The sequence below is a fragment of the Vigna unguiculata genome, chromosome 3, assembly GCF_004118075.2.
Source record: "Vigna unguiculata cultivar IT97K-499-35 chromosome 3, ASM411807v1, whole genome shotgun sequence".
In the NCBI taxonomy this organism is placed as follows: domain Eukaryota; kingdom Viridiplantae; phylum Streptophyta; class Magnoliopsida; order Fabales; family Fabaceae; genus Vigna; species Vigna unguiculata.
In genome coordinates this window covers 1,300,486-1,358,106 of record NC_040281.1, presented here as the reverse complement: position 1 = coordinate 1,358,106, position 57,621 = coordinate 1,300,486, and the positions used below count along the sequence as shown (strand labels likewise).

Genomic DNA, 57,621 nt, shown 5'->3' with positions numbered 1-57,621 from the left:
TGCATTTCATATGACAATATACAAACAAAGAATTCAAACCGGCTGGTTAATCAATTTATTATGACCCAACCTGGTTCGCTTTCGTTATTAAATAAAAATAAAAAATATAATACAAATACATATGGATTTTATAGTGTAACTTTAAAATTTATTAGAAGTAAAATACAGAAATAATTAGCTTTGTTTATTTTAATAACCTTTTTCTTTTCGTGTCTACTACTGTTACTATGCATGGTCTCTGATTGAGTGAGTTGGTGTATGAAGTATACATCTGCACTTGAGGTGCTTGCTCAAGTCTCTCTATTTCTGTGTCCAGCGTGACACGTTCCTGTTGCATCTTTCCTTCAACTTTAAGTGCATATCTCATATTAACAGGCCATAGTAGACTTGTTACATGCATTTAAACTTTGAAGTTTGCACCGTTCTGCGAAACCAGTCACACATATGCTATTGAACATTGGTTTTTAATTTTGCATTCCTTTTTTGTGGTTTAGCTTCATAATCCATTCATATTAGTCATTCTAGATTTGCATACACATTGATCTATATATTTTTACGTACCATTTTAAATTTTGCACTTGGCCCTATTCTATAAGTAGCCAAATCTGTTAGTTTTAGATTCATGTGCCTAAACCCTACATTCAGATTTTACCTTTAAGTATACATTTAGCTATTCAACATTAGGTGGATTTTTGGAAATTTTTTTCATCGTAATTGGGAACAAATGTATTTTATAATATTGATAGTTATCAATGAAATTGTAAGTTTTGGTTAATTTTATTTTGTAGTGTTATAAATTTTTGCTTTTCTTATTTATCATTATAAAAAAGAATATTATAAATGCAGGTCGAGTATTTTATTAAATGTAGGTTGAATATTATGAAAAGGAATATTATTAAATTGGGAAATTAATTAAAAAATTATAAATGCAGGTGAATTATAAATAATAATATAAAAGTTAATTACGACGGTTAAAAACACCGTACGTAATATAATTTGAATAATGACGGTTCAGACCACCGCTTTTTACGTTTAATTTGTTTTCAGTAATTAAAATATCATACTTTTTTATTATAATCTTTACTTTTTTATACAGACATTAATACACGTTTTTTTCACGTTGTAACTTTGTTACATTTACATTTACCTCCAAAAAAGTATGGTACAACTTTTTGGCTTTGTTAAGGTGCATGACAAGTAATGCCACGAATACCACTGTGTTGACATCAACAAGTACAACTATAAGTAAACAAGAAAGAAAAAAGCAGTTTTCCTTATGACTGTTGATTGTTAGGCTCTTCAATATCTTATAGCTGGTGCTGCTTCTCCTACCGCCATTATGTCTGTAGGTTCATTGTTTGTAACTGAGAAAGTAAATTCAGAAACCAAGGCCAAATGATCACTTCCCACCTTCTATTAATCAAGGAAAAGACTGGTTAGATGGTGAAAAAAAAAGTGCACTGTAGAGTGTAGACGATGTAGTTTGACAAGATGATCCTACAGAAGTGCTATTTCAATTCAAAAGCTCTGCAAAACCACGATCGAAATGCTATGAATGAAACCTTTTTGGAAAAATGGTTAGACTCTTCCAATTTAGAGAATTACCAACTTTAAAGCATCAACACATGTTGAAAAAGGCCAAGTCATATCAAATTCTACTGTCATGACAACCACACTACAAAGAAAAGTTTCAACCTTCCCTTCTAATCTTCTGTTTTATGGGATGCAGGTGTGTGGTTTAAAACACAGATAAATTTCTTCGAGCCTCTAAATTATAGGTCAACCTCTGAGCACCCTTAACATCTTAAACCTTAAATTTACTAACAATGTTTTGCATTACAATATGGAAAAATCCATAACCCCATTCCTAGCATTCTTGATCACTTAGTAGCTTAAAAGCCAAGCACGAATACCTTGCATGGTAGGCCACCTGCCCTCAGGAGATCACTAATTGAAACGGTATCAAGAACTCTAGTAGGTACAATACCGTCAGAGTACCTGCATCAAGGGCAGTGAATCTTATACTTTGGTAATTGCAATCAATAAGGCCATAACAATCATATTTTTAACAACCAAAATATTTGACAGGGTTTGATTACCATAAGTAATCTACAGTGCCAAGAAACTTTGAGTGGTAGGAAGTTGCCAAGGGTTCATCATTGAATCCCCGTGTACTTGTTGAACCCTGAAAAGCTTTACAACTTTACTATTTTGTTGGTACGGGCCAGAGGAATTAACTGTGGAAATCATATATGGTAGCAATAGGTTGCAAGGGAATAATTAGGTACATTAACTGTAGCATACGAACTATTCAGCTTCAATGGGTGCACAGCCAAATGACACTGAGAATCTCCAGTTGCTATTTTTATCTCTTCATCTGTCCAACATAACAAGCTGGAAACAGTAGGTTGAGAACATAATACTGAGATAAAATCTAATAGCACAAAAAATTTCAAAAAACACGCATTCTTTGCAGTTAGCAGATGAGAAAGTGATAGCACAATTGTATTGTTGTAGGTCAATAATATAAAACTCTACCAAGAGAAAAAAGGTAATAATGTCCAATTTACAGCACACTAAATCTGCTAAAATGCATGTCTCGTGCAATAGTGTTAAATTCATATCTATGAAAGGTTTTTTTTATCAGCAAAGTATATATATATATATATATATATATATATATATATATATATATATATATATATATATATATATATATATATATATATATATATATATGCACTTGGGGTGCTCCAACCCTTATACAAAAGATATTTACATTGTTTTTTGTTTTAGGTCTCGGTAAATATGATTAAAACTTCTACATTCGATATCAAAATATACCTATCCTATACCCATCTAGTCATATTTATGAAAGGTATTAGCAAAACATCAGTAGAAATTATCTGAAGAAAATAATAAGTGGTGAAAATGCAAAACTATCTCATCTGAAAATTGTATTCAAAAGTTATTATTACACGAATACCCTGTCAGCTTGAGTCTGAATAATTCTTCGATTTATAAGTATATAATATACATGCACACCTGCATTGTAGTTTTTCAATCATAAAACTCTATTACTAGTAAGCAAAAATACTTATGGAGAAGTTAGATGAGGAGGCTGTTCGAAAAGAGAAATAGAAAGTAACAGCTATGCAATTAAAAGGTGTAAATCCTTAAACCACCATAAGCTTAGCCGTCACCAGCTTTTGAAAAAGTTGACATGCACAAGTTATTTTAAACTTATGCAAGAAATTTGATTAATTTTACATTGTTAATTCATTCTATTTTTCTTCTGTATGTGCTTCATTTAAAAATCATCCAGAAGAAAAAGTACCCGTCTAGGGTGACAACTGGACCAACGGTTTCTTTATTCTCCCCTAAAACTTGAGCAGGACGGCACCGTTTTTGTCCAGATAATTCCTTTTTGTCATACAGCTTGACATTAAGCTGCAATTGCAAACCACACCTAGTTTCAAGTGAGTGTCTTCAGTAATACTATTTGCTTGTACTCACGGCATGAACAATCTCTTTATCATGGCACAAACAAAAACCAATATAAGGTGAATGTGATATACCTCAGATGATGACAAAAACTTATATATTCCACTCTGTTGATGAACAATAAAAAAAGAGAATTCAGTATGTAAAGAATGAAGAACTCAAACTAAATGAAAAATACTGTCTGCTTTCTGGAATATGGCACCTGAGGAGTACTATTAAAATCACCAGCTAGCACAACAGGGGTATTACCCCATTTCTCTGAGAGACACCGTGCTCTTGACGAGAGAAAACGAATCTTCAATATTAAATATTTCAATTTCAATCAGCCAGTTCAAGGAAGGCAAATCTGACTTGACTACTGAAAAATAAGGTGAAATACCTAGTCGACTGTATTTCTTACAGATAACATAAGTACTTTACCAGATGAAAAATTGATAAGCTGAGAATAGAATTCTCAATTGATAAAAAAAAGTGGAAGGAACTGTGAAAAGAAGACCAAAACTAACACATGCAAACAGAGTTTGAGCAATTAATGCTTAAAACCCTATTCAATTGTATCAAGAAATATCTCACATATTAAACAGACTTCTTAAATATGTTTTTGAATTTAGTAAAGAAAATTGGGCATCAATGTTAATTTCCAAAAGATTGCTAGCTATAATAGAAGAAAGACACTCAACAAACATTTTCTTTGGAATAGATGAATGAAACACTTACTTGACCTAATTTAACTTCTCCCCTGTTTGGGTTGTAAAGTACATGGATGTTACCAACTAACAGTCTTCTTGAGTAAGATTCACACATCTGCCTGTACAGGATGAAGTTAGAAATACAGATAACGACATGCAATAAGACAATATTTACAATAATAACACTAAGACGATAAAGGATATGTGCTGCTGCTTCAAACTTACGTAAGATAATGTGCATTATAAAAAGCAAGGGGTTCCCAAAGTATTTGTCCTTCATGAAGAGTCAATGTTCAATTGACAATGACAACAAATCTCCCTCTCTTCTATTCTTCTTCCCATATTTATATCTAACTGACGAACAAAAGAACTCATTAATAGCCTAACTATCTTAACTAACTCCTCCTTCTCCGTATATCTAACAATAGTACCCCTCCCTCCCAAAAATAAACCTTGTCATCCAGGTTAAAATTGTGGAAGCTAGGTCCTCCCAAAAATAAACACCTAGAATAAGCTCATCGATCACTGTGGTGCTTTTCCACGTACCGTATAACTCAACGTTGTCACTTGTCTTTCTTGCAGGAAAACAGATCTTGTCACCACACAACACATTGTCATTGTAGTTCTTGACGCTTTATGGCATTTCACCAAGATCTAGGACGCTCATCTTGCCCTTTGTCGTGGTTATTCTTTATTTCTTGATTAGTGTCTCTACTTCTTGGATGTGGTTTTCCATCTCAATTTACTCTTCTTGCTTGAAGATCTTCAATTTTTTAAAGGTGTGGCTACCATACCTATCTCTGAATATTTTGATTAAGTTGGAGAAAATGACTCCCAATCTGAATAGGAATTCTCTGGGACCAAGAATAGAACCAAGACATTGTCACTCTCTCCATGGTCATGAATTTCAATTTCAAGGAATCAGAAGAGAAGACTTCTTGAACCTCCTCAAAGAGTTTCTCGACTCTTACGATCCATGCAATGAGAAGACTTCTATCTCCACTAACGGTGCCCTCCCTTAATATATCCGGCAGGTCTAATTGTTAGGAACGAAGAATTGAAATAAAAAAGAAATACTAATTCTTTTGAATATGGTGAAGGAAAAGAACAACGAATAAGAGAGAAAACTTCAAGGGTTCCCTTCGGAAAGAAACAGTAATCAATTTATAATGATAACAATTCTCCCTCTCCCCCTATCATTCTTCCTCTATTTATATCTAACTAACTCACTAACAGTCAAAACCAACTCTTCCTTCTCCTTATATCTCTCAGTATTCCAGCTGGTACTCACTTTTGTACAGACTAGTACGTTTAAGATAGGACAGTCTGTCTTCCTTATTTTTAGTCTCATAAACCAATCCATTTTTTAAAATTAATAACTATAATTTAAAGCTATTGTTTTTATTAAAATATACACCTTTATTAAGATTTATATATTAAATTATTATATTTAAATATTAAAGTTACTTTTATTTATGTTACTTAAATTTAAAATTCCCTTTACTTTCCATTTTTTAATTTAGAATTATTTTCATTGTTTTTTCAAATTGAGGTAAATTAACTCGATATAGAGTTAAATTAGCACAATTTTTCGACTCGGTTTGTCAGACCAGACTAAACTGTCCATTTTGTCAGCCCTAAGTTCACATTGTCCTTGGATAGAAATTTGACACCCATTCAATCGTTTAAAAATCCAAGATATTCTTTCCAATGAAAAATAATATTTATAAGGCACATTTTAGAAGAGATCGACGGTTCTTTTTAAGACATTTTACAACATTAAAGTTCTTTTCTTTATTTGTCACTTATGAGTATGTGTGTTTTTTTAATAGTGAAAAATTATACAAGAACTTTAAAAGTCATTAACATAGAGGAAAAAATGTTATAGGTAACAGTTTTTAAAAAATTCAATAAACTCAACTAAATTAATTAATGGTATATGTCATTATGTTAAAGTGTCTTACTTTAGTATAGTACAGGAACTTAGAATAAAGTTTCAAAATACTAAAAAGCAAGGACCAACCGTGGTCATATGATTAAAGAAAGGAGTCGACATCAAAGAAGGGATACCTCAAAAACTGACAGTTGGGCAACATTATCACGAAGGCCAATGTCCTTAAATTGAATGTTCTCTCCTTCTAGTAGCCGGAACCTAACAAACATAATGAAAAAGTAATCAAGTCAATGGATTAGATTCATCAATTTTTTTTATCTCAGAACGCAATTGGCAATCAATAGATTAATTACTTATCAGTTTTCCAAAACATGGCACATCCGTCAACTGAATCTCCTGTGCGTCTCTACAGAGCCATGCACGCAATTCATTAGGTTCTCAATAATCACACACCAATATATGGTGGTGCAACACTACTATGCATAAGATAATGACAAATTTCACAGTAGTATAGAGACTTCAGCCTGTTTAATGATGAACGATGCCACTCAAATGAACTAACCTTTTTATTTTATTTTGAATGAACCAAATTTGATCAAGAAGATACCAGTCAGTCAAAACCAGAGAAGAAATCAGAATTTTGAAAGAAAATGAAAATCTACCTGATAAGATCCAGCATATCCTGCTTTAACCATAATGTCTGAAAGTTCCAAATACTTATCCACCTCCTGACAATACAATTTCGAATGTGGTAAAGTTGCAGGAAATAAATAGTACGTGTGTGTTTTCAGCGAGGATTTTCTTAACGGTGTCCATGTACCTTCACTTTCAGAAATCAGGTATAAATGCAAAAAGTGGTGGTTTCTACGACTACTGGCTGTGGCGGGTGGCAGCAACTTTGTTTCATCTTTTTATCTCCCCTGTTCTTAAGTGGGTAGGACCACTCACCATCCTAGTAAGTTTTAAACTTTCATACACATTTTTTTCTGTTTTATTTTACTTTGGTTAAATGAACAATCTGATTTCACTTCTACCCATGCATAATACTTTTGCTTAGGTAATTTTAGGTAAAATCTAAGCCACTCGTGAAGGAATAATATCTGTATTGCATATCGACCATCCGATTAGTCCTACGAAATTTACTCCATGCGTGTCTGTAAGAATCACATTCACATCAATTATACATTTATATACCTATAGCAGACTCAGAAGCAGAATGAATATCTTTGTACACCTAATACAAAATAATTATATCTAAACAGTGAGAATTATATAATACTTCTATCTTTTCTATAATTGATGATGGTCATCAATTCTGTACATTGTTTATTATTTAACATCTTACCTTCCGGTATAAGTTAACTCAGCACCTTTCCCTGGGTTATTCTAACCATTTTATCTCAACAGTTTATACACTTCAGACGTCAGTCTGCAGTAGCGTATAATAGTTCTCTCTCACTTTTGATAGAATCAGATCAAGCTATATCAGTGGATCATGTATTTACTAAATAAGTTAGATTAAATCTTTTTAAATAGATATTTATATATCAAATAGAAATCATTTGAAGAGAATCAAATTTATTTGCATTATTATTATGTTTTGGAATTATATACTTATCTATTTAAAAGGTTAAATTTGTTAGTCTGACGTACATGTAAATTCAGACTACTATCTCCTTTACAGACTTACTAAAAAATTAGTATTTAACAGAAAAATGTCATGTTCAGGCTTACAAAATTTAACTTGATTCATTTTCATCATTGTCTCTTGGTAAAAAAAAGGACGTATGATGAAGCTAGTAATGTTTATATGCACGTTTTCCTAAATCATATAGGTAAAATCATGGCATGAAGCATAATTTGAAGGGTTTGGACGGCTCACTGAAAACACACACATGTCTGCAAGTTCCAAACACATGACCAAAACGAAACTTCTTGAAGTTAAATGCATTAAACTGAAAGTATAAGTGCATTTTTTTAGCCTGACAAATATATCGAACAAAATGGAACAAATGCAAAGAAGGTGAAAAGTTGGGTACTTGTAAGCAGACAATATCAGGGTCCCATCCAAGAAGCTCATCAGAAATCACCCTCTTGCGACGATCCCATTTGATGTAACGAGAAGGAATGTTTACGTATAAATCCGAGTGTTGAGAAGCATTTCTATCTCCCAGTATGTTGTAAGAGGCCACTGTGAATCTTTCCGGAGAATCCAAAGATTTATCAGATGCTTCCACCCAATGGCGTTTAATTTCGGGAGGGGGACGAAGGTTTCTTTGGGTATACGAATCTGAATGCCATTGGATTTGTGAAGCGATGGGAACATTGAATTTGAAGCAGCTGGGGACAGAGAAGAAGGGTTTGTGTTTGGTGCTGGTGGATGAGAGCACGAGCCAAGACGAATATGCAGAGGAGGCCATTACTCTCTCTCTTCTCTCCCTTGAAATTGAACGAACAACGGAACGCCAAGTTTATTAGAATAGCGCCACAATTCGTTATCTCATCCCAATGCATTTCCTTCCCTCTAAAATGCTACAAGTTGGAAAAGAAAAGGTTAAAATACGATGGTCTTCGTTTTTGTTTATTAATCTTAATTCGGTCCTATTTTTGTAAATTGGTATCAATTGGGTCCTTTTAGTAGATAACTAATACGTGTCACGTGTAAGCTCCTCGTTTTTTTAAATTTTTTGAATTTTTTTATAAAATATTTATACCACGTGTCAAGTTTGTAGTGTGCCACGTATTAATCTAATATGGTGACACGTGTCAAATTATTGTATAAATATCAATTTGGTCCTCATATTTGTTAATTTGATTTGATTTCAGTCCCAAATTTTTTTAAAATAATTTTAATTTCATGTACTCCAAATTTAGAACAAATTTAATTTTTTTATAAATGTAATGATGATACTTTTATTACAAGTGATATTTCTATTACATATTTTTAACAACATTTAATTTATTTAAATTTATATTTTACATTAAACCTTATTTAAATTTTATTTTAAAATTATAAATATATATATTAATAAATTTATATTTGAAATATTTGTATAATATTCAATATCAACAATATTTTAGAGTTGACTTAAAAATAACAATTTTATAAATTCAAATGTAAAATTTTAAAATAATTTTATAAAAAATTAAAATAAATATATTTAAAATTTTAATATTAAATATAATTAATATTATTAAAATATTTAATAAAAATATCAATTTTAATAAAAATAATCATAAGTAAAATTTGGTCTAAATTTGGAGTGTCTGAAATCGAATTTTTTTTTAAAAAATTGGGACTTAAATCAAATCAATTTAACAAATATGAGGATCAAATTGAGATTCATACATTAATTTGACACGTGTCACCATATTAGATTGACACGTGGCACACTACAAACTTGACACGTGGCATAAAAATTTTTAAAAAGAAAAATTTAAAAAAATTTAAAAAAATCAAAAAAACGAGAAGCTGACACGTGGCACCTACTAACGGAAAAGACCTAATTGATACTAATTTACAAAAATGAGGATCTAATTGAGACTAATAAAAATACGAGGACCAAATTGAGATTTTGCTATAATAGTGGTTACTGTAAAAAAGTAAAGTTAGTTAACAAGATTGAAATTATGTAATCACAAATCTCTTTATATGCATATATAGATGTAAAGATTATTATTATAATCATTACTTAACGTTTGATTGCCTTCTTTTTTCTATAAGCGTGGATCATAGTTTATTGTTTATTAAGTATGCAACGAATATTATTTAATAGAAAAAAAAAATTTGTTATCAATTTCAATTATGGATGCATTCATATTTTCTTACTTAACCTGTCACCGTTAAAATTCTAAATAACTTCATATGTTTCAACTTATATATTTATGAATGTATAATAAATTAACCTTCAATAAAAATAAAAAAGTAACTTCAACTTTATAATATATATATATATATATATATATATATATATATATATATATGTGTGTGTGTGTGTGTGTGTGTGTGTAATTTTAACTTTTAAATCAAATAAAATCAAATGTAATTGATTTAATCTCTTTGTATAAAAATGTCCATGCTCAAGCATAACTCATAGCCATTAATATTTTTATTTATTACTTTTCTTTTCCACACAAAAATATCTAAATTTCAAATGTTTAATCACATAAACCACCCTTACAATGTGAACTGGTTTAACATTGAATTATAAATATCATATTTTTTTATTATAACCGTTACTTTTTTATACAGACATTAATACACGTTTTTTCACGTTGTAACTTTGTTACATTTACATTTACCTCCAAAAAAGTATGGTACAACATTTTGGCTTTGTTAAGGTGCATGACAAGTAATGCTACGAATACCACTGTGTTGACATCAACAAGTAAAACATCAATAGCGTAGTCATTACACGTGTACTGATATCAGCCTAGTTTAGTACTGTAGAGTGAATTTGAAACAATTCCTTGAGGACAAGCCACTAGTTTAGAATCAACATTGGACTTCCTGAAATTGCCGGGATCTCGAAGGAAAGTAATTAACACGTATTCACACCCGTTAGAAACTCAAGGGCATTTTTTATGGATATAAGAAGCACCTTGCTCTTCATACCTATCCATAGCACACTGAATTAGCTTTGTATTTAAAAAATAATAATCATGAGTACAGAATTTTTAAGTCAGTTTTCATGGTGATCGAACTTGAATAACTGAACTCTTTCGCAATCAGTTAACACTTACTCAGACTTGGAGAACCACATCTGCTGGAAGGAGCCAACAGAAGCCAATATGCTCCCCCCTATCCAAACACTGCAAAGGAGAAAATGGCCTTTTAATGTGTAAACAAGCTACATAATCTTAAGTTGCATTGCATCATTAAGAAAGGAGGGAGAACTGGAGCAGATGTTGCAACATGAACCAACTCATCGTAATATCATCACAGACGCGTGAAATTGAGAAAAATACAGACAAACACCATGAACATCCCACCTGAACCTTCTTTCAGTAGCATTGCCACAGGCAAATACTTTAACTCTAGCAGCTGGAGGGGACTCCTACAAACAGAAATCACATCTCAAACATCTTGTCTATGTATTAATATAAATACAATTGCCAACAGCCCAAGAACATCATTCAAGCATATGACTGACATGTAAATAACATATCGTCTTACATACTGAAATTATTTTCCAACCAATTTCCACAAAACAGACAGAAGGTTGTGTTCCTCCTAGTTTTTCAAAGCCTTATTTTGCAATTACTAGGCTTTTTACAATCACCGATTCTCTACAAAGCTTTTCAAGGTTTCCACGATCTTCAGTCTGTGGATTGTGTCTTTATGTATATGATAATGATGGCATGTGGCAAAAGGGAAATTTATTACAATAATAGAATAAAAAGAACAAAAACATTGGACATTTTAAAAGAAACCGGCCGATAAAATTTATGATAATCAGAAATTTGGCATTCCGAGCGGATCGTGTGTTCCTGTATATGATAGTGATAGCATGTGGCAGAAAAGAAATTTATCAGAATAAAAATGAGTACAAAACATTGGATATTCTAAAGAAAACAAACCAATAATATTTATCATTAAGAAAAATAGGCCTTCATTTAATAAAATATGTGCTTCTGTGTAAATTTGACCTCTAGCAAGTCTTTCTCAATGCGTTCCTTCAGTTGATGCATTGAAGCTGTACCACCAGTAAGCTGTGAGATATACAAAATTAGTTTCACATATGTCCAAGTACCCTTAAACTCAGAAAGAGGTGGAACGGGCAAGCACCAAATCAATATGAAGGTTACCAGTATGGTACTAAATAGTTCTCTACGAATGTTCACATCACACTTATTAATGCTCTCTATGATCTGCAAGAAACGGTAAAACAATGAGCAATGGAAGAAAACTTTAAGTCTTAAGTCTATATAGAAAGAATGTACTAAAATTTACAAAAAAAAAAAAAAAACCATTTTAGGAAGACTGCGAAGTTTAGGAACAATGTTTGCAAGACCCTCCATGCCAGGGATTGTCTGCGATATATATTAAAGAAGTAAAATTAATAAGAGGACGCGCAGAATGGAAATTTGACTGAACTGAACCGTAAAAGCAAAGAACACCGCTAAAAATCCCATTGAATAAAATCAAAACATCCAAGCATAAAAACCACACACCAGAACAAGAGATGGATTGAAAAGAATATCAGGAATCTTGAATCTGTCAGATCCGACTTCAATAATCCTGTGACATGCATGGTATCAAAGTTATATGGTTATCGCAGAAAAAGTAATTAAAATCAACAAATATACTTGTAGATACACAGAAGATAACAGAGACAAGAACCGAAAGACCATTCAAATAATTAAAAGAAAAAAACCCTGAATATTTCAATACAAGTAATGTTGGACTCACTGGCCATCAGGAAGCTCGTATGTGGTCATAGGAAGATTAGAATACGCACTCTCTGCATGGAAAAAAAAAAATTATAATAGATATCAAGTCGTGTGGAATCTGATAATAATGAAATCCAATGTAAACAGAAAGGTAAGACCATCATAGTTAAAATGAGTCCGACTATAATGTTCTCTAAGAGAACTGGTTAATGAGAAGTTAATAATACACACAAGTAGATGTTTCCAATTAATTAAATAAATTAAACTATTTATTGTGTTTTACATATAATAAATGCTTTATTTTTCAATAAAAATTCTCATTACATCAGCACATCAAAAAACCATGAGCAAGTTCCACAAATAATGTCAAAGGAAAAATCAAGCCAACATATGCATAGCTTGCGAGAGAACTGTGAAAGCTGTTTAAACCCCTGTAGTTGCAAGCAATCACATCAGTTTACTATTTATATAATAATTAAAATAAAACTAAATCATAAGAATCTAATAAACTCATACATTGCTACCATAGATTAACAAAAAAACTTTCACGAATTATGAAATAATACAATAGTAGAGCTACGGTTAATATCAACCATTGAAGAATGGACTAAAAATTTTATTTTCAATCAACATATCACAAACAGAGCTAATTAATGCACAACCTAACACAAATGCCACAAAAAGGAAAGCATTTTTCTGTATGTGTCCCACAAAGAATTCAATGAACTAGACCAAGAAGGCTCAAAAGTCAAAACATTATGTGAAACTACGATTGGGATACAAACCATCATATGGAGAATCTGGTGTTCGGCAAACACATTCCTTGATTTTTTCAACAATAACCCTCTGTCACGATAATGAATCAGCAAGGAATGGAGATAAAGACATGAAAATAAAATATGGGCGGAATAAATACCTGGCAGTAGAGTTTGTAGCCTTTTGATGTACGTGGAAAATCAAGGTCTACAATCTATGAATCACAAAAAACACAAGTCATAAAGATATGAATAAGCAAGAAAGAAAAATAGATGTACATTTATCACTCCAGCAATGTACCACAACCAAGATTGTCATTCTTAACAAACTTGAACAATTAATTGGCCGATAAAGTTCAAGATCAAGAGTGGGCATCAGGCTTGAAAAGATGAAAATGGAGTCCTTATTCCATGTCATGATGGTTCTACCACAAAGTTGAAGCCCTCTGGGGGCAACAGTGGAATACAACACCCCAAGGTTGACACCCCGACATTCCAAACTTCAAAAACTCAAGGGAAAAAGAATTAAAAGTTAAGCAAAATCACAAAAACAAGACATGCTACTGAGAAATAGTTAAAAGTTACAATTATAAGATACCTGAATATTCCCAGGGCTTATCTCCTTCTTCTTGAATGAATATTGAGGTCTTGGCTAACAAAAAAATGTAAATATAAATATAGCTACTTTAATTGAGATGATCATAAAAAAAATGAAAATAGCTCGTTTTCGTTACTCACTGTGATACCTTTGGCCTCCAAACTTTTCGTGAAGGATTCTGTCAGAAATTGTCCTCCTATAATAGAAGTTATCACAGCCTATTGTAAACATAAATAAAGAGATAAGCAGACACGGGAAACTTATATAAACATTATACACAAAATACAAGGCTACAATAAAGATATAATAAAAATTCCTCTAAATTATATATCAAGAAAGAAAATGTAAAACATCCACCACATACAGATGAAGAAAAATTAATATTGATAATGAAACTAAATGGAACTTGCATGCCACAATTATACTCCTTCATACAAGGGTGAATACCAAAAACAACTCAACCATTTTCTAACATACTAAAAATAATTGTCGTCGTGATTATACAATTGGAAAATTCCCAGTTTTGTCACAAATTTTAAAACAGTACCTTTTACCATGTTCTTTCATAGTCAGCAAAAGAAGATCAGATAACTTATCACATGATATTAAATATCTTTAAGAAATATATCAATGACTTACTTAAAACCCAAATCCAGTAGTGATCTTCTTAATGAAATAAGATGTCTTCGGAACAATAATTCACACAAAGAAAAGTGTAATTAATAAAATTAGTCTTATAATAACAAATTAAATACAATAAGCATGTAGTAAAATATGAGTTCTATTTTTCAGGACAGCAAATAATACCTTTTGAAGAACATAACCATCCAGTACTGGTACAACTGTAGTTAATCCACCACCACTAAATTTTGAAATAATGAACAAAACTACTCGTCAGAAATGTACTATTATAATCTGGCATGTCAACTGCACTCAATCAATGTGAAGTAAAGTGACAACAAAAATTTAGTCAAATGCTGAAAAATAAAAAGGAAGACAAATGTACTGCACTATCTTCCGAACCGTATTCACAAGTACCCAATCTGACAATTCTATTGAACATTATCATCAACACAGAACCAAATTATTTGTCATCAGCTTAAAAATTCTCATACCTATCAACAACTAATGAGGTAGCACGTCCTGATGCAAAAGATGTGAGAACCTGGTGTCAAGAAAGATTCCTTCATTAACTAGTTCAGTAATTCATGGTTTCTTGCAAACTATATAAAATACATTTTTTATCACTAATGTTTTATGTTGCAACTTGCATGTAAAATTAAGACATGAACAGAACAGTAAAAATCATACAACTTACCGCATTCTTCGCCAAAAACAATGCTGGTACTTTATATTTTTCAAACATAAGTTCTGCTGCCCTGATACAGAAAGAAAAGAATTATAAAAAAGAAAATTTAAAAATCGAATTATTGAACCAAACGTTATTACCGAACATGAAATAATATAATAGTGTAAATAACTAAAAGCCTAAAAACCAAAAACTTAAATGAGAGGGGATGGGTACTTTTATCAGAATACCTTTCTCTCTCTTCTTGAGTGCTGGAACATTGTTCGGCAAGTAGCATTGGACGCTCTTTAGGATCAACCCGGAGGCATTCCCTGAAAAAATAGTCACAGCGAATAGAGGAATAAAACATAAAATGAGAAAAATAAATTAACAGCAATGCGTAAGAGAACAATACTTGACACAGATGGAAAAACAACATCACACATACAACTCGGATTGGTAAACACAAAGTGAGATTGGTGTAACATATGTCCTAGCATAAATAACAGGACATCTCAACCACACATATCCCCTTTTTGCTCTATACAAACTAGAGTTGACAAATTCTTGGGAACACCACATATGACAAAAACTATCACAAGATTCCAAAGTAAGAACCCTGGCAAGACAACTGCATATGATATGTCAAGAAAATAATGATCCTGTATACCACACAAAAGAAGAAGAGAAGAAAATGATAATCTTTCATTCCAGATTATACAGTTCCAGTATTCAGAAACAACCTCAAAGCATGATCCCATATGTTGTCAACAATATTCCAGTCAACAATAACTCCATTCCTCAATGGTGAGAGCAGCTGAACAGTATATCAGACAAATTACCAAAAAAAATAAAATAATACAAAACTGAATTAACTAAAGCCTAATGTAGCAGATATTTCAAATACCTCCATATAGTCTCGACGGTATCCCAGGGACTGTGATCCTACATAAAGTTTGCGTTTTTCTTTGGTTCTGTCAGATTCATGATTTTTATTATTGTTTTGCAAATCCACAGCAGATCCAGAGGACACGCCAGCATGAACAGGTCCATCAATGTCCATTTGATCAATTACACCAACAACCTAAATAATCAATCACTATACGTAACTATATATTTCCTATAAATTTTACAGATATCCCTTACAAAAATATGTTATGCATTCTCCAACAGTATTATTTAAGATCAAGCACCAATGTTTATCTATTCACTACATGAATGGATTTGGTTCCAATAAAGTAAAATGTAAACTAGGTATTATCTAGAGAAATTCAGTGATATGTCAACACATGCATGATTTGTTATTCATATGCATGAATTGATTTTTGATCATACCATCAACTACTGAAATTAGGTCATGTTGATCATTACAGGACAAAAATTCAGAGCAGAACTGAAGAGGAATAATTGTGTAAAATTGATATAACTGCTCAAGACATGGAAAACTCAATATACAATCTCCTCCTCAATAGAAATGTGTGTCGACTCAGTCCCCAAAATTTTGCATATAAAAATTCAGTCCCATAAATTATCCATCTATGAAATTAATCCTTGCTAAGTGTGTAAGGCTTGAGAAACCTTCAATAAATAAATATTAATGAGACGCACCTAAGATTAAAAAAACACAGGAAGAATGCAAGAATATTCGGATATAGCAGAGTGAATGTTGTATAAGCTTAAAACAGATGCGCATTTCAAATTCTATTTGATGGAAAAAAAGCAAGAACAGAAGGTTTGCTAGGAGGGTAGGTCACAGTTGAAAGCGACGCTTACAGTGGGGAAAACGGCCTTGGGAGCCTCTTCGCCAGCGTAACCAGCTTTGCATGTATGCGAACCCAGGTCTATTACTATGGCTGATGCTTCGTCTGTGAATTACGAATAAAAAAGAAAACAAAAAGATTGAAATGAAAACGAAAATCAGAGATTACGAAAGTTGAAAGAGAGACAGGGAAGAAATGAGTGAACACTGACCACCGCCATACATGACTCGGGTTTCGTGAGGTGAATGTGAGTTGTGTAAAAGAAAGTTGGGATTGAAGGGTTTAGATGTGAAAGAATGTAAAGAAGGAGCACGGAGAGGAAGAAATGAAAGGAGGAAGAAAAGAACGAACAGAAGAAGAAGAAGAAAGACCAAAGGCTTTTTCAAGTTTTCGCTGATGGCGGGTTCTTGGGATTCAATCCATGCCACGTTTTATGGTTGTTCTTGAGAAAGATTGGAAGTCTATACATTTTAATATAAGAAAACTAAAAGTAATTAAAAAGTAGTTTCTGTAACTAAATAAATTGAAATTTTTTTTATTAAAGTTCATGTTGTAGTTATAAAACTTTATACATAAAATAAATAATTATACTTATATTAAATATATATATATATATATATATATATATATATATATATATATATATAATTCCTCTTTTTAGTCTTCACGTCTATTTACTAATTTTACATTTTAGAAATTTTTTAAAATCAAAATAATTATTTTATTATTTACCTTTTAAGTGGTATTTTTTTTTTAAATTTAATCTTTTTTAATTTGATCATTCTTTTATAAAATTGTGAAAATTATTTAAGTTTACTTTTGTAATAATAATAATAATTTTAACATTTTTTATTATCATAAAAAAAGCTTTTCTAAATTCAAATAATTACTAATAATAAAAAAAAAAATCCTATTTTTATCTTTCTAATAAGTACTTTTTTAAATTCAAATAATCATTTATACTAAAAAAAATATACAAATTATTTATTTTTATAACTTTACGATTTAATCCTTTTTTTCCTAAAATTTAACTATTTTTAAAAAGATGAAAATAACTACTTACAATAAAAATTTATGTAAACAAAATATCTACAATAAAATTGAAAAATATTTAAATTTACTTTTGTAATTCTGATAATAATAATTTTATTATTTTTTATTATCATAACCAAAAAAAAGCCTGTTTGAATTCAAATAATTACTAATAATAACTATATTATAGGATGAGTAAATTTATAATAAAAAACGTGCTAAAAATAGTTATAAAATATTTTTAATTTTTACATAAAAAAATCATGATTATAATTATACAAAAAAAAACACTTTTAATTTTTATGAGTGGTTTTATTAGAGTAGAATTGGTTAATAAATGTAAAGAAACAAAAGGTAAAAGAATAAGTTTGTTTAATTTGTATTTTGAGCTTGAAAAACGAAATCAAGCACTGAAATTTTGAAGTTATAATTTCAATTCTCAAGGATAAATTTATCTTTGTTCTATAAGACCAAATTGATTTAATTTTGAGAGAAAAATAATATCAAAACTATTTAATTTAGCTTAAATAGTATGTTGGAAATGATGAGAATAGCCATTATCATAGATATGTAAGCAGAGAGTATACGCAATCACTTTGATTAAGAAACACAACTCATTGACCACATCATGCCACAGCAAGTCTTGTATAAATAGTCTTGTCAACCAATAAAAAACTTGGGAAGAAAAAAACCTTATAGTACATAGTGATAAAGAATTAAAGACAGATGTTGAATGAAATTGAGCTATTTAACTTCCTGGCAGTTAAAAATGGGATCTTTACAAACAGAAAATGATCTTATGTGATCATTATTATAAAAGTTACGTGAAATGCAACTGACTAATAATAATTTCACAACATTGTACACTATAATTCAAGGTGCTGGAAGGGCTCAAAATTGAAAAAACACAACAGAATAGTACCTGAAGATTCCAAGCTTCAGGTTCGAATTCAATGGGCAGAAACTGCTTCTTAAAGAATGGATAAATATTTGCTTAATCATGACTCTGGAATTAAAAGCAGGGCCTTGAACGAATTTACTCTTTTTAAGTAGTATGTATCTCCTTGCTGTACGATCCTGTTTGTACTTGTCAAAAGGATATTCTAAGTAAGCTGTTTCCTCAACCAGTTTGCTCTATCTTTTTGGCACTGTTAACAAATGTTGCACTTTTATCAAATCCTTCCAGCAAAAGAATCCGAAGAGCTTCTATTCCATCTTGTAATGTAAAATTCAACTGAAAGATAATTTTATGAACATTTAGAACTTCCATGTGTGGCAAGCCACAGTTGTCACTTCAAACTTCAAAAAGTGAACAAAATACGTACCTCTTCTCTTTCCTGTTTAGTGAACGTGCGAAGAACAAATGCTACAGGATCCATTTTACCGGGAGGTCGTCCGATGCCTAATCAGCAATAAAATGGCACGGTGTTATAAATTATTGTAATATAGATGTAATATAAATTACTGAAATGGTATGAATTTACCAATTCTTAAGCGAGGAAAACCATTATTCCCTTTGAAATGATTAATAACACTCTTCATTCTGCCAAAAAAAACAAGGAAAATGAAAACAGTGACGCTTCATTTCTCTTTCTATTTGAAAGAAACAAGGTAAATGGTTATTTTTATATCACCCAGTATCAATTATCATAATAAATATAGTTAGCCTTCCGGCATGCCTTGCCCTCAGAATATTGCAACCTTCTTTCCACCCTCTTCCAAAACTTACATACAGTTTCCCCAGTGCACTCCCCAATCTCAACACAAAAAATGAGTTTCTTAAACTTGCACGGTACAAAACCACACAAGATCAATGATTTGACGCAGAGACAAGGAGACTGATTTACCCCTACATATAATTTCAACAGAGAAAAAGGGAATTGTTTACTTTTTTTTCCCATAGTAATTTTTCTAGTTCTCTGTATGGTTGTCATGCATATTGTCTTGGTGAACACATCAACTCAAACACCCTTTGCCCCAACGAGTGAGCGAGGATATTATCTTGATCATTAGCCACACAGCAAAAAAATTTACCCACATCTGATGAAAATAAATAGTTCCTTTCCGATAAAAGAGGCATGCGAGTCTAGCATCCCACAACCCAATATTTTGCCTTGATTCAGTTGAGCATGAAAAAGGATAATTGTGCAGGAAAGTATTTTTCAAGCAAAGCATTTCCCTGACCTTGTGGGTGTGACTAAAGGAAGACAAATATCACATTTCAACTTTCAAAAATACGAAGAACCCAGGCCTCTATTCACAACAACAATGGACATGTTGATTTATAGATTCAAAGGTGCCAAAGCAGGCATACACCAGTTCTGTTGCAAAAAGAGTGCGCAAGTAAAGAAAATTATAATTACCCATTGTGGCCTCCATGTCCACCCTTTGGTAGAAGCCGCAATTTAGCAAAAGGTAAATCCAAGTCATCAAAGATCTGAAAATGAAAATTATCAATGCCATATTGTTTAAAAAGTAAAAAGAACAAAGTAGTCATAGCATAGATATTATACCACGAGTACTTGCTTTAGTGGAATCTTGTAGTACGAAACTATGGCCCCAACCTTCAAAATAGATCGAAACAACAGCCCATAATAATCAAAATATAATATTTATTACAGTGAATTCTTAGGAAGCGAAGGTCCAACTAGGAATATAGATATATTATGCTATGACTACACAGATCTTTAAATTAAAAGAAAGAATTGATGTCATAAGTATAAACATGAGTCATCATAGCATAGACACAACAAAATGCCATTGCTTTAAAACATTTGAACATTATATCCAGATAGCACACATACAGATTCACCGCTAGAATTCATAAAAGTCTGTGGTTTTGCAAGTATGACTGGGACATCACCTATTAAACCTGCAACCAGAAAACAACTTCTGTCACGAATGAGAACATACAAATACTTAAACTTTTTTCCATTTGCTTTTATCACCAATATTCTGAAATCTTGTGGAACCAGTGTCTGTCTGCTATTTGAATATTTATGCAAAAAACCATAGCATGGAAACTACATTAATTGGGTGATTAAATACTGATGGATTCAGGTTTGGCAAGAAATCTGGAATCACAACACAATTGGGCTTCACTAAAAAATAAAAATTATCATCATAACGCAGAAAACTGAATACAAAATGACGCTAAAACAGGTAAGGATGATGAGGAGTTTGGAATTCAGAGTTCAGACATATATGTTAGAAGTATGGCAAGACATATCATATCTATCAATCCCAAATAATGGCATAGACTAACCGATCCCAAAACTGAATATATACAAGGTACATGCAAGACAGCTCCAAAAAAATTGCCACCTTGCGAGACAAACTTAAATGCTAGTAATTTTGTACAGGGAGATAACACAATGGTTAGAAGCATTGCAGAAAAAAAAAAAACGAGCATTACTCCTACTTGTGATATCTAGGAGCTAGAAAGAAATCATATCTTTACCAATAACCTAGACTTTGAATTTTAAAGCTGACTGGCATGTCTCTATGAAAAGATAAAACCAAATTTAATTGAAGAGAAATATTAGAGGCAGGGTTTTGCCAAGGTCTATCAAACCTTTCCCAAATAAAGCTTTGAAGGAAACAGTGTTCATAGATATCCCTTCAGCTTCAGCTATGGCATCAACCATTTCAAAGCCCACCTGAAAACATAAAACTCCAAAACAGGTTACAATAATATCAATGTCAAAAAATGTTATGCAAAACTGATTTTATGTTTATGCTTTGTAACTATCCAAAATGAAAAGATGGAGAGGGTATGAATAGGGTGACTGACAGACATTGTGACGAGTGGCAGCGTACTTTTTGCCTGGATTGCCGAGGCCAACGATCAACCAAGGTAAATTTTCCTTCTTCTTCTCTTTGGACTCCGTTGATATGGAAGCAGACGAAGAAGAAGAACTTTGAATGGTCATAATGCGATTGCGAGACGGAGAAGATAGAGAGAAGAAAGGCCTTGAGAATCGACACCCGTGAAAGGGGATTTTCATGGAAGATACCCAGAAACTACAAATGTTCATCTTTTCAAACGTCAATGAAACACAAACATGATAAACCCTAAAAAGAAGAATCGAGGAAGGTAAGATGGAAAGAAACCAGGAAAAACAAAGATAAAACGCATGAAAATAAAAACGACGCCGTTGCCGGGGATCGAACCCGGGTCACCCGCGTGACAGGCGGGAATACTCACCACTATACTACAACGACCTGATGTTTAGAGATTCCTTTTATTCCTAATTATTTTTTTCTTGTAGGCATACATATTCCTTATTATCTTTATTCTTGTGTAATAGTGATAACCAAAGTTAAGTGTTATTCCTTGTATTAATAAATCAGGAATATCTATCTGGCAATATTTTAAGAGTAATTTTAAGTATATCTGGATTCAAATATTAATTGGACTGAGTACGAGTACCCAAAATATTTTGACCGGATAGATGGACTTTTCAATTTTTTTCATATATGAAGAAAGCCTTGTTTCTTGATGGTAAAATTATTTCTCTTTTCTTAAAAACAGACTTTTTTTTTTCTTTTGCGTCCTTCTCATTCTGTTAAATGATAAACTATTTGTGATATTGTGTCTAATGATATTGAAGAAACATAAATTTATACTCCTTTTAATGAAAGTGAGGTGGAAAATAATGTTAAAGAAATATATATATATATATATATATATATATATATATATTTACTACTACTATTATTATTTATTTTATATTAATATTTTTAATTTTAAAATTTTTTATTGTGGTATTTTATTACTTCACCATAATAAGTTTGTTAACTCAATTCATATGACAACTTGTAGGAATAGTCTTAGTACAGAGGCGTGTGTCATATTATTAGCAATGCAAAAAAAGAAAAAGAATGTTATGGAATAACTATTTCTAATTGTTACATGAGAAAAAAAATATTAATTCGATCTAACATAATATTAAAAAATAAAAATAAAGTGTAGACTTTCATAACTCAAGCCACTATAGTAAGAAAAGGAAAATATTAAAAAGCATTTTTTTTATCAAAAGAGAGAAAAAGAATGGTTGATGTTTTGAAATCAACGAAAATATCCTTCGAAAAAAAACATTGAATACTAAGTTTTACCATAATATTTATAGGTACAACATATATATTCCCTTTTTTACATTTTTTTTTTTCGATATTTCTCTCTCGATATTATTTAGTGCTTATTTCTTCTCATTAAAATTACTTTTTTATCATTCATAATCGTTATAATATATACTTTTTCATATTTTTATTTTCTCCGTATGAGTTCGACACATTTTACTTTTAATAACATTTTTTATACTTCAAAGTTAACTATTTACGTGGATAATATTACATAACTTTTTAATATTCATCACTCTTTCTGTGACATATTAAATCTTTCTTTTACTCAATACATATATTCCATAAATACCTAGAAACATAAGCAATCAATTTGCATCAGTAATAAAGAATACTTACGCATACAAAAGAAGTTATTTATTAAAACTTAAACTCTTAAAACCATCAAGTCGTTGTAGTATAGTGGTGAGTATTCCCGCCTGTCACGCGGGTGACCTGGGTTCGATCCCCGGCAACGGCGTTGTTTTTAAATCTGCTTTTATATTAAATTGAGATTATTTTTCTGAACCATCAAAACTGTTAAGTTGTTCTAGTATAGTGGTGGCTTTTCTCATCTTCCAGCCACATGATCGAGTTCAATCCTCCGACAACTGTGTTGTTTTGATTTTTTAGTCAAGTTTTATTTGTTAATAGGATACCATCAATTTTGGACCTACATTTTTAAAAGGATAAATTCATTCATAATATATATATATATATATATATATATATATATATATATATATATATATATATATAAAGTAAAATAGTTGTATGTGTTTTAAAACTGTTTTGAGTGTAGTATATAAACATACAATAAATATACTGACAATTAGATTTCAATAAGATAAAATTACATCAATGAAAATAATTTAAACACTAAAGAGTTTTTGCAATGATAATTTTTATTGTGTGTATTTATAAAATGCTTCGTTAGCTATATTACATATAATCAAATTTCTGGTGCTACCCACAATATGTAAGTCAAAACTTAAGTATACCAGATAAAAATCCGTTACAATATTATTAGAATTGAAGTATTGGTATTTGATATTAACTCAAATTCAAAAGCAAGCTAGCTAAAGGAAAATCGAGTTATCCGTGTCCTAGTTTACTGAACTAAATATGTATGAATACTTAGGTATGACATGATATTAAAGATGGATTGTCGTAATTCAACTCTTATTTTTTATTTTTTTATTTTAATAGAATTGACTTTGGAAATCATTTTTATACAATATGACTCAAGATTAAGGAACAGAGAAAAGTTATGTGGGACAATAAGACAATCTTAACAACACACCAATAATGTGTGCGCACATAAAAGTAGGAAGTTATTCAAGAAGACCACCTTACCACCACACAATGGTTTTTAGAGAACTACGAAACTAAAAGAGCACATTAATTAACTAAGTATAACGTTCAATTCATATAATTTTGTTTCATGAGTGGTTTGTCTTATACCAAATTTCCGCCTTAATGAAATCAATTGCAGCCTTAATGAAAGATATTGGTAAATCTATACTCACAAAATTTGCTCTTCGTCGCAGTAAGGGTACAACAACCACTAAACCACAAAATTACAAGTCACAACTTGGACTATCAGACATATCTTGCACATTATATTTACTAAAAGGGAAATAAACAAAATGTTGGAAGGAACTTCGCCTATAAAAAACTTATTACAATTTACAAACGTGAACATGCATTTAATCTAACAAGCTCAAATATTAATGGTTGCATCCCACAGCCTTAGAAGTCCATTGCGACCGCCGCTGCATATCCGTTTCCTTTCTAAGTCTGAAGCAACACATCTCACCTGGATGTCATAATAATACGACCAAAATCAACCCAGGAAAGCAACCAATAACAAATGGAGATAACAACAGGCATACAATAACATTCTCCAGCCACAGATGCAACTTTAGCTGGCAAAAACACTAATCAAGTAACCGATGCCAAATAAAATAATCAGCAATAATTTTCAGTAAGCCACAATTCAAGAGTGTCACTACATGGCAAAGTTCATAAAGAAAAGAACAGTAGGTTTTGAAATTTAGCCAAAAGACATTTAAAGTTTTTTAATTTTTTAATTTCAATGCTGTGTAGTTATTTATCTCGAAGAAGAAAACGAGCTTCCTTAGGCAAGTTCTCCAAAAAATAACAGGAATGGTGGTAATGATACCGATAGAAGTTCCATGAAGGAAATTTGTGTACAAGTCAGGCAATAAAGTTTATCCTGGAGGCATAGAATATCATAACGGAACATTTTCTTGAAATTCATCACCATATGAAAACAGAACTTAATCTTGAACAATAAGTATTTTGGGTTCATGAAACAGCAATATATACACATATATCCTTGGAACTATATGAACAAAGGAGGTAAATAAACTTTATACCATAGCAACTGTTTTCTGAGGTGTTCTGTAAAGCTGCCAACCAGCCATCCTGGACCCAGCACCAGAAAAACCACCTAGTCTTTCTTGGGGCCGATGAAAAAGCGACAAAGAATTATCAGCTGCTCCAATGCCTAACCAGTGCTCCCCGGCATTGACCGATAATATGGCAGCATTGTGAATTGTTACATTTTTTGCACACCGTATGCCTCCTGTACAGCCAATTGGTATGTTAGTAGGAAATCTTAGATGCCGTCTGACTTTGCAGAGAAGATTAGAATGGTATGACACCAACTCTGAAACATTTTACCATATGACATAGGCTTCTCATGCATTTGTTATAAAAAGGATTTGCTTTAATTTGTGCTAATATTCAGACACCATATACGTGGAGCAGAAATACAATGGTAGAATTAAACAATGAAACATTTAGTTTAATGAATAATTGCAGAGTAAGCTACACCAAGAAAAACTCTGACGTGGTGCTTCTTGGGCAATGGCAACCTTGAATAGTTTGTATTTACCCAAATGAAACAGAAGTTAAATATCAAGAATGAAAGTACATGGTAACAACAAAGGGACTGGCATACCATCATCATTTTCCCAAAAACGTAGCAGGCCATCAGTGGAACCTGAAATGAAATTTAACATTTTAGTATGAACTTCTAGATAGAAGCTCAAGAAAAAATTGGGGAAGACGCACCTGTAATTACTCCTCTGTCTAAAGAGGAATATTCAACACATAATATTGGCCCTGCATGGCAAGCCAAGACAGCATCACAGGTTCCTCGGTTAACAGACCATATTCTAGCCGTCCAATCATCACTACCAGTAATCACAGTGTCGCCAACCATTCTTATAGACCTGCAATTTTTTTTTTTTTAGTGTATAGGGTCATGAATTTAGTTTGTAAAAAATACAGTAGTAGAAGAGTAGGAATGTGTGATCCTCTTGTTTACCGTATCCATTGTGTGTGTCCTGAAAGTTTATGCATCTGCCTACTAGCACGAATGTCCCATATGTTAGCAACCCTGCAGTGGAAACAGCAGGTCAAGCATTACATGAACAATGTATGTCAAATAGCTGAATTGCACAAGGAAATCCTGGTCTCCAACATTGTTTTTTTTTAACATACACGTCTCTTCCACCAGCAGCCAACACTCCCACATTGTCATCATATTCCATGCATAGAACAGCACTAGAGCAACGACCAACAGTTGCAACACATCTATCAGTTCTTACATCCCACATCTTCACAGTGCCATCGTGGGATGCAGTTAACACCCGTTCACCTGAGAGCGTGCGCACACAGCTGACCTACACGATTGGTTGGCTGTCTGAATTAAGTTTCGACTCTCCATTTGGTATATCAATAAATAATAAACAATTTACATCACATATACTGTCTGTAGTAGAACAAACTAAAATAATTTTAAATAAAAATACCGGTCCATCATGGCCATTAAGCTCTTCTAATAGTTGAGTTGTTTGCTTATCCCACACCAAAACAGAGTGATCATCAGATCCTGACACCACCTTCCCCCTATCTGAACTTATGGCCCGGACAGTTCTACATTTAAAGACAGAAGGAACGTTGCACATTATTACTACTTCAAAAGAAGTTGACAAACCATACATGAAATTTAACAAGTGAGAGAGGACCTAGCATGCCCTTTTAAAGTTGCCCTGAGTTCGGAACCACGAAGACTAGGATCCCATATCTTAACCTGAAATTTGCACATGCCCAGCATATCAACTCTTTCATTTGGAAGGCAATGAAACATCTTGTCAACAGGTAATTCCATATATCCACATTATAAATATTGAGACTTACTGAGCAATCTGTGCTTCCACTAATAAAGAAACCAGCGTCCTCACGGTCACCCACCAAATCCCACACTTCTCTTTTCGTAACACAATGGAGAGCAGTAATTGCACCATTATGACCCCTAAGTGTGCGAACATTGGTTTGAAGCTTTTTTTGGCCACCACTCAACAGGTCTTGTTTGCGAGGAGTCCCATTATCATTTGAAGCTAGAACTATTAAGTGGTAGAGCAAAGTGATTTTGACATCTTATTCAAGAATTAAAACCTAATGATAGTGGCAGTTCGTTCAAAAACTAAGTACCAGTGTTGCTTCCATCAGACGTCCATCTACGAACATGACTAAATGAGCTGGATCTAGTTGTTGGATTTCTGGTAAACATACTCTGCACCCAGCTTCTACCAACACCTGTTGCCTCCGTGGGTTGTTGGTTCTCATCTTTGGCGTCTTTAGGATGTGGGGATGGCATTCCATGTGATGACACAGACTGTGCCTTTGTCGAGGAGATTCCCCAGTATCCATTACGTAATTGCTGGATATGAGATAAGAACCCTCTGATTTTTATCTGAATCAATCATATAAGGAATAACTCATTATCTGAGGTTAAATTTTCAAGCACATAAAATCTAGACAAATATATAAAATAATACACAAACAAGGGAAATAATTCGCTCAAATTGGGGAGGGGGCAGAGGAAAATTTCTTTGTGCAAGTCTACATTATCAAATATAAACAATGTTATTGGTTTTTTTCATACAACACTAATCTCCCATGACTATCGTCAAAAACACTCAACCCACTAAAAAACAATAACAAGGTTGGTTTTTGTATGATATGAAAGCTTATAGATATATTGTTAGATATCTTAGAAATTTTATCTTTATCTTCTATCTTCAATTTCATTGTTATTATTCTCTATTTTGTATATTGGGCTTAGCCCATGTCTCCTTTATTATAAATACATTACCCTATGTGTATTATACAAGAGGGAGATTAATCTCAAACCTATTTCATTATATTCAATAAAAGCAAACAAGTTGCTTTCATCTATTCTATATGCCTCAAAATAAGTCAATGTAATTTACTCCAGTTTAGTCATAAATTTTTTCTATGGTCTCAACACCCTGTAGCATGAATTTCTCATTTTTAAGATAAAAAGATTTAAAATTTCCTGAAGCCTGTTATCTGTCTCTACTCCTCCCTTAAATATCACTTTAACATTTCCAAAATTAGTGTCTTGTAATTTTCATGACTTGGACTGTTCCAAACACTCAAATATTATCAACTTACAAATTGCTTGGATCCAATGCTATTCCTCTCTGCAATTGTTTCAATCATGTACCAAGCATCGTTATCAGGAAGTCCCAGTCCAGCCTTCATCATGCAGGCAAAAGAGGCTCGGTATTAAAAGCACCAAAGGACTTTAATGAAATTACAAAAGGTAAAAAGGAAATTCAAGCACATAAATAGCCAAAACAATACCATGTGTGATGTCAACACAACAAGCTGGGCTGTCACCAAAGATGCATAGTTGGCAGACCTGGCAAAAAATGCAAATCCATAAACACCTAATTGCACAGCATTAGTTTTATTGCAATCATTGATGCTATTGTAGCAAAATATCTTTGATATTATTAGGCTAAATAAACATCAATTTATATCTCAAATAAATATTTATTCACTTTCCTCTTTAAAGTTTGTTTTTTTGTAGCACTGTTATGGTGTTAATAAGTTGTTGTCACTACAAGACTGAAGACTGTACTAGTAAGAGCAACTCCTTGTCATGGGAAACCTTGGAAGATTGAGGTCATCTAAAGTTGCACATGCCTCTATGTTTCCCCCCATGGCATGTTGTCATATGAATGCAGCCCTTAGACGGCTTGGAGAATCCTCTCTTTGCAAGTTGATTTTAAATTAAGTTACAGTTTATGCCAAGTTATACAAGTTGTAAATGAAGCCTACAAAATTATCCCTTAATGTATAGTCTTCTTGATCCTAACAATCTTTCCAACCTCTTCTTGTATCTCTAAAATCAATACAATGTACAACACACACCATTCATTACAAAATTAAAAAGGTCACAACTCATGTAAGTGTCTTGATGTAATCCTATCCTTATAAGGAAGTATTTTCTCGTCTCTTTAAAGAGTTCTCATATACTAATAATAGCTACCCTAGCAAAAAGATATTAGGAGGATAAAAGTAGCTATATAAGCACCAAAAAGCTACCATAGGGTAGAGAGTGAGAATATTTTTATAAAGAGAAAGTGCAGAAAATCAAATGAAAATTAAATCAAAGAAAACATAATCCTTACTTGTTTGAAGATTGCTCCATTAAATAGTCAAAATATCCTTCCCAAAATCTGCAGGGGAAGTGCATGAACCAGGTTGAACATAAAAAATTCCAGATAATGAAATCATGAAGAAATAATACATGTAACTCATACCGTAATTCCTCCCAAATAGGTAAAGAGATAAGGTGACGTTGGCAATAGTCTGGCACATTGTTACTATCTTTCTTATACATATCAGATGAAACTTCAAGAGCATCTCTAATTGTCAACAGGTCATTTCTTGATGTTGCTCGATTGATAGCTGTTTTAAGCTGAAATAAACAAATTCAAAAAGAGACAAGAAAATTACGATTTTTTACTCAAAAAGAGAACTTTTACTCAATTAAAAGTTAATGGAAATATTATATATGTAAAAAATAAGATTTGATCTTAGTAATTAGAGAAATTTGTACAAGAGATAATTATGAATATTCTCCATTATTTATTCTCATATCACATCTTTATCACTTGAGGGTATCAAAGATCCTCTATTTATTGTATTGATTCTTTTTTCTCAATATAAATAAAATAGAAGTATTTATGTTGTCTTAGAAACACATGGTTTGGACTCAATACCTTTGTTTTTCCTATAGTTTAACATGTCTTAGCTTAACCCACAAAACTAACTTCTAAAATGAGGATTGTTCTAGATTTGCAAGCTCTATTTAAGTCGTCTCTAGCTGATATGGGGCTAAACCACCACCCTTGAGGTTGCAACTAATGCGGGTTAGGAGTGAACACAATTAAGCGAACTCTCCAACAATCCTTCTCACTCCCAAGGCTATTTGCCCTAGAGTGGGCAAGTGTAGATGGCCAACAATAGATCTAGGATAGGCTTAAGTGAATGTTGGACAAAGCACTCACCATACCTTACCCACCACCAATACCAGTTATATTTGTTAAAGACTCACCAATGCTGCTTCTAAATTGTTTAGTAAAAGGGTTTATCTTTTTGACTCTCAACTCACTACTAAAGTAAACATAGTCACTCCATTATTGAAGGGAAGATAAGAAAATGAAAGACAAATGTCACCACTACACCCCAAAACACAAAAACAGAGAGAGAACTCTAGGGTGTTGGCAAGGGACACTACAAGTCTTGGGAATTGGCTGTTATTATTATTCTTGTTTTTTTCTTCAATGTTCACTGCTTCTCACTCTAAAATGGTCAGTTGGTAACTTCACCCATGAGATCAATCTACCACTCAGATTTTGATAGGTTCCTATTTCATATGTGCTATGAATCTTGTCTTGTTTATGCCTCTTTAGCTGTATTTGTACTGGAAAATTGATTTTTAGTGTGCTTTGGTTAAACAGAGTCAATTATTTGTCCACTATGAAGGCACAAATTTTTGTAGATTCAATATTTCGATGGTGATCAATTGGTTTTTGCAGTGATTCAACAAAACCAATAGTTCCATCTGAATGCAAGGTTCTATATAACTGATTTAAAAGAGAAAGTTGGAAATTGGTCCTAGGGATAACTTTAACCCCTCAAGACCAGTTTCCAAGGTAAGGACTGTCCAAACTGGATAGATCATATTTCCAGTCAATGTGAGACTAAACCATCACCCTTAAAGCTGCAATTAAGGTAGCTGCCAAAGGTTGCAACTAAGACAGCTTACAGGGTAATTGCAACAAAGGCAGCTTTCCAAGTGGTCCAACTCAACACACTATATCTTTGTGGGAGATAACCTTATCTCATGGAAGAGTAAAAAGCAAAATGTTGTTGCCACATCTTGGCAGAATACCAGGCAACAGGTTGGTTATGTTAATCAAGAAGGTAGGCATGCCACTCAAGTTGAAAAGTCACCTCAAGTTTGCTTGGCAGCATATCAAGATTGCTACACCAACAAATGTCACTTGTAGATTTAATAAATTCAAAATATTTCTCCTCAACAAGAGTAAACACATGACGGATTAAAAAGTTAAATACAAAAATGAATAACATCTTTTACCAATTCTTTCACTGCAATAAACTGTTCTTCAGTGAGATGACAGTCCCAACCCTGGTAAAAACATCCAGCATAAGATACAACGTACCAGATTCCAGCATTATAAATAACTATCAGTGTGAGCTAAATAAAGCTACTAACCGAATGTATATGCTCGCTTATACATTCAACAAATCCACTACCACCAATCCCTTCTGCATCAGATTCAATCAAAGCTGCAAAACCAACCACACAATCACTTTTTAGCAGGCTCTCCAGATTTGCAATAGTCATTTGTCTGTCAACAAACAACATATTCTCTCTACAATTAAATGTGTCATAACATAATACCAAGTATTGTTCCATATTCAAAAGATGAGAGAGGATCATCTGTCGCTCCCAGCTTAAGAAGCCGCAGCCATAAACCCTGTGTTATGCAAAACACAATGCAGAGAGACAGATTGGCTTTTTTTAAGACAACATGATAGAATCAAATAAAAATAGAAATGGTACAGAATAGAAATAAACATCATATATGAAGCATTACCCAACAAGCTCCCACCCCCAAAACACACTCCGCACAGATCATTGTGAGCCAGAGATAGCAAATAGGGGTACAATTCACAGTCCGTAGGGTGACATACTAACACTCACTCAACCCCAACTATATAACTGGATTTCTAACTAACAGCTGGTATTACAATCAATAGGTAGTTATCTATTCACTCTTGCACACCAGCTTCCCTTTATTTCCATTATCAGAACACATACACAACAGAGGAATGAATATAAAAGGATCAAAGAGGCTACCTGCAGCTTAACCTTAATATCTAGCACCATGCGGTCCCTTTCAGCCTGAAACCAATAAATCAATAATTTTACGGGACCACTTAAATCTGTATTCTGTTGACACACAAGAAGCAGTAATGTCCTATTGGTTTTAACTTACAGCTCTCTCAAGTGGACTAAGAGTATCTGCTAAAGGATCCTTACTGCTCAACACAGAAAGGAATAGTAAGATAGAGAAAAAAGCAGAGAAAGAAGAAAAGTTAAACCATACAACCAAGCCTGGCAACCAGTTTATTCAATATGTATATGTATGGATGTATGTATATATATATATATATATATATATATATATATGTATATATATATATATGTATATATATACATATATATATATATATATATATATATATATATATATATATATATATATATATAAAGCAGAAAGTATTGCATGTCAAAAACCATATTCCATCCCACATGCCAAAAAACAAGTTATATGTATCACCACTCACGACATTAGTCCTTCACAGAATTCTTGGAACTAAATTAGCCTTTCAAAGATTTAAATCAACATTCATCTAATTAGTCCATCAAAAATTGTCACCCAAAACTATTGATCACCACATCAATCCCTCAAATAAAAATGACATTATATTTGTTATTAACAGGGCCTAAAGTGGGGACACAAAAAAAGACTTACTGGAGCTTTTTAAGGACTAATGTAGTGACTATGAGTTTGGAGGACCAAATTGAGGGCTCTAAAATATTTCTAATACATTTCTGAATTTTTCTAGGATGTAAGTTTTTTGAATTTTTTAAGTGTAGGTCACTTTTTAGAACACAAGCTATTATTTAACCTATGTACTATGACAGGAGAGGGACACTAGATTGTTCAAGCCATTACCTCTTTTGTGGGATAAATTGGTCTTAGTCACTCATATTTATGCAACTATAATACTAATAGTAATTAGTACAGGCTAGTTACATATATTTCACTATTGGACACGAAAAGAGGCAGCCAACCAAATTTCATTTACTTTAAGAGATTTTCTAGTTTATGAATTATGCTATGTTTGGCTTCTAGAAAGATAAAGCATCTTCCTAGTCCACACTTTTTATTCTGCAAACAATGTTCTTTTATCAAACAATAATGATGCAAAAAGAGCCAAAAACTTTTGGCACTACAAACTTAAGTCAAAATTGATGCAATCTATACAAATAAACTCCCAAGCTTCCTTGTCTTTAGGAAACATAAGGTAATACATACATTATGAAATTTGTCGTATGGATAAGGGATCCTTTGGCATATTGGGAGATATTCCATTTAGAAAAGAATTTAAAATAACTGAGAAGGATGTGCAGAACAACTTTCCTGGCACTAATATAGAATAATTGATAAACTTAAAATATCCTTTACCCTTTTCATAATTTCTTGCATTTACCTTGGAGCATGTCTTCCTGAGTACTCAAAAGCATTACTAACTGCTGCAAGAGTCTGTTTCCTCTTTTCTTCTTGTTCATCTGTTCTGATATTTGCAGGGAATTTATCATAAGTGTATTTGGTCCCAGATCCTGAAGAAACAAAAAGTAATGACCATATGCAGTTTAGCAGGTATTCACAAAAAAATCATTTAGCTAGAACCTTGTTTATAAGTCATTTATTTCACCTGATATTCCAATATCAGAATCTGATACTGTTAAAATCTCAGTTTCTACTGGGGATGAAGGAAGAATTGACATAGGGTTTTGACCCCTTCCGATTGCATCTTGCAGCTTGTCAAGCAGATTATTGTTGTTTTCATCAGAACCTACTCCTCTTTCCAAATAATCCAAGAAGCCATGAGAGTCAAGGAACTGAGCTATCTGTAAAAATCAAATTTGGAATTATTATAAAGGAAGAGAAAGTCTGCACTGATATGACAAATAAATTGGCATTCCAGTTATAATTCAGGAAAAGAGAATCTATCTGCTACATGGTGGAATTGTAAACATTACATCCATCATAATGTATGGAAAAAGCATTGGATGCTTTTAAACATGATTATGAAAAAACAAATTAGATTTCATCTTAAAATCATTTGGCATTACGCGTAGTTGCTGAATAGATATATAAGGTGCAACCCAAGGAGGTAGGTGATGTGGGACCTCTGAATAATATTTGAAAAAAAAATGTAAAATAAATGGTAGCATTTGCATTGGGTTGAGAATATCATACAAATATTTAGTGTTTACTAAGAACAAACCCTTAATATTAAAGTTTCCAAACATGGATCATCTCACTTTCAACCAAAATTAATCTAACAAAATCTCCACGCTCAAGTTTGCAAATGCTCAACGCAATACATCATGAGACTATCAAACTATCATAATCAGTAAAGAAATTTAATCATGGTTAGGATCATTTAAGACATTGTTACTTGCCATTACTTCTAATTGGAGAACATAATCCATTACATAATAAAAAATTTACCATGGGCTCTGGTGGTTGGTTAGTAGATCGAGAACGCTTCTTCAAAAAAGCTTGAGTGTTGAAGACTTGAGTGGCACTATTTTCCTGATATCAAACAAATTCAAAGCTCATAACAATGTTGTGCTATGGAAGATTGAACAAACAAATATCTGAAGCAGGAAAGAGAAGTCATACTAAGAAATTGCGATATCCACTTAAAAGGGTTGCAAAGAACTTAAGGAATATCATCCTGTACAAGGCACAATGACAAAAAAACACATCAGACTAGAGATTAATTATGTGCAACCAACATGTCCAGTTCGCTACCGAATGTAATGCCCACAGAAAAATTTATTAGTTACCCTCATAATTGTTGAAGGCTACTTTGAGGATAGATTTCATTTATTTTAGAGGATTAGCCACATCGAATTCAATAGAAAGCACAAATCAACCGTTTTATTGGTCCAGTTGCATCTTTTTGCTGAATTATATGACATAAATTCAAAGCTTAATTGCATTTTTGGTTCTCTACTATCACTGAAATTTTGCTGAAATTTGATCCTGCCATTCTTTTTATGAATTTGATCACCTGCTATTTTAATTTTGAATTTTGACCTGTCCATTAAAATGGTGTTCAATATTTAACACAAATGCTGATATGAAAGTGCAGTAGAGTGCTAAGTCAGCATTTCCGTTAAAATTTGAATGTTAAGTTTACAAAAAAACAATTGAGGCCAGATTTGAATTTCAACAAAAATAGAGTAACAAAACGTTCAATTAAGCCTAAATTCAAAGTGATGGCAAGGATAATAAATATGCAATTCATTGAAAACAGTAAATACTCTAGCATCAAAAACATCACCTTAGCTGAAGGTCATGGTCCTCTCCCCATAGCTTACCCCTAAGTTTAGAATCATGCTCAGATAGACTGTATATTCCAGACTTCATCCCATCAATTGCAATTACATTGGGATATATTAGCTTCATTATTTCACCACGCAAAATGCTGAATTCTGGCTCAGGAATAGGAGGAATTTCTTCTGTGGTAGTGATGAGATTATACTCAAGATCCACAACAACAACCTACAAAAGGTTAAAATACAACATTATTGTTAAATATTGTTAAGATATCATTAGATATTATTAGTTGCAATATTATGTGTATTTGAGCTTAGCCCAATATTATGTCCCCACTTGTATACTTTTGTTTTTTCGAGCTCTACCTTTATCCAATGTTGAACTTGGGTTTTTCCAGTATCATCCCCAACTCTATCTAGTAAAGTTAAACTTTAGAGCATTAAATATGATGTATCATAATGTAGCAACAAACTGAACACCAGCCTCAAAGGATTAACAACCTAAAAAACGATAATGTTCTTTTTCTGAAAATAAGAATTCATCTAACCTTTACTCTTTAAAATATTCTTAATATTCATCAGTTCACAATACAAAATAGCAAACCATTAGCTATGACAGTATACCTTTGATAAAATGAATAATTAAAAAGATTACAACTAACTAGTGGTCAAAAACTAAATGAAATTCACAAGACACAATGCAAGGTGAACTTGGCTACAAACTGGAATTCTATAAAATAAGTGATGGGGATGACAAGGAACAAGATAAGAAATGACTTACCCCATCCATTGCCAGAGCAGAAATATCAACACCCGAATGGAGCCCCATCATATATGGGGTAGGAGCATCAATATAATCTACTCCACTGAAAAACAGCAACGGAATGTATACATGCTTGAGGAAAGAAAAAAAAAAGAACCAAGAAGGAGGGATTAGAAGTGAGTCAACTTCAATATTTTAAGAATTAGCAAGAGAAGTTATTAAATATGATATGCACACAGGCAGAACAATAAATTTAACAGCGAGGATGCTAAATATAAAGAAGAGAGGGGAGGTTATCACATGATAATCAAAATCAACAATGACTAGCAATTTTACTATTAATAATTGTATAAGATTTAGTTTTGAAAAATATTACATGTCTTAGGTAATTAAGTGTACTAGTAAATCATTTCATCAAGTTTATGAATTTGTGGTGAAATTCTCAAGTTTATGATGAGTTTTGAAAAATATTACATGACTTAGGTAATTAAATATACTAGTAAATCATTTCATCAAGTTTGAGTTTGTGGTGAAATTTCTCACGTTTATGACACAATAGTACGGTAAAATTGGTCAAAATCATTACCTTCTTTTTTCTTAAAGAATGAACAAAGTTGAGTTGTCATACTTCAACTCTTCGTATAAGAATTAATTTATCCACCAAAATCCAAATACTATAAATCCTTACTTAACAATGAATAAAGTTATCTATAAAAATATTAAAAGCAATTCAGAACAAAATTACTGCCTAAAGTGAATCTATCATGAAAAAAGGCAATAATAGCAATCCAAATTCTACTAAGTATATCTATGAAAAGAATTCAAAATTAAAAACAACTGTTGAAGTTCTTCCTAACATATATCTACAATGTATAAGAAATAAAAAAAATTATAATGTATATCTTATTAACATAAACAGACTGCTTTATAAAACAAATTAAAAGCATTCCAGATCTAAAACAGAGGCATTCTTCATTAGATAAAATTATCTTACAATCAATTAAAAGCAAAATTAAATCCTATAATGAAAAAAAAAATCCTAATATGTAATTTATTTATTTCTATTAATTGTTGTAGATAATTCAGACAGAGTTGTATATTAGTTAGGTAGCTAGTGAGCGTTTCACTAACTGCTTATAATAGTTCTATTAATAGTAATGATGTATTGTGACACGTGTGTGAAATGTAAAATTTCAGATTCAGTCACCAGATCCCTTGTTCTCTTTTCCTTTTCTTTTCTGTTCTTATGAGTGCGTTTAGTGTTTGTTCAACATTAATAACTACTTTTACGGTTCAATTTTACTTATAAAACAAAATAAAAACAAAACTGAATCTCAATATAAGAAGATGTACTATGGTAGTTTTTGAAATATGACACAATGTGATAAAATGACAAATTTAATTATTTTATGGCATTTTAAAGTTTAGCTTTAATAGATGAAACTCACAAATATATTATATTCGCATAATAGTCTATATGGTTAGAATATTTTGTAGACAAGGGAGTAACTGCCCCTGTTTGACATGGCTTCGTCCCGGAAGCATGATGCATAACTAATTGAATATAGTGATTAAAGAAAAAAATGTTGTTTGGAGGTATCATCCCTTATATCCATACTATTTGTTCCATATGGAATATGTAACCAACTTTATTTACAATAATTTGACAGATCTGTGGAGTTCTATTGGCATATGAGTAGCAGCATAAAAAAGTCCTCCCTTTCCATCACTTGCTGGAATTCTTTTAATCAAAAGAAAGAATATTATTGCATCACTATACAGGTTGCAATCCTAACCAGGTTAGCACTACAACCTCTACCAATCATATGCAACATTCTTCATCACTAGCTGATATTTACTAATATGCTTGTTGCTTTGTTCAATTAACACAATTTCATCTATTGTTTATAAATTATATTTATTTACTGTCTATACCTGTACTTATGTCATATTTGAGGACTCTTATTATGATATCAGTACCTTCAAAACAATGTTTCTTCAGGCTTGCTGGTATGTTTAATCTTTATAATGCTCGCTGTACCAGTCAGGGGGTTTTCTATGGACTAAATTTCATATTCATCCAGGATCACATATTTAGACAATGCCTTATCACATGTATCAATCTAAAATATCAAATGTGTTTCCATTCAATGTGTTGTTGTTATGCATTATTTATCAAAATCCACATTATTTCTTATTGTAATCTAACTATCTATATACAATATTCACATTGTTGAATTAAAAAAAGACATAAGCAATAATTTCACTCGTGTGTGGAGATATGGGTACCGAACTAGTTTAAGTGAAAAGAATGGAGTACAAAACTATAGGAAAAACTAATGCCAAGTCTGAAAAATATTTGTAAATCTCACCTGCCATCGGAAAGGGTAAATTAAGTGACAAATTGCTTCTGATACAAGTGTAAGAAGTGAATACCTGCCAAAGTAAAATACAGACTAAACAGTCATTTTACAAACTGAGTTAATATAAAATCTAAATGACACATTACCAGACAACTAAGATATAAATGAGGGAGAATTATGATCAACCTGCAGTAAATGGTCCTTCCTTATCATATTTCCCTAAAAAAATCATGCTAAAATATTGATAAAGTAATCTAAGGCGTAAACATCAAAATGGATCTTTTTGACACCATTACATCAAATGCACCTATCAGACTGCTCACCTTGTCAAAAATATCAAAGATTTGATATCCGAGGGAAAAAATGTAAATTGTATTATTAATATGAAGCATAGCAAGCACGGGTAGAAATTGTAAACATGTGGTAAAATTCACTATTGGCTTCATAGTGTCTGATGTTATTAATATGAAATTTATGGTAGTTTAGATGGAAGTCAAGGAATAGACACATTGCCCCAGAGAGGCCAATCTTGACCAAAAAAGTAACAGACTAAAGTCTTAGAAAGATAAATACTTGTTAGCTCGAAGCAAAATCCTTCTCTCAAGCAACACTGCAGTAAAAAGTCTCACTAAGTTGTCAATATCCAAGCACTGCACTATAGGCAGAAATGATATCTGTGCCACAAAATTTAGGACAGTTGTCAGCTAAGGAAGTTATGAAGCTGAAGCACACAGCAAACAAACCCAAGAAAAAGGACTTAGGAGATTGTACATCAGCATGGGGGAGCCAATCATTAGGTGGAGCCTCCACAGAAAGCAAACAACTCTCAATAGCAAACAGAACTCGTTCCTTCCCAGGAGTTGGCAACGGCACATTGGACACCATATGTGCTATAACATCCCATAGTGGCTTGCTGAAATTTTGTAGGGCTGGGACATTAAAACCAATAGAAACAGAACACGATGCATTTTCACATTTAATATTGCGAAAAACCCTAGTCACATTCATGAAGCACAACTATAGAAAAGCTCACAGTTACATGTTCATTTAAAAAGAGAGAAAATGATTAAATTGAGTTATGTGCTGATTTTCGAAAAAGGTGAACATGGCTATACTTTGTCATCTACTGCACAGAACATGGACAGAGGTCGTTACATGGTCGACTGCTGGATTCATAACAAAGCAGGAGAAAGTATTGCAACTATGGCACACATACCTACTTCCTTTTGAGGAAAAACAGAGAGTAAATATTTCCTCCAGAGCACTTCTTAATACGCTGAAACTTGGCAAGCGTGAAACCAGACAGATGCATTTGTCAGCATATGAGTTTGGCTGTATTCGGTAGGCCTCTACAATATCCTCACAAACTAGATCCCGGAAAGAAATGCAGCTGACATAGATTTTTGATCCATCACCCTCTGTATCAATTTTTTAAGTTAAATGTGGTATCGGAAAATAACAATGATCCAAACAACAATGATATACAAATTTATTGAAATATCAACTCAAAACTTAAAAATATACGATGTTAGAATTGTGAAAGCAACAAAAGAAGAAGTAAAGATAAATGTAAACCGAATTGTTAAAGTATTTTGCAGATTTGAGGTCAAAACTAGGGGCTAGTTTATTACTATACGTTATAAGATGGCTACTTGCGTTTGGAACAAATGTTACGGTGTGATGGATGAATATTGGGTGTATAATATGTACCCATTCACTTTGGAACAATTTCTCTCAGTTTGCTTTGCTAAAGCATAATGCCTACATTTTAACAACCTCTACTTTCCTTCTATAATCTCCGAAAAAATTCTATCCGTAACAACACACTCCATCGCCACTCGCTTCTGAATACGTACATTGTGACATCTCCTTAATTAACCGAGCACCTCAACTAATACCTCGAACAGTGCAGTATATGCACAGTCTCTAATCTCACTTTTACGATTCACCGTGACCACATGGTAGTCTAAGTTAACCACCTAGGCAAGAATCTTCCAGAAACAGTGTTAACTTCCTCACACACTTCCACAAAAACTAAAACTAACAACTAAGGTAAATTGAAGATTTAACAGCGCATGCACACAACCATACCGGTCAAAACAATCGGATAGCTCCGAGGAAACGAGGAAGGATCGTTGGAATCGAATCCTGACGAGTAGAATTCAATGCAGGCGGGTAAAACACACTGAAAGCAGCAACGACACGCATCAGGTCAAACTGAAAACAATACAATTCAACAACGCGATAATAACACGTAAAGAAGACTTCAAAATCGTAGTCGAAAAAAACGAAGGATGCTATCTCTGTCGTTCGTTGCTTACTGTAGAAAGCTGAGGCGGCGGAGGAGGATAGAGAGCGTGATTTGGAGGAGGATACTGATCGAGAAGAGAAGGAAGGTAGAGGCAACCAGGGCCATGATAGCCTTTGCTTCCGTCGATGGTTCGAATCTCTGGTCCGATCCCGCACACCACGAAGTACTCGAAGATTCGAGACATTTCTTCCGGCGATCTTTTGTGGTTACTTCCCCTTTTCCCCTCTCAGAAACGCGAGAGAGAAGGGGCGCTTCGAGATCTAGTTATCTCGGTCTCGCCGATTGGAGAAATTGAATTTGAATGTGAATGTGAAATACGAGTTTTAACTTGGATTTCTGAAATGAGGGAGTTTGTTAATTGTATCCTTTGCAGAGAAATGCAAACCAGGTGCTGCAGCGTTCAAAATACATGTTCTTCGTTCAGTTCTGGGATTGCTTGGGTTGACAAAGAAACCAAAGGAGAAAGAAACGTCAAGAGAAAATTGTAAGAACTATTGATTGCTGTAAATAAATATCGTTGTTAAATGATAATGTTACTGAAGTAAAAAATTATAAAAAATACGTGATCACAAAAAATAAAAAAGGACAATTATGTATATAATCTTTTAATAGTAATTTTTAATTATTTTCTTCTTCACACATTCATTACACACAAAATTAAGCCTCTTTATCACATAAAATAAAAAATTAAACTGTAATAAAATGTTTAAAGATTAATTTTTTAAATAAATTATTTTAAAAAATTATTCAGTTAGACCCACATGTTCATTATTTATTAAATATACCGTTTTATTATTTATGGTCAGAATTTAATAATAAAAATGTATATTTTAATAAATAAAATGAATTTAATTTTAGTTAATTTATTTAAACTAACAGAAGTGGAACTGAGGGGTGTGGCAGAGGAAGGTGGAGAAGAAATAACAGAAGCCATGGATAGACCTAAAAATTGGCTCTAGATACAGTAGAAAGGGAAAGAGAGGGCAGATATTCCATAAACTTGAGAGAGAAAAGGAAACTGTTCAATTGAGAGGAACTAGAGACGTTTATATCTATACTGAGAGATGTATGAATAACATCATGCATAACGTAACAGAACGATCAGAGAACCCTAACACAATACATCACGTTATAACCTAGGGTTAAAAAAAACATAGGAATTTTGATATTAACGAGTTGTGAATAAAAATTAATGTTATATCTCTTAAATGAAGAAGTCGAATTCATAATCTCTTTATCATTCTTTTCAACTTTTATTACTAAGTTAACTTTATAATTTCTTGTAAATATGATTTTAGTCGTGATGTTATTAATATTTCATTTGATAAATTTGTAAGTCTAATGAATTTGTTAAAAGTTATAATTATTTTCATTAATTATCTAAATTTAGATATTTTTTTCATAAATTTACAATGAGTAACAATAAAAAAAATATCATGATATTTTCATAACAAAATTTTGATAATTTTTTCTTATAATATAATGTAACGTCTTTTAAGTAATTTTGGAATATAGAAAAATAAAAAAAATGAAAAAATGGGAAATCACTTAAAATATTTTATCTAAGAGAAAGTTGTCAAAAAAATTACTTTTTAATAAAAAAATATTGTTATATGGTTTATCTCTATATCTAAAAACATTACATGACATATCGTTGATCATTGAAATATATTTGTACTATATGGCTCAGACAACCTTATTGGACCAAACAGTAAAGATAAACAATAGTCGTACGTCACAAGAAATATCTTTCTATTATCGTCATTTAGACTCTCCACATGATTCCACCTAAATCATTTACAATTTATATATCTTATGAAACGACTAGCTAAGCGCACAACCAATTTTGAGTTTATAAAAATATCAAGGTAAAAAAGTGAATAATCAACTTTAAAAGATAATTGGCCAATTAAACTAACTTTAATTATGGGTCCACCAAAAAATCAATAAATACATATAAAAAATATAAACAATAAATACATGTCAAATATATAATTATTAAAATTTTATTTTATATTAATTACAACATTTATTATTTTATCCAAATCACCCTCTTAACATTGGTGCACCTTAATCTTTTGACTTACACATACCAAACTAATAACATAACATACAAAATTAAAAACCTTAAAAATTATTGGAATAAACCTTCGACCATTAGTCTAAAATAATATTCATATAGTACATTAAGTTCGACATAGATATTATAAATCAAATTTTCAAACTCTGATATTATGCAAAATAAATTATTTGGGTTGATTTCAATTATGTCACATTTTTCACAATAAAAAGAGGCAACTCTTTCACATTATCAAAAAATACTTCTCATAAAAAGTATTAGAAAAGAAATATTAACAAATTTAACAAGAGCAGTTTGAAGTCAACCTTGCACCGCGCTTAAGCAGAAGCAGCCTCATATCATATCCACCTTATCATATCATCAATCAATTGCTTAAGCAGAAGCAGCCTCATATCATATCCACCTTATCATATCATCAATCAATTGATCATCCATGTCTGCTTCGATCCCTCTCCTCCTCCTTTTGACCTTCTTAATATCATCCATTGTCTCCTTCATCTTCCTGCGTCGAAACCACACCAAAGATGACCGGAGAAACCCGCCGGGACCACCACCCTTCCCGGTCATCGGTAACCTCCACATGCTGGGGAAGCTCCCGCACCGCACGCTCCAGGCCCTGGCCCAACAATACGGGCCCATCATGTCCCTGCGCCTGGGTCAGGTCCCAACCGTCGTCGTCTCCTCCTCCGAGGCCGCCCAACACTTCTTCAAATCACACGACGTCGTTTTCGCTAGCCGTCCAATACTCGAAGCGTCCAAGTACTTCGGCTACGGCTCCAAGGGACTAGTGTTCTCGGAGTACGGCGCGTACTGGCGGCACATGAGGAAAGTGTGCACGCTCCAACTTCTGAGCGCGTCGAAGGTGGAGTCCTTCGCGCCGCTGAGGAAGCGGGAGCTGGAGCTGGCAGTGAAGTCGGTGGAGGCGCGCGCCGCAAGAGGGGAGGTCTTGGACCTTAGCATGGTGGTGCACGACGTTGTGGAGGATATCGTGTACAAAATGGTGCTCGGGTGTAGCAAGCACGATGAGTTTGATTTGAAGGGGTTGATTCAGACCAGGATGAACATCACCGGTGCGTTTAATTTAGCGGATTATGTGCCTTGGCTTGGTTCTTTGGATCTTCAGGTATATATACTAAATAACGCAACCGTAATCTTTTCTTTTCTTTACACAGTAACTTTATGTCACAGTAGCAAAAATAGTAAGGAACATTTCTAGGAAGCATAACTATAAGTACATGTTGGAAATTATTTTTGAGTGTTAAACATATTTCTTGGAGAAGAATATTCTTTGTATTTACCAGTTTGAAATTAGATTTTTTCACAAGTTTAAAATAAATGTATTTGCTTAACTTTTATAGAAATGTATGGGAGCAGTGTGATCTACGCTATCTTTTATTGGACAATCATTTTCTGTAATGTAATTAATGAAATGAATTTGCAGTGAAGCATTTAATGATTAAAATGAATGAATTTTTACAAGTTTGAAGGCCAAAGGGATGATTTTAATATTAGGATTAGAAGGGAGTTACAGCTTATTTTTTTTATGTTTTTTCTGGTATTTAATTTACTGTCAAGTTTCTTTGTGATAGATTTGGCAACATGTTGTCCTGATTTTTAGGATGGAAATGGAGTGTTACTTTCAATCTCTTGTATGTGAACAAGTAATTTAAGTTTTATTATCAGGGATTGAATCGAAGTTTCAAGAAAATTAGTACAGCGCTTGACCAAGTGTTGGAAAAGATAATAAAGGAGCATGAACAGGGTTCAAATGCTCAAAATGAACAGCACCATAAGGACTTCATAGACATATTACTCTCTCTGATGTACCAACCCATCGATCCTCATGATGAACAAAGCCATGTCATTGATCAAACTAACATCAAGGCTATACTGTTTGATATGATTGCTGGGGCATTTGAAACTTCTGCAACTGTGGTGGAGTGGACGCTATCTGAACTCCTGAGGCATCCAAGAGTGATGAAAAAGCTTCAAGATGAGCTAGATAATGTGGTTGGAAGGAACAAATTAGTGGAGGAAAATGATTTGGTGAAGTTAAATTACTTGGATATTGTGATCAAGGAGACATTGAGATTATATCCTCCTGGACCATTAGTTCCTCGAGAGTCAACAGAGGATGCCACTGTTCAGGGTTACTTCTTAAAGAAAAAATCAAGAATCATAATAAACTTATGGGCCATGGGAAGAGATTCTGAGGTATGGTCTGATAATGCTGAAGTATTTTATCCAGAGAGATTCATCGATAACAATTTAGACTTCAGAGGATATGACTTTAAATATACGCCATTTGGTTTTGGTCGAAGGGGATGCCCAGGAATAAACCTAGGCTTAGCAACAGTTAAACTTGTAGTGGCTCAATTAGTACATTGTTTTAGTTGGGAACTTCCAGGAGGTATGGCCCCAGATGAGTTGGATATGAATGAGAAATTTGGCCTCACGATACCCAGAGTGAAGCACTTGTTTGCTGTACCCAGGAATCGTTTTCTCAGGGAATCTTGTAATGAATACAATTGATTTCAGTTTGACATAAAGCATGATATGGTTTCAGACTATAATATAGTTGTCCTACTTTTTTTGTTGTAACTCTTGCTATAACACTATATGATAAGACACTCGTAGAATATATTTTTGTTGCATACAATATATATGGATGAAATGTTCTGCTGTTTGAGGCTTCTGCTACCATAAAATTGATGACTTACATCACAATTCAAACTTCATTTCCGCATTCGAATCTCATTCATTCCCTCATTTACATACAACAAAATCAAAAGTCCTCCAAAATGCAGATTCTATAGAAGAAGACGCTTGACATGAGGCAGTGCATGTTTCAGTTCTCGAATGTCAAGCAGTTGCGCAACCTGCTCCAAAAACCAGGTGATGCTACCACCGGTGGTCGTTGGTCGAGTGGGTCAAAAAAGTTTGCTGTTTCACCTAATTCCTCGAATGAATCTACCAGGTTTTGAAGCCTTGCCACAAATTCAATCAGAAGCGAGATAAATGTTGCTAGAGACAGTGAAGTAGCACTCTCGTAGGTTTTTGATTCTTGACCCTCTTTGGCCACTGGATTTGATTTCTGGTAAATCTGATCGGGCCAAGATAATTCTTTCCTGAACATGTTTGGAGAGGCATCAGTTGGAGGGTTATCGGCTAAAGTTACGTTTCCTTCCCAAGAATGTGGAACTTCAACCATTCTAAGATCAAGTACTGCTTCACTACGAGACTTGTGCTCAAGAAACTTTCCTTCTTGTTGAGGATCACTCTCCTCATCCTCAATTGGGCGGTTTCCAATTTCCCAGCTCTCTGAATTCACAAGAAGGTATGATTTTTGATCAATTTTCCGTTGCAATTGCTCTGCTGCTACGTGCACTTCAAACAGCAAGTCTCCAGGACCTAGTTTCTCCATCTTTTTAACCTTGCTTCCAAGCTCACGCAACACTCTTGCCCCTTCACAACCCACCCTTTGAACCTCACTACGGAAAACTAGTCTCTTCTCAGCTGGGGCCTATTTATCACAGAAATAAATAAAGGAAATCTAAATGCTTTCTATTATAACATTAATGAAGATCTTATTCATTAATTTACTATTATATAAATATTTATATGTAATTCATTTTTATAATAAAAAGAAAATATGGTTAAACTACTTTCACCTAAGCTAAAATTGTTTCTGTTAGTTATCTCAGAAGACTTGTTTAAACTCGCTTAAAAAGAAGCTTACAGAGATATATCGTAAGTCATTCTTATGATTTCTTTAAAATACTTACACAAGCATTTATATCATAAAGATATATTAAATTATACATAAACTCTTCTAAATAGCCTTCACCTTACTTGTTCTTTTTTATTTAAAAAACATTTAATTACAACAATATCTATTGAGATTTACACATGAACCCCTCCTTTTAATTTATACTACGTAAAACCCCGTACTTTTGTGACCCGTGAGGATTGCATCAGTAGATTTTATGTAACATCCAACAAATTGCAACTCATAATTAAGTACATGTTTGTGTTAATTGTCTTGATTGATTAGATGACTTAATACAAGTTTTGATATTTGGTAAATAATCAATTATATGCAACAATTGGAGTTTTAACTATTTTGATGCATGGAAAATGAGTGACAGAAAAAACTAAAAGCCAATAGAAGTACCTGAATTTCAGAAAGTATGCATCCATGCATAGCCATGACCGTAAATGCGCAATGCCTCAGAGCCCCGCTTACTTTCACATAATTCTTCCATGGATATCTGAACATGTTGTAACGACCATGTGGTGGTTCCCACACAGCAAATCCCATCTGCAATCTCCAGCATGTTACAGTCAGTGAAAATGATGATAAACATATATTCATGACCCAGAGAAAACTGAAGCAAACAAACAATACCAATGCATCTTCTTTACTTTTAGATTCAACGGCCGATCTGTAGCCACTGTAAACTGGGTCATCAGAAGCTTGGTAAATAAGAATTTTAGATGGCACCTTTTTATATTCAACACACTGAAGGTAGTGGTTGACAACGCCTGAAAAAGAGAAAACAAAAACACAACAGTTATTAACTTATTACAATACAACCAAGGAAGAAACAAGTTTGAGAGTAACTGAGAATAAGTGAGATGATAAATAAAATATTGCAGAATACCTTCCAAAGATGTTGCAACACCGATGAAGTTTTTGGTGACAAGATTATGCAGATCCTCACCAGCCCAGATAGGGTATATGCAGATATTTACTCCCAAAGAAACAGAAGCCCCAAGTGCAATAAGTAAAAATCTGTTTATAGCTGTATTTAGAAACTCCCCTGTTCGATATCCAGAAACAGTAATGAAACAATACGTGATCAAGAACACGCGGAACCCATATTCATAAGGCTTCAAAGTAGGGTATATTTTTGCATAGGTGGCACAGAATCCTATCAGATCAATCACACAGAAAACCAGAAATAAATATGTCAGAAATGTACATTTTTGGATACAACATATTTTCACAAACAAAACATGAAACCATACCCACAGTGAAGATGTTTACAATAATCATAAGCCGCTGCCAGTCTTCGGCCAATTTTGATAACTCTGCCATCGCCAGAGCAAGTCCTGCAGCCGAAAAAGTTCCCAATCCTCTGTTAAACCCTTTGCTCAGAGTTGCCCCTGCACTAATGCATCATCTTTTATTACAATTTACCAATACAGTAACAGTTACAGATTCATTATGTTAACGTCTACTTCAAACTGAGAAAAGGAGTAAAGGAACAAACAATTGAAAAAATCAAGTGCCCCCACCACCGAAAGAAAAGATATTATTATATTGGGAGCAGTTACAGAGTTATAGTTACAATAATACCTATGCTGAATTCAAAGACTACGACGACAGTTAGAATAGCCCAGACGGAGTAGCGAATCAAATCCTTGAAGGGTTCTTTGAGGTAAATCAAAAACGAAATAAGGGTCAGAGCAAGACCCATTTTTGCAGAGAAAACAATCTTTCTGGGATCAGAGCGACCCATCTCCCATGCCTTCTCAGCCACTTGCTTAGCCGTGTTCCACCGCTTCACCATCCACGACTGTTCTTCCTCTTGCATCATTGCCACGCCAATCCCCATCTGTGAAATATTACCAAAACTCTTCTCCGACAGAAGCCTCTCCTTCTTCTCCGCCAAACCGTGACGAAACGATCCCGATTTCACCAATCTCGGAGCCATTCGAATAGAGATTGAGATGAGTGGCAAGGTAATGAATGTTATGCCGTTCCACTAGTGAAGAGTGTACACGTGAAGTGTTGGAGAGTAAGTACCTGTCTATTAGTGAAGCTGTGTTGTTCAGTTCATACATACAAACAAAAAGCGGAGTCAGGTTTTTCTTTTGATTGTACTGCATTATTTGCATCCTCACAAAAAATGGTTCTTGCAAAAGAAAAATCTTAATTTTGTGGTGGCGTGACTTTCTTGTGTTTCTTACGGAAACCAGGAACCAAACCGCGAGGGTTTTGAACATGACATGATTGGGGCAAAGATTAGTGCAGTTTCGGTTGCATGAGTTCTTGATCGTTTAAAACTGAACACGTCACAGGTCGGGCCCAAATACAAAGAGATGGATATTTATTACTTATTCTTATCCATAAAAACAGTTATATTTATTCAATAGTTCGACTCTTGCATAATTGAAAATTTTTATTTATGTTTACGTTAGTTTCTTTTATATTGCGTGCTTGAATTTTTATATTTTTCAATGAAATGTTTATTGTACAATTAGTTGGGTTACAGGACTATTATTTTATTCTTTCATGTTTATTTATATATTCAAAAATATAAAATTTTGTAATTAATATAAAATAATATCGTAAATATTGCTTTCATGAAATGGGTCCGATATGAAGGGATTATCCTGATATGAAGATTGACACCATTACCTACATCAATAATATTGACAACAAAAATTCTTTGTTTGATGTAGGCATGACATAAAAATTATTGATAGCGTGAAAATCTCGTTATTTAGTATAATTTTAATAAAAACAATATATGTTAATAAATCACAAAAGTTCATACTTTTTAAATGAGTTAAATATGCTTTTTTTCTAAACAAAGAAAAAATCATTTTTATTATAAACTTCGATATAGTTTATTTTTTAAATTTTAAAAATTAATAGAAAAATAGTTATTGTGACATCCTATTTTAATAATAAAGCATCACAAAATTTTGATAACGAGAACTAATCAGATAAACATGAAACGTACGAAAGGTAACTAACAGAATTCAACAGTTTAGCAGAAGGAGTTGCCACCGGGGCAACCATTACAAAAGGCCCCATGGCCATGAAACTACCCCTAAGGTCATCAAGACAAGAAAATCTAGGCCGCACCGCTGCGTCCCCCGGATCCATCTCGAACATCCCTCTCATATGCTCCCACCAGAAGGTGATCATCGCAAAAGAGAAAACATAACAGAAACAAACACAAAATGCAAGGGTAAGCTAGTGCAATTTAATCTTATCATAATATAACGGACAAGTACTTGAACACTCCTTAACATGCAACACAACATACACAGGGAAATCATGTTATAGCAAACAAGCAGGACACTATGACTCAATTATGCGGATAAATATACTAAGATCGGATTCACTGGACGCTTGCACTTGTGGTGGCCTCTACTGCTCTGCAGAGCCATTGCCAATGGGTTTCACCCTACCACGCACAAGGTTAACCTTCAAGCATCTAAGGCCATTATCCTGTCAAAGACTAAGGCCTCCCGCCACTCTCACCACTTGGGTCAGTTTGCTCTACATGAGACTCACTGGCCCTTTAGAGTTTCGGGATGCGATCCTTACTTGAATCCATATCTTAATATATACACTACACGCCACCATGGAGTCTCCCCACGAGGCTCATGGAATTACGCCTATCACATGCGATTTTCATGTCTCTCATACCACAACCACCACTTTCATCTCATACATCCAATTCTCATTTCACCCAATCATCATGTACAATTCCATGCCATCACTCATACCAAACATACCAATTTCGTTCATAAAACTCAAACTCCCAAGCATATTCACGTACATCATATTTAGGAAGAATAATCCAGACAGTACATGCAACAAATCATCCAAACAGTCAATAAAACAGTGCACACACTCACGAACTCGCTTATGCGAGGGGCTGGCCTCACTTAAACAGCGGGCTCTCGCCCAGGCGAGACATGCAACAGTGGGGATTTCACGAACTCTCGCTCAGGCGAGGCCTTCTCGCCTGAGCGAGACAGGGCGTCGCTCAAAACACGAACTGGTCGCCTAGGCGAGTGCTCGAGGCAGAACCTTAGGCGAGCCTCTGATATTCTCGCCTAGGCGAGACAAGCTCGCTTGAGCGAGACTATCAGATCTCCCCCACTGCTCCACGCATGCGACCCCAGAAACAGACCACATCAAGCATTTTAACTCCATCTTACACAAATACACATATCCTCCAATCATTTCATGCATAACAGTAGTGGAAACAAGCACATGCAACAAAAAGAGACGAAAAACCTAGCTCTCCTTACCTCTGTTTTGGAGTACCAAAAGCAACCAACCCTAGCTATGGGGTATCGCAGCTACAAGAACTAGAGTAGAGCTGAAACATGAAGATCCAGACCAAAACGGGGTTAGGAGATCGAACCCTAATGTACCCAAAGCGCTCAACAACGAAGAAAAGAGGAAGAGATAAACTAAAGCTCTAGAGTTCGACTTACCAGGAGTACAAGATGGGTTATGCTAGCTTGGAGATGGGAGATGATACGTGCCCTAGCAGAGCTTTGCTTCGTAGAGGGAGACAGCAGGTGTTTCTGAAAACCCAGGCAGTGAGAAATGAGGAAGCATAAAGAGTATAGGGGGTCCTACAATTGGGCTGGCCTTGGGCCTACAAAAAGGCCAGGCCCAATGAATTATAACGGTAAAAAGGGGTTTACAGTTATTATAATCTAATTGGGTGAAATTTTTGTGCATGTTAACCGACATTTTAGATTAATGTTTAATATATTTATATCATTTGACAAATAAATATCAAATTGAATGTAAAATGAAATCAACGTTGATGAATTAAAATGATTATATTTATTGAGAAAATACTCACAAACATAAAAAATCATTTTTCATATATGATCAAATATTGACTTAATTTCCTTAATTTATATGTTAGATTAAGAAAAACGTAGAACAAATTCTTCTTAACTCAATTTTATTCTAAACAACTAGGATAATCTTTAACTATTCTAGATTCTATCATGGTTTAATAAAACTGATTATGATAATTATACTAGATGGTAAATAAAGCCTAATTGGGAGAAACTCTTAATACGAGCCTTATCTTAATTACTACTAGATGAGTTACATATAGATGAAACATCACATTAGTAAATTCTCTAATAATTAAGTTCTTCTTTACCTTCTCTCAGGTTCCTTAGCTCTTGACCCTGATATTAGTTTTTTCAAAGTTTTCTTTATACCTTTTTTTTAATTTTTTCCATGTTTTCTAATGTATATTATTTTATTAATAAAATTTTTATCTTACCTAATCCCACCTTACTAGGACCAGTTTGAGTAAAAAAAAATTAAAAACCAAAAAGAATTTAAACTCGTTAACATAGCGATTTGGATGTAAGTATTTTCTAAAATTTCAGTGATGTTCGTTCATAAGGACATGGCATCATACAAAAACATCGTCGTTTAGCAACCTTGGAAAGTAACTTACATTCAGAATCAAGTTAGCAACCTCCTAAAGTAATTTAGAAACAGTAATGCGGATTCTCATTTAGTATATCAGACTCTGCTCGATGAAGCTATCGTCACGACCTGCTCGATGAAGACCGTATTTCAATCCTTAGATTTTGAGCAGTTAAACAACCTGGTCCAAAACCCATGAGATTTTAATGGCTCTTGTTGCTCAAGAGGGTCAGCAAAGTTTGCTGTTTCACTTAGCTCTTCAAATGACTCCACCAGGTTTTGAAGCCTTGCCACAAACTCAATCAGAAGCGATGAAAATGTTGTCAGAGATAGGGCACTAGCACTTTCGAAAGTTTTCAGTTGTTGTTGACCCTCTTTGACCTCCGCATTTGACTTATGATGATAAACATGAGCAGACCAAGATATCTGTTTTCTGGACATGTTTTGAGAGGCATTAGTTGCAGGGTTATTGCCCAGAGTTAAATTTCCATCCCAAGAATGTGGAACTTCAACTGTTCTCAGGTCAAGCACTGCTTCACTACGAGATTTGTGCTCAAGAAATTTTCCTTCTTGTTCACTTTCCTCGTCCTCAATTGGTCGGTTTCCAATTTCCCAGGTCTCTGAATTCACAAGAAGGTATGATTTTTTATCAATCTTCTGTTGCAGTTCCTCTGCTGCGTCGTGCACTTCATCCAGCAAGTCTTCCCGGTCTAGTTTCTCCATCTTTTGAACTTTGTTTCCAAGTTCACGTAACACTTTCGCCCCTTCACAACCTACCCTTCGAAGCTCACTACGAAAAACCTGTCTCTTCTCAGCTGGGGCCTATGCATCACAGAAGAAAGTTAAGAGAACACAACAGGGCATTATCAGAAAGTTGGCAGAGAAGAAGTACCTGAATTTCAGAAAGTATGCATCCATGCATAGCCATGACCATAAATGCGCAATGCCTCAGAGCCCCGCTTAATTTCACGTAATTCTTCCATGGATATTTACGCATTTTGTAATGACCGTGTGGTGGTTCCCACACAGCAAAATTCATCTTCAATCACACCACATGAGAACGAGTCAAAATGATGTCAAACATATATATTCATGAACCAGAGAAAAAAACTGAAGGGTACTACTACTACTACTACTGTACCAATGCATCTTCTTTACTTGTCGATTCAACAACCGATCTGTACCCATTGTAAATTGGATCTTCAGCAGCTTGGTAAGTAAGAATTTTCGATGGCACCTTCTTGTATTCAACACAATGAAGGTAGTTATTGACAACACCTGGTGAAGAGAGACAAGCTCAACAGAGTTATACTGTTGGGGTAAATACGTCAGACTAAGATTCTATCTATTATAAATTATTGTTCTTTATTTCATTAAATAGTTAATTTTACTATAGTTAGATAAAGTGGAAAAGTTAGAATCAGATTAATTTTCTACTATAGTAGATTGATGGTTACTGTTCTATAAAAAGACGTTATACTAGACAATATCAGTGTTACTTACTTCCTTTTCTTTTTTCTGCACGCCCCACAATATTTACAATGGGTTACTTTTGTTTGATTTTAGTTCCACTATTGAAGAAAACTTTAAAATTTAAATGTGTTAAATTTGAACATAAAGTAGATTCCTTCATTCTGATACACATGTTAAGAACACTGTTTTTAACTGTCATATATACAACCTAGGAAACATGTTTGAGAAGCAACAAACCAAATGATGTTGCAAAGATGACATTGTGCTGTACCTTCCAAAGATGTTGCAAGATCCCTGAAATTTTTTATGACAAGATTATGCAGATCCTCTCCAGCCCAGATCGGATATATACAGATATTTACTCCCAAAGAGACAGCAGCACCGAGTGCAATGAGGACAAATCTATTTATAGCAGTATCAACAAATTCCCCTGTCTGATACCCGGATACAGTAATGAAACAGTACGTGATCAAGAACACGCGGAACCCGTATTCATAAGGCTTGAAAGAAGGGTATAGTTTTGTGTATGTGGCAGAAAATCCTAGCAGATCAATCACACAGAATACGCATATTCAGAAGACCAATTCATAAGCAAAAAGACACACTCACGTGGATCATAAAACAAAAGTTTTTTTCACAAACAAGAAATGAAATGAAAGTGAGTGTGAAACCAGACCTACAATGAAGATGAATATAATAATTATAAGCTCCTCCCATTTTCCAGCCAATGTTGATAACTCAGCCATTCCCAGAGAAAGTGCTCCAGCCAACAAGGCCCCAAATCCACCATTCAAGCTCTTGCTCAGAGTTGCCCCTGCAGTGTGTTCGATCACAACTTATAAACATTCGACTGATACGAAGATTAGACAGATAGACCACCCTTGACCCAAAGAAAAGCATGAAAAGGATTTGAAGGTTAGAACAGGATCAACATCACCTACAGTTTTACAATTTATTCTAAAAAAAAAAAAACATGATTAAAATTGCATTCTAGTTAGGTATACGTGTACCTATGCTGAATTCGAAGACTACGACAACAGTGAGAATGGCCCAGACACAGTAAAGACTCATGTCCTTGAAGGGTTCTCTGAGGAAAATCAAAAGTGAAAGAAGGGTCAAAGCAAGACCCGTTTTTGCAGAAAAGATTATCTTTCTTGGATCAGAGCGACCCATTTCCCATGCTTTCCGAGTTACACGCTTAACCTTGTTCCACCACTTCAAAATCCTCGATTGCTCTTCCTGTTGCATCACCATGCCAATCCCTATCTGAGAAATGTCACTGCTACTCTTCCCCGAGAGAAGCCTCTCCTTCTTCTCCGTCAAACCGTGACGGAACGACCCCGATTTCACCAATTTCGGAGCCATTTTTTGTAACCAGAGAAAGTGGGAACCAAACCGATTGATGTAATTGCTATTCTGTTTCAAGAACTTTACGTTGACATGTGTTTTGGTGATAGACGAATGATCTAATGAACTAATTTCACCCTCACAAAACCTTTTCCCGCAGATTATTATATTATCTTGGTTATTATTTTTGGAACTGCACTAGTTTTTTGTGAACTTGAATCACTCCACTTTTAAGGAAATATTAGTCTAATTTGGTTTTTGCTTTGTTTTGTCGTGGTTGGGAACAGAAGCTGATAGAAGACATGACATCACTGAGACAAAGAAGAGAGCAGAATGTGATGCTTCAAATAATCTGCGTTCAAAATTCAAGAAGATAAGCCCCAATTTCCCTCAAAGAACAAGAAGAGAGAGGATGACTACTGCCACTGGATAATTTATTATATGAGATAAGTTTCCTAAATTTTACAATACACTAGAATGTTATATATGTTTTTATATCTTTGTTTTTTATAGAGATTAGAATCGGTTTATTTATAAAATTTTGATTTAATTTAGTTTTCAAAGTTTTTAGATATCAAGGATTCAGATTTTGTAATAAAATTTTGTTAATTTTATTTCAAGATAATATTTAATTTATTATTGAAATAAAAATGTTTTAAATCATATAAATAATTTAATTATCATTATTAAATATGTTTAAAATATCAGAAAAAACTTAAAAACTTAATTAGGTTGAAAGAATTAAATTCATACGATTTAATTTTATTAATAGAATATCAAATTGGTGTAAAATTTAAAAAAAAAAAATTATAATTTTTATTAAAATTTAAAAGATAAAAAACATATTTAACTGAAAAATATAATGCTTCAAAGGATAAATGCATGATTGATTTGTCACTTATATAAGATCTTCAAGATAATAACTTAAGAATATCAAACTTTCAATACATTTTAAAATTTTAAAAAAATTGTAATTCTCGTTGACTTCCACGTACTTTGGTAAATGAAGGATAACTCTTTATTTATTGGAAAAAATGGTTTATGAAACATCCAAAGAAGTGTTAAAGAGAAAATTATAATCTTGTCATTAAGAAGGTGATAACACTGTTTCTTCATCATATTTTTTAAAACATTTTACCATACACTTTTCAAAGAAGCCTCTAAATTTTACAAATCATGCTATATTTTCTAATTTTTTTTTCAACATTCTTCATCTTTTTCTCATTGTCCTTCCTTTAAAAAAACCTTCTTTCTTTCTTTAGTCAATACTTTTTTTTATACTCGCATTATTTTATCCTTTTTGAGAAAAATTAGCCTTTAATTTTAAATCTTTAGTGTACCTGCATTATATATAGGTATATATTTGATTTTTGTTCTAAGATCAAATAAAGACCAGCATATTTTGCTCTGTGCGTATGGATTTTGTATAGAAAGTTTAATACCTGTAAGATGCACTTTATCTTTTTTTTTTTTTTTGTGTAAAGCTTTTTCAATATCATCATTTTTAGTTATATCTTTACAAATATTTTCAATTTGGTAATGTTAACTGTACCGTATGACTTATCGACATCTCTAATTAGACCCTTAGTTAGACAGTTTAAGGATAAGCAATCGTCCGTTACAAATGGACAATTTCTTGAATTATTGATTTGGTAATTTTTCTGAAATAATTTATGAAAACTCATGACCCGAATAACCACCATGTTCATTTTAGTGAAAATTTGTCGTCATAATTTTTTTTTTAATTCTTAATTACAATAAATTCTTACCTACTGAACCGAACACAATAAAAACAAATAAGTTGGATTCAGGAGTATTAATGGATTATGAAAGCATTAAGGTTTGTGTGGTGATGAGCTCCACGTTGAACATGTGCGTGATTTGCCTTCTCGTCCTAACTTTTCTAAAATGCAAGTCACGATCTTCTTTATTTCGTGCTTTCTAAATTCAGCAATTATGTAGGTTTTATAAAGTAAAAGAAAAACCATATCATTTAAATTATGAGTGTGGCCACCCAACATTTAAAGCCCAACAATACTGGCAACAACTGACAATAACATTCAAATTATAAAACTATTCAAATCTTAAGGACACGTATTATCAGAATTTGTTTTATCATATTACAATATTCATTTATGGACATTTAAAATTCCAAACTATCATCACCCTTCTCATTCATCTTTATATCTCCTTTTATGTCGGTATTTTGGATTGATGGAGTTCTATATCCATTAGGTATAAAGATAGTTTCATAGTATTTAAGTAAAGATTAAATGCAATGAATTTGAAAATTTAATTTTTTATATGTAAAAATATGTAAGTTTATTTATTTTAATCAAATTTTGTTAAGTTTATTTTACATTTTAAATATATTTTTTAATTAATATTAAAACAAAAGTGTATCGAACGATGAAAATAATTCATGAAAAGGTTTTTGAGGATAG

General features: G+C 33.1%; 7 protein-coding genes and 2 non-coding genes across 21 annotated transcripts; 2 read left to right on the top strand and 7 right to left on the bottom strand.

Moving 5' to 3' along the window:
• Window positions 1-1,109: 1,109 nt before the first annotated feature.
• On the bottom strand, window positions 1,110-8,680 carry LOC114177204 (carbon catabolite repressor protein 4 homolog 3-like). 6 transcript variants are annotated; one of them, XR_003603110.1, is made up of 12 exons: window positions 8,127-8,680; window positions 6,750-6,815; window positions 6,441-6,493; window positions 6,264-6,345; window positions 4,222-4,308; window positions 3,707-3,799; window positions 3,579-3,611; window positions 3,338-3,450; window positions 2,289-2,394; window positions 2,100-2,193; window positions 1,914-1,998; window positions 1,110-1,413 (listed from the first exon to the last, which is right to left on the bottom strand). XR_003603110.1 is itself a non-coding variant. In XM_028062466.1 (12 exons), the coding sequence occupies exons 1-12, from the start codon at window positions 8,505-8,507 to the stop codon at window positions 1,300-1,302; spliced, it is 1,296 nt and encodes a 431-aa protein (XP_027918267.1). In that variant the 5' UTR covers window positions 8,508-8,674; the 3' UTR covers window positions 1,110-1,299. The 6 variants fall into 6 exon arrangements, 4 of the variants coding, with proteins under 4 accessions (XP_027918267.1, XP_027918266.1, XP_027918268.1 ...); XM_028062466.1 differs by having other exon boundaries at window positions 1,110-1,410; window positions 2,100-2,185; window positions 8,127-8,674; XM_028062465.1 differs by having other exon boundaries at window positions 2,100-2,185; window positions 8,127-8,668.
• A 1,626-nt stretch (window positions 8,681-10,306) lies between these two features.
• Window positions 10,307-18,968, bottom strand: LOC114177202 (actin-related protein 4-like). Of its 7 annotated transcripts, none has more exons than XR_003603108.1 (20): window positions 17,093-17,314; window positions 16,895-16,986; window positions 16,029-16,205; window positions 15,865-15,938; window positions 15,373-15,453; window positions 15,152-15,212; window positions 14,949-14,998; window positions 14,641-14,695; window positions 13,974-14,051; window positions 13,834-13,887; window positions 13,397-13,450; window positions 13,266-13,326; window positions 12,500-12,551; window positions 12,262-12,328; window positions 12,058-12,120; window positions 11,896-11,958; window positions 11,737-11,799; window positions 11,080-11,131; window positions 10,831-10,899; window positions 10,353-10,702 (listed from the first exon to the last, which is right to left on the bottom strand). XR_003603108.1 is itself a non-coding variant. In XM_028062461.1 (20 exons), exons 1-20 carry the CDS (start codon window positions 17,103-17,105, stop codon window positions 10,657-10,659), a joined length of 1,338 nt encoding a protein of 445 aa, XP_027918262.1. In that variant the 5' UTR covers window positions 17,106-17,308; the 3' UTR covers window positions 10,353-10,656. The 7 variants fall into 7 exon arrangements, 4 of the variants coding, with proteins under 4 accessions (XP_027918263.1, XP_027918261.1, XP_027918262.1 ...); XM_028062461.1 differs by having other exon boundaries at window positions 11,080-11,144; window positions 17,093-17,308; XM_028062462.1 differs by lacking the exon at window positions 17,093-17,314 and adding an exon at window positions 18,836-18,968 and having other exon boundaries at window positions 10,307-10,702; window positions 11,080-11,144; window positions 11,737-11,958.
• On the bottom strand, window positions 18,623-22,134 carry LOC114177205 (peptidyl-tRNA hydrolase, chloroplastic). The gene is made up of 8 exons (XM_028062469.1): window positions 21,711-22,134; window positions 21,488-21,572; window positions 20,718-20,785; window positions 20,427-20,477; window positions 20,277-20,350; window positions 19,398-19,456; window positions 19,239-19,315; window positions 18,623-19,147 (listed from the first exon to the last, which is right to left on the bottom strand). The coding sequence occupies exons 1-8, from the start codon at window positions 21,948-21,950 to the stop codon at window positions 19,034-19,036; spliced, it is 768 nt and encodes a 255-aa protein (XP_027918270.1). The 5' UTR covers window positions 21,951-22,134; the 3' UTR covers window positions 18,623-19,033.
• Window positions 22,066-22,137, bottom strand: TRNAD-GUC. The gene has a single exon. It is a non-coding gene; the product is annotated as a tRNA-Asp (tRNA).
• Window positions 22,138-23,443: 1,306 nt separating this feature from the next.
• Window positions 23,444-23,515, top strand: TRNAD-GUC. Its single transcript has one exon. It is a non-coding gene; the product is annotated as a tRNA-Asp (tRNA).
• A 1,016-nt stretch (window positions 23,516-24,531) lies between these two features.
• LOC114177933 (DENN domain and WD repeat-containing protein SCD1) lies at window positions 24,532-41,520 on the bottom strand. The gene is made up of 31 exons (XM_028063537.1): window positions 41,068-41,520; window positions 40,838-40,931; window positions 39,963-40,164; window positions 39,518-39,659; window positions 39,320-39,420; window positions 38,756-38,819; window positions 36,402-36,515; window positions 35,626-35,846; window positions 34,959-35,013; window positions 34,785-34,868; window positions 33,982-34,177; window positions 33,757-33,886; window positions 32,475-32,517; window positions 32,336-32,380; window positions 31,877-31,952; window positions 31,688-31,761; window positions 31,550-31,600; window positions 29,706-29,863; window positions 29,574-29,621; window positions 28,741-28,798; window positions 28,549-28,632; window positions 27,562-27,823; window positions 27,268-27,473; window positions 27,096-27,160; window positions 26,880-27,003; window positions 26,569-26,750; window positions 26,393-26,464; window positions 26,137-26,297; window positions 26,024-26,065; window positions 25,437-25,645; window positions 24,532-24,853 (listed from the first exon to the last, which is right to left on the bottom strand). The coding sequence occupies exons 1-31, from the start codon at window positions 41,239-41,241 to the stop codon at window positions 24,758-24,760; spliced, it is 3,633 nt and encodes a 1,210-aa protein (XP_027919338.1). The 5' UTR covers window positions 41,242-41,520; the 3' UTR covers window positions 24,532-24,757.
• Window positions 41,521-43,410: 1,890 nt separating this feature from the next.
• Window positions 43,411-45,835, top strand: LOC114178988 (cytochrome P450 CYP736A12-like). The gene is made up of 2 exons (XM_028065162.1): window positions 43,411-44,260; window positions 44,821-45,835. Exons 1-2 carry the CDS (start codon window positions 43,571-43,573, stop codon window positions 45,667-45,669), a joined length of 1,539 nt encoding a protein of 512 aa, XP_027920963.1. The 5' UTR covers window positions 43,411-43,570; the 3' UTR covers window positions 45,670-45,835.
• On the bottom strand, window positions 45,733-49,296 carry LOC114178986 (aluminum-activated malate transporter 9-like). 2 transcript variants are annotated; one of them, XM_028065159.1, is made up of 6 exons: window positions 48,500-49,290; window positions 48,169-48,306; window positions 47,802-48,071; window positions 47,546-47,682; window positions 47,312-47,458; window positions 45,733-46,660 (listed from the first exon to the last, which is right to left on the bottom strand). In XM_028065159.1, exons 1-6 carry the CDS (start codon window positions 48,855-48,857, stop codon window positions 45,986-45,988), a joined length of 1,725 nt encoding a protein of 574 aa, XP_027920960.1. In that variant the 5' UTR covers window positions 48,858-49,290; the 3' UTR covers window positions 45,733-45,985. The 2 variants fall into 2 exon arrangements, with proteins under 2 accessions (XP_027920960.1, XP_027920961.1); XM_028065160.1 differs by having other exon boundaries at window positions 45,986-46,660; window positions 48,169-48,252; window positions 48,500-49,296.
• A 2,964-nt stretch (window positions 49,297-52,260) lies between these two features.
• LOC114178987 (aluminum-activated malate transporter 9-like) lies at window positions 52,261-55,610 on the bottom strand. Its single transcript, XM_028065161.1, has 6 exons — window positions 54,841-55,610; window positions 54,507-54,644; window positions 54,102-54,371; window positions 53,499-53,635; window positions 53,250-53,396; window positions 52,261-53,179 (listed from the first exon to the last, which is right to left on the bottom strand). Exons 1-6 carry the CDS (start codon window positions 55,193-55,195, stop codon window positions 52,508-52,510), a joined length of 1,719 nt encoding a protein of 572 aa, XP_027920962.1. The 5' UTR covers window positions 55,196-55,610; the 3' UTR covers window positions 52,261-52,507.
• Between the last annotated feature and the right edge of the window lie 2,011 nt (window positions 55,611-57,621).

Bases quoted from the DNA above. Each gene is read 5' to 3' on its own strand.
- LOC114178986 (XM_028065159.1), bottom strand. From the start codon at position 48,857: ATGGCTCCGAGATTGGTGAAATCGGGATCGTTTCGTCACGGTTTGGCG. The intron at 47,459-47,545 runs GTATTGTTTGTT...TGGAGATTGCAG, and splicing joins AAAGTAAAGAAGATGCATTG to ATGGGATTTGCTGTGTGGGA. The intron at 46,661-47,311 runs GTACTTCTATTG...TGTGATAAATAG, and splicing joins GCATACTTTCTGAAATTCAG to GCCCCAGCTGAGAAGAGACT.
- LOC114178987 (XM_028065161.1), bottom strand. From the start codon at position 55,195: ATGGCTCCGAAATTGGTGAAATCGGGGTCGTTCCGTCACGGTTTGACG. The intron at 54,372-54,506 runs GTCTGGTTTCAC...TTGATCTGCTAG, and splicing joins TATATTCATCTTCATTGTAG to GATTTTCTGCCACATACACA. The intron at 53,180-53,249 runs GTACTTCTTCTC...TGTGATGCATAG, and splicing joins GCATACTTTCTGAAATTCAG to GCCCCAGCTGAGAAGAGACA.
- LOC114177205 (XM_028062469.1), bottom strand. From the start codon at position 21,950: ATGAACATTTGTAGTTTCTGGGTATCTTCCATGAAAATCCCCTTTCAC. The intron at 20,478-20,717 runs GTATGTGTGCTA...TCTATTTTGAAG, and splicing joins TGAATTCTAGCGGTGAATCT to GTTGGGGCCATAGTTTCGTA. The intron at 20,351-20,426 runs GTATAATATCTA...TTTCATTTTCAG, and splicing joins CACTAAAGCAAGTACTCGTG to ATCTTTGATGACTTGGATTT.
- LOC114177933 (XM_028063537.1), bottom strand. From the start codon at position 41,241: ATGTCTCGAATCTTCGAGTACTTCGTGGTGTGCGGGATCGGACCAGAG. The intron at 29,864-31,549 runs GTAAAAGATGTT...TGTTTATTTCAG, and splicing joins TTATTGCAGTGAAAGAATTG to CTTAAAACAGCTATCAATCG. The intron at 28,633-28,740 runs GTATTGTTTTGG...TGCATGATGAAG, and splicing joins TTGTGTTGACATCACACATG to GCTGGACTGGGACTTCCTGA.
- LOC114178988 (XM_028065162.1), top strand. From the start codon at position 43,571: ATGTCTGCTTCGATCCCTCTCCTCCTCCTTTTGACCTTCTTAATATCA. The intron at 44,261-44,820 runs GTATATATACTA...TTTTATTATCAG, and splicing joins TTGGTTCTTTGGATCTTCAG to GGATTGAATCGAAGTTTCAA.
- LOC114177204 (XM_028062465.1), bottom strand. From the start codon at position 8,507: ATGGCCTCCTCTGCATATTCGTCTTGGCTCGTGCTCTCATCCACCAGC. The intron at 6,494-6,749 runs GTAGATTTTCAT...ATGGCTCTGTAG, and splicing joins GATATGCTGGATCTTATCAG to AGACGCACAGGAGATTCAGT. The intron at 6,346-6,440 runs GTAATTAATCTA...TATGTTTGTTAG, and splicing joins ATGTTTTGGAAAACTGATAA to GTTCCGGCTACTAGAAGGAG.
- LOC114177202 (XM_028062460.1), bottom strand. The intron at 15,454-15,864 runs GTTGTTTCTGAA...CTATTTTTTCAG, and splicing joins ATATGGGATCATGCTTTGAG to GGAATGCCTCCGGGTTGATC. The intron at 11,959-12,057 runs GTTTTTTTTTTT...CGTTTCTTGCAG, and splicing joins TTCGCAGTCTTCCTAAAATG to ATCATAGAGAGCATTAATAA.